Genomic DNA, 60948 nt, shown 5'->3' on the forward strand with positions numbered 1-60948 from the left:
TGACTACACATTGGTTTCTTCCTAAGATTATATATTCGACCTCAACCCTGTTGAAAATGTCTAATCCTATCACTCACTTTATACTTTGCCCTCAGTGTTAGTAGAGTTCCTACTGTTTAATAAACATTTGGTAAACTCAAGTAAGTGAAAGAAACTGTCATTTGCTCAACTGAGTCATACTTTCCTGTGATAGTCTCATCCTGTTTCAATGGATCTGAGTAAAACCTTGCCTATGGGTAGGGAGGAGGGCAAGGAACGGGAAGGAGATGAAGTTTTATTACATGCCATGTACAATTAGGGCATAGTGAATCTCACCATGTATAATTATAATGCACCAATCAAAAAAATCCAAAACTTTCTCAGATTCTGATTTATAAGGTCAGACACAGTACAATTTCATACAAGCTTGGTTAAGGCAGGACTTGGGGGAGAGTTCTTCTTCAGTAAAGAGGAAGAGTCCCCCAGGTAATATCAGGAGGTTCAACTTCTGTATTTGGCCTTGGAGGATATTCTATCAAATGAGGCATCAGCCAGGACACAGGTCTGTCAGTTTCTGTTGAAGATGAGGCTGGCTCACCCTCTCCTCATCATTCAATCAGAAGTTAAAGACCTGCAAGTTCTTGACCATGCATAGATGTTGGGGATCACCACCACGTTCCTCTGGATCTGAAACTGGATCAGAACCTGGACTGAGGATTTTAAAAAATTATTTTTTTGTAGTTGTAGATGGACAGAATACCTGTATTTTATTTGTTTATTTTTATGTGATGCTGAGGATCAAACCCAGTGCCTCAGACATGCCAGGCAAGCGCTCTGCTGCTGAGTCCCAGCCCCAGCCCTGGGCTGGGGATTTTTTTGTGTGTGTACTTTACAGTAGTCTCCTTAATCTTGGGGTCCTCCTGTAGTGAAGGGTCTTCTGGCTTGGCCTAAGGTCTATCTGGAGATCCTAGGAGGCTGTAGGCTGTGACAGTGATGCCCTTGAAGTGGTACTGGATCATTTTCTTCTGGGGGAGGTACAGGTGACATTTGACTTGATTAGTCACTAGTTTATATTTGAGTTCAAGATCCTTTCAATCTGGAAGTGGTTGAAGTTGGAAATGCCAAGGGCTTTCATCAACCCCTTGCCTACCTCCATGACCTCCCAGGCATCCAAGAATGTTAATTTACTGGTGAGGCTATTGCCTTTATCGTCCTCGGGGAATGACTGACTTCTTCCCAGACTGAAATCTCTGTGGCCAGTGAATAAAAATAGGTGTCTAGATAGTCTAGTTTCAGATCCTCGAAGGTCTTCTTTCTTTGAGGGTCTTCTGATAGGCTTCCTTCCGAAGGCTTCTTTCAAAGACAGTGCACCACAGGTGGGCACAGTGGCTCACTCCTGTAATCCCAGTGGCTTGGGAGGCTGAGGCAGGAGGATAGAAAGTTCAAAGCAGCCTCAGCAACTCACTGAGACCCGATCTCAAAATAAAAAACAAAAAGGTTGGGGATGTAACTCAGTGATTAAGAGCCTCTGGGTTCAATCATCCCTAGTACCAAAAAAAAAAAGTGCAACTTGCTAACAGTAAAGAGGTCCTTCTCCATTGCCACCTTCTCTGAATCTTCTCTTCTTACCTCGTTCTAATAGACACATGTACAGTCTTTGTGGCAATGTCCTGAATCAATGGCATCAATGGCTACCTTCATAGCTTCTTTGACTTCTCCTTGGGAGACTTCCAGGTGCTCAGATCCAAAATGGATATCTGGGCTATGGTTCTGGCCTCCACATGGATGGCCATGGTTGGTGCAGAAATGGTACTGAGAAAACATCCTAGAAGATTGTGTGAAAGCATTTGGGTAATAGTTCACAACTCATGAGATAGGCCGGAAAAGGACAGATGACAGTTGGTTGGTTTCATTTTCTTTTTTTGCCAAGTGTGTGTATGCCCACTTATTAAAAAGAATCTACCAAGAGCTCTGTAATCCCAGTGGCTTGGGAGGCTGAGGCTGGAGGATCATGAGTTCAAAGCCAGCCTCAACAAAAGTGGAGTGCTAAGCAACTTAGTGAGATCCTATCTCTAAATAAAATACAAAATAGGGTTGGGAATGTGGCTCAGTGGTTGAGTCCTCCTGAGTTCAATCCCTGGAATTCCCCGCCCCCACCAAAAAAAAAAAATCTACTAAGAAGTGTTATATAAACAACATACCTGTTGTCCCAGGTACTTGGGAGGCTGAGGCAGGAGGATCACAAGTTCAAGGCCAGCCTAAGAAATTTAGTGAGACCCTGTCTCAAAATAAAATTTTAGAAAGGGCTGGGGATGCAGCTCAGGGCAGGGTAGGGTGCTTGCCTTGTATGTGTAAGATCTGGAGTTCAATCCCCAGTACTTCAAAGAAAAAGAAGAAAAGAAGCATTAGACAACAAATTAGGAAAAAAAAAGTAATATGCTGCAATTTAATCTATTTTAGCATCTTTTTTAATATCACTAAAAAAATTCACAGATACAATTTGTACACTGTAAAGTTTGGTCTTTTGAAGTGTTCCAGTCAATGTTTTTTAGTATATGCACAAAGTTTTACATCCATCCATTGTTTTTATTTTGCATTTTTATTTTATGGTGGTAGGGTTTGAACCCAGGACCTTTTCCCTGGTCCATGCTAAGCAAACACTCTACTATTGAGCTCTACCACCAGCCTCATTTTGAAAATTAGTTCTGTTTTCCTTTTTATTTATTTAGACAAATTTCTTATTGTAAATTTTCTTTTTCAGATTTGTACAAAAGTTGAGAGACTTTGGCATTTCACATCAGCCTTAGGAATCATGAACACAGGCCAGTCATGGATCTCCACTTTCCCTCCACATTGAGTTCTTGCAAAGCCAAGTTCAGTTCTCATATAATTTCAACTACAATTTAAAAAAACATTTATTTTTCAGTTGTAGGAGGGCACAATACCTTTATTTTATTTTTATGTGGTGCTAAGGATCAAACAGAGTGTCTCATGCATGCTAGGCAAGTGCTTTTCCTCTGAGCCACAACCCCAAATTCATCAGTGTGGCTCTTGTGTCTAAGGACAAATACCATGGTAGAGTATGGCCTTATCATACCTGAGGCCCTAGGTGTGATCCCTGGATCTGTGGGGGAAAAATGCATATTATTAGAATCAACCAAGAGATACTCATTATTCTTTCTTCTTTTTCTCCTTCTCCTCCTCCTTCTTCTTCTTTTTTTTTCCCAGAGATGCAGACAAAGGTTTATTTAGGAAAGCAGAGACATTATTTAGGAAAGGGAGAATGTGAGCTACCTTGAGAGTGAGAAGATTTTGGGGAAACATAAGTAATACACATTCAAGGGAGAATGTGGACCATCTCTAGAGGGAGAGATAGCCTAATAATTATTTCTTAACATCGTGAAATATCCAGTGAAATTTCCTTAATTAACTCTTCTTCTCTATCTCTCTTTTCTTTTGTCTATTTTTCCTTGTTGCTTTTAAATTTTAATTTAATTTAATTTTTTAATGGTGCTGGGGATCTAACCCAGGGCCTTGAGCATGCTGGGCAAATGCTCTACCATTGAGCTACATCCCTAGCTCCAAGTGTTCATTTATTTAGTGGTACTGGGGATTGAACCAGGGGCATTAGGCCATTGAGTTACATCTCCAGGTTTTCTCTAAATTGCTGAGGCTGGCCTTGAACTTGTGTTGTTCTTACCTTAGCCTGCTGAGTTTCTGTGATTATAGGCATGGACCACATGCCCAGCTCCAAGTATGTATGTGTGTACATAATTTTGTATTTATTTACTTGTCCTAGGGGTTGAAGCCAGGGATGCTTAACCACTGAACTACTTCCATAGTCCTTTTTATTTTTCGAGACAGTGTCTCACTAAGTTGATTAGGGCCTTGCTAAATTGCTGAGGCAGCTTTGAACTTGGGATCCTCCTGCCTCAACCTCCTGAGTTGCTGGAATCATCAAGTATTTATTTATTTATTTTTGTGGTGCTGGGGATTGAACCCAGAGCCTTCCAACTGAGCTAGAGCCCCAGCCCGAAGTATTTATTTTTAATAGTAGCTCAAAGAAAGAGGCAGATTAGAATTTGGAGTGTGGACTTTGGAGAGTCACGTATATTTGGGTTGAAATATTGGTTCTGTCCTTTAAGTCGGTGTGGCCTTGGAAGAACAAGTCATCTTCATCAAACTTTGGTGTCCTCCACTACAAAATAAGCACAGAAGTGAAATTATGTTGGCTGAATATGGTGGCCCATGCCTGTAATCCCAGCAATTTGGGAAGTTGAGGCAGGAGAATTGCAAGTTCAAGGCCAGCCTGGGCAATTTAGCCAGACTATCTCAAAATAAAAATAAATAGGACTGAGGATGTAGCCTAGTGGTAGAGTGCTTGCCTAGCATGTGTGAAGCCCTGAGTTCAATTCCCAGGACTGTGAAAAATGTAAAAATAAAAAGGAGAGTTCATTGAGCATCTTCTCTATGCCACAGATTTTCCATGTACTATCTAACTTAGTCTTCAACATTATCCCATCCCTCCCCCAAACTGGTGATTGAACCTAAAGCCTCACACGTGCTAGGCAAGTGGGCTAGCACCAAGTTACACCCTCAGCTCCTTCTTGCAAAAGTGGAAAGAGAAGTCATCAGTCCTCTGCCCTGGTTGGTTGACAATTATCCTTTGAATGTTAAAAGGAGGGGTTTGAGGATTTAGCTCAGTGGCATAGCACTTGCCCAGTACGTGCAAAGCTTTGAGTTCAATTCTTGGCTTAGGGTGAGAGGAGTTCAAAGGAGGAAAAGAGGCTGGGCCACAGCCTTGCGAAGTATTGTACTTGGGTGTGGGACTAGAAACAGGATCCCCTGAGGAGTAGAGAGGTGCTTTTTTATCATGACCTGCCCACTCCACCACTTTCCTCAACCCATTACCATGTTCCCAGGTCTGCTGCCAAGCCCACTGTCATTATGTGGTCCACATTTTCCAAATATATGGAAAGGCAGGTGATGAACTGTGGTATTAGCCATCCTGGACTTGTTCCTTCAAAGACCATTAAAAAATAATTTAGAGGGCAGGATTACTTAATCCTGACAAAACACCTGGGACTAGTAGGGCCTATTCAGGCTCTATGAGCCAAGGAGGGAAAGGAATACCTTTTTGTAGAAGGCACTTAAGACACATCTCAAATGTAATCTTTGCATGAGAGCTGCAAATGGTCTTTCTATAAATTCACCCACTCATTCATCATCCATCTGTCCATCCATCCATTCATCTATCCATCCCCGTCCATCGATTCCTTCCTTGGCTCACATTTATCTCCTGTGTAGTTAGGCAAAGTCTGTGGTACCTGTTTTCAATGAGGTCTGATGCCCACAGGCTCTTGATGCCACTCAACACCTGTTTTCAGCCTGGGTGTGAAAGCAGGTGCCTCTGGGTAACAGAGAAGTGATATGGCTGTGATCCCTCAACACCATCCCTGGACTCTGTGATTTTCCATCCCATGTTAGAAATATAGTTTCCTTTCATGGCTGCTTAATCATCATGGCTCAGAAGACCATAATACTAAATTAAAGTGAAATGCAATTGCTCTGCCAAGTTCTACATTGCCAGAATTCAGTGGATAACAACAGGATTCTGTGAGCATCTCCAAGTAAGAATTTGCTGTGGGGGTAGGGGGAGGGAGGAAAAAAAAAGTCTCCTTTCCACATATGCCCTATAGCCAGGCTGACACAACAGAAATGGAAAACAATTGGCACAGGCATAAAATTCTATGACAAAAGGAAACTTGGGATATAGAAAAATGGATTTCTTGGGGGAAAACATAACTTCCTTTGACAATATTGTGTTTAGGAAAAGAACTTTGTAGTCTGAGGATATTCTGGTCATTAAAAGTAGAAGTTCTTTTTTCTTTTCTTTTTGAGGGGGGATGGAGGCTCTTAATACCCCGAAACATACCCTTTCAAATACATATTAAAGTTAATCATCAATTGGAAGCCAGAAATGATATTGGAAAATCATTCTTTTACAAACGGAAACTATTATAATTTAAAAGAGTGCAAATGAAACCATACATTTTCAGAAGGAGATCAATGAAAACCACTTTATTAGAAAATATAAATCACTTTTTAATTTCAGATGCAACAAGAAAAGAACTCATTTTTTCTGTTTCATTGAAATTGATTGGTACACCTGCAGAGAAAAGCAGCTTTATCATCTCATTATCAGCCAATTAATATGCAGGTCTAAATGTGAATACTATTCCAGTTAACTAGAAATGGATGATTTTATTGAAGTCTTAATAGACTAGAAAAAACTGCCTTCCACCCTCCTAAATGAGGTCAGTTGAGAAAAAAAAATCAGAAGTGCATAACTTGGGATGGGTACAATCTAAAACAATTTCTCTAACTCTTTGGACCACAAGAGAAATGGAAGCAAATTGGCATGTCTGAAAGCAGAGGAACCTGTTACAGGAAGAGAAATCAGAATATTGAGTTTTCTCTTAACTGAAAAAAAGAACTATTTGGGTTTGATTCTGAAGTCTGACACTCTTGCTATTCAAAGCTTGACTCTCTTGAGTCATTGGCCTTAGCTTCGTTTTGATCACAAGTCATTGAGAACTGCAAAATAAATAATGCCTATTTACCATTCTTTCAGTTTTTTTCCCCAGTTTTCTGCTCATTTTCCACTCTGAGATGTTCTTCCTGACATACAAACATCTTCAAGTTCTCTGTAGAATTTTAACTTGTAATACTGGTAAGTGCTCCTGGGGATAATCTAATTCACACTGAGGTATAACTAGTAGCATCCATTTCCAAGGACACTTTAAAAGAGTACAACTTAATGCAGAGGTGATAGCTGGGCACAGTGGCTCATGCTTATATTCCCAGCTACTTGGGAGGCTGAGGCAGGAGAATCTCTTGATCCCAGGAGTTTGAGGCTGTAGTGCACTAGGTCAGTTTGGTGTCTACACCAAGTATGAGTAGTGGGATTTTTCCTGTGATGGATACTGCGTTCCAGTCTTGGAAGCATAGTGAGACTCAGTCTCTTGGGGAAAAAAAAAAAAAAAACAAGAAAGCAGAGATGATGGAGCAATAGAGTGGAGGAATTGATACCAATCTCCATGTTCCTCTCCCCAACAGCATTTAGACAGCGATAGCTCTAGGAGCGTTCAGGGGTCCCATTATGAACTAAAAACAACACAGTGGAGAAAAAAGGGGAGAATAATTGCACAGAAAGGATTGTTGAGGATATTGGCTGAGATGTCTAGTGTGGGATGAGGGGGCAACAAAGAAGAAGGGCAGGAGCCATAGTGTTAGTCACTTAGTGTTGAGAGCCACAGCCAAAGGGGCTCCAGCAAGCTTCCAGCTGCCAGCAACCAGCTGCCAGCTGATGATTGGCTCACAGCGGCCCCAGCAACATCTAGCTGATTGGCTCCTCTGCGGTGATGTTCATTGGGCTGTTTCCCTGCCCTTCAGACTGCCGGCTGATGATTGGCTCACAGCGGCCCCAGCAACATCTAGCTGATTGGCTCCTCTGCGGTGATGTTCATTGGGCTGTTTCCCTGCCCTTCAGACTGCCAGCTGATGATTGGCTCACAGCGGCCCCAGCAACATCTAGCTGATTGGCTCCTCCACGGAGCTGCTCATTGGGGGACTTCTTTGGCTCCGCCCACGCAACCCAGCCAATCGGCCTCAAGAACAGGAGGATTGTGGGAGGTGGTGAGGTTTGTGTGGGGGTGAGAGGCTTGTGGGAAGCCGGTGGTGGCAGTTGGGCTCTGAGGGGTTTTTCCTGAGGAGCTGTTTTGTTTGGCATTTGTAGTTCTAAAAATAAAGTTTGTTTCTTTTGACAAGTGGCTCCTGAATTGTGCCCAGCCAGACTGCGGCATTTGGTGGCTCGCACGGGGAGCGACTGAGGGTAAGTAAACTGCTCGCCCCTGAGGGCAGGGCGAGAGGATGGGTAGCCATTCTAAGATTCCTCTTTTGTTTTGCTTCATTTTTGTTTTAACTTGCCTGTCCCTGGAGAAACCGCTCACATCTGAGGAAAAACTATTTGCGTCTGAGGAAAAACTATTTGCGTCTGAGGAACAGATAGGGAGAAAGGACGGATGCACATGTCAGGAGGATAGAAAGGCTGTCATAATGATTTTGTGTGGTTCCATTTTTATTTCATTCTGTCTCAGTTTTGTTTGGTGTTATCTTGTTGGGTTATATTATAGTAGAAATACGGGATCAGCAATTAGTAAAAAACAAACCGAAAGACTGTTAAGTAAATTGTTAGAGGAAGGAGGCATCGCAGTAAAATCAAGAACAGTCAGGGCATACGTTGATACAATACAACAATGTAGCCCATGGCTTTTTAAGGAGGAGTTGTTAGATATATCACAATGGAACCATCATGGTGAAGATTTAAAAAGAATAGAAAAGAACAACCCAGGGACTCTGCCAGTTGGCACATTGACATTGTGGGCGTTGGTATCTGGTTTGCTTAGTCCAAAGCCTTCAATTCAGACAAGGGTAGAGGAAGGAGAAGACATATTGATTCAAGTAAAAGAGAAGGTCTCTCAAATTAGTCAGAAAGAGGAAAATATTCAAGTAAAAGAGAAGGTCTTTCGAGCTAGTGAGACAGAGGAAGGAAGTTTAGAGCAGAAAAAGCCATCAGGGGAAAAGTTACAACAGGAGACTGCTAATAACACCTTTCTATCAGAGAGTGTAAGTGTCCAACCATCAGCACCACCTCTACAGGAGACTGCTACTAACAGCATTCTATCACCAGAGGACATAAGTGTCCAATCAACAGCACCACCTCCATATGCTAGGAGACTCCCAACCCCCGCAGTTGATAGTTGGGATCCTGAGACAGGATCTCAAGTATGCCCTGTATTTGAGGTAGGAGGGCAGCGAATTTACCAGGGTTTAAATTTCAAAACAGTGAAGGAGCTAAAAGAGGCTGTAACAACCTATGATCCTCAAGCACCCTTCACTGTAAGCTTGGTCGAATCCATTAACAACTTGAACATGACGCCAGCAGATTGGGCTAATATGTGTAAAGCTGTGCTAAATGGAGGACAATACCTGTTATGGAAGGTTGCCAATGAGGAATTTTGCAAGGAGACGGCTAGGCGAAATGCAGCAGCTGGTTATTCTCAGAGAAATCTAGATATGTTGTTAGGAAAGGGACCTTATGAGGATCCGCAGCAACAAATTGCATATGATCCTGGCGTATACTCACAAATTGCTGTAGATGCAGTTAAGGCATGGAAGACTTTACAAGGACATGGAGGTTTACAAGGTCAATTATCTAAGATAATACAAGGAGCTAATGAACCTTACGCTGAATTTGTAGATAGGCTTATTCAAACAGCTACCAGAATTTTTGGGAATACAGAACAAGCAATGCCATTAATAAAACAACTGGCTTATGACCAAGCGAATCGTTGGTGCAGAGATATCATTAGACCATGGAAACAGGAAGATTTAAACACATATATTAAATTATGTAGAGACATTAATGAACAAGAGCAAGTCATGGCAGCTGCAGTAAAACAGGCTTTAGATGCCAGAGACATTAATGAACAAGGGCAAATTGTGGCAGCTGCAGTAAAACAGGCTTTATATACTAGGCCAAGAACATGTTACAATTGTCAACAAACAGGACATTTTAAAAGGAATTGCCCCATAGGAGGAGGGTTTAACAAAACTAGGTATCAAAGGAGTAGAATACCGGGTATTTGCCCACGATGCCGTAGAGGGAGACATTGGGCTAATGAATGCCGTTCTCAAACCACCATAGAGGGTACTCCATTACATTGGGCTAATGAATACCGTTCTCAAACCACCATAGAGGGTACTCCATTAAAAAACGAACAAAGACAAGGTGTTTATCCACAATATCGTGGACAAAGGCATCGGGCTCCGCTGCCAAAAAATGGACAGGGGGCCCCAATGCTCCGGGGCCCCAAACCACAAATATACAGAGCACTGGAGGAACCCAGCAACCCCATCAGGGTAGTGACCAGGACACATTGTCCATCAGATCCCTCATCAGACAAACCAGAGGGAGCGCAGGGTTGGACATCTGCGCCTCCGCCAGATCAGTACTAACTCCAGAGATGGGAGTTCAAATCATTCCCACAGGGGTAAAAGGACCTCTTCCCAAAGGAACAGTAGGCTTATTATTGGGACGCAGCTCTTCTACTCTAAAAGGACTTTTGATAAGTCCTGGGGTAATTGATCCCGATTATGAAGGTGAAATAAAAATTATAGCCAATTCTCCAAAGGGTATATCAGTAATTTCACCAGGAGATAGAATAGCACAGTTACTAATAATACCAAGCCTACATGATAAATTTTCCAGTCATGCTGTAGAAAGAGGTTCCAAGGGATTAGGCTCCACAGGTGTGGATTGGGCTATGCTTTCTTTAAATTTAGATTCTCGCCCCATGCTAAAACTAAATATTCAAGGACATGAATTTAATGGGCTACTGGATACAGGCGCAGACCTTAGCATCATCTCTCGTCAAGAATGGCCAAAACATTGGCCATTACAACAAGCCACTCAAACGCTTCAAGGCCTAGGAGTGGCAACTAATCCTGATAGAAGCACAATGGTATTAGATTGGAAGGATCCTGAAGGATGTGAAGGAACTATACAGCCATATGTATTGGATCATCTTCCCGTAAATTTATGGGGACGAGATGTCTTAGATCAATTAGGTTTGACATTAACAAATAACACCAATCAAAATGCACCCACTATTATGGCTAGACAAGGTTTTAGGAAAGGAAAAAGATTAGAAAAACAAGAACAAGGTTTAGCAGCACCAATACAAATAGATCAAGGAACAGACAGACATGGGTTGGATTTTCACAAAGGGCCACTGAGACAATAAAAATTACATGGAAATCAGAAAGACCAGTATGGGTTCCTCAGTGGCCCTTGACTAAAGAAAAGATACAAGTAGCCCATGATCTGGTCAAACAACAATTAGTGGAAGGACATATACAACCTTCTGTATCTCCCCATAATACTCCCATTTTTGTCATCAAAAAGAAATCTGGTAAATGGAGATTATTGCAAGACCTAAGAGCCATTAATAATGAAATGGTCATTATGGGACCTGCTCAGTCGGGGATTCCTCAATTGTCTGCTTTGCCAAAAACTTGGTATGTTTTAGTTATAGATATTAAAGATTGTTTTTTTTCAATTCCAATTCATCCTGAGGATAGTCCACGTTTTGCATTTACTATCCCTGCACTAAATCATGAAGGTCCTGATCAGAGATATGAATGGAAAGTACTCCCTCAAGGGATGGCTAACAGCCCAACTATGTGTCAAATTTATGTTAACAAAGTAATCCAGCCACTTAGAAATCAAAATCCTGAACTACAAATATTTCACTATATGGATGATGTATTATTAGCACACAAAGCTAAAAACACATTGCTAGAATGTTATGCCACACTTACAAATTTATTAAAAAATTATAATCTAGAGATAGCAATAGATAAAGTACAATTAAATTTTCCAATTAATTATTTAGGAGTTCTATTATCCTCAACCATGGTCCGTCCACCAAAAATTCAAATACGAGTAGATCAACTCAAATCACTTAATGACTTTCAAAAGTTATTAGGAGACATAAATTGGATAAGGCCTTATCTAGGTATACCAACAGGAGAGTTGGGACCTTTATTTGATATCCTAAAAGGTCCATCAGATCCAAATTCACCCCGAATGTTAACGCCTGAAGCAAGAAAGGCATTAAAAATCATTGAAACATATATGGAAAATATGCATTTGGATAGAATTGGTATAAGTTTGCCTTTATTATTTATTGTACTACCAACAAAAAATATTCCTACAGGAGTATTTTGGCAAGAAGGTCCATTATTATGGATACATTTATCTTATTCTCCTAACACTATTCTTACTAGGTATCCTGAGGCTGTAGGACAATTAATACTCAAAGGAATAAAAACAGCAAAGGGAGTATTTGGAATTTCTCCCAATAAAATTATTACTCCATATACTATGAATCAAATTGATGAATTAGCTAATGAGTTAAATACTTGGGCAATAATCATGTGCAAATCTAATGTTTCATTTGATAACCACTTACCATCTAATCCTTTATTGTCTTTTTGGTCATTGCATCCTGTAATTTTTCCAAAAATGACAAGAAAAACACCTATCATGAATGCTCCAAATATATTCACTGATGGGTCAAATAATGGTACAGCAGCAATAGTTACACCTGATCAAACTTTTACATTTTTAGTACCCAAACAATCAGCTCAAAAGGTAGAGCTTAATGCAGTATTACAAGCTTTTGTGATGTTTAAAGATTCTGTATTTAATTTATTTTCTGATAGTCAGTATATAGTTAATGCTATAGTATCCCTTGAAGATGCTGGTAGGATTTCCCCTTCTTCTACTGTTTTCTCTTTGTTTTCCACTATACAAAGTTTAATCTGGGACAGAAAAGATCCATTCTTTATAGGACATATCAGGGCACATACAGGATTGCCTGGAGCCCTTAGTTTGTGCAATGATTTAGCAGATAAAACTACACATGACATACATATTTTCTCTACACTAGAAGAAGCTATAAATTTTCATAAAAGGTTCCATGTCAATGCTAATACTTTACAAAAGCGTTTTAAAATAACTAAGGAACAAGCTAGACAAATAATAAAACAATGTCAAAATTGTGTGACCTTTTTACCACAAGTTAATCTTGGAGTCAATCCTAGAGGATTGATACCTAACCATATTTGGCAGATGGACGTCACACATTTGCCAGAATTTGGAAAATTAAAATATTTGCATGTTACAGTTGATACTTCTTCTGGATTTTTGATGGGCTCCCTTCATGCCGGAGAAAAAACTAAAGATGTTATAGCTCATTGCTTACAAAATTTTGCCACTGTGGGCATTCCAAAACAGTTAAAAACAGATAATGCCCCTGGTTATACTTCTAGCTCTTTTAAACAATTTTGCTCATCATTTGGCATTACTCATATAACAGGAATCCCATACAATCCACAGGGACAAGGCATAGTTGAAAGAGCTCATCAAACTATTAAAATGTACTTATTAAAGCAAAAAGACGGAATTGGGAAGGGGTATATATTCCCCAAAGATAAACTTAAAATAACCTTTTTACTCTAAACTTTTTAAATTTGGATTCATCAGGACTTAGTGCTGCAGAAAGGCATATGTGTCCAAAAAATGTACATAAGCCCAAGGTACTTTGGAAAGATATTCTAACAGGACAATGGAAAGGTCCTGACCCAGTAATTGTCTGGAGTCGGGGGTCTGTTTGTGTGTTTCCACAGGAAGAACAGCAGCCGATTTGGATTCCGGAGAGATTAACTAAAGTCCTGACCCAGTGATTGTCTGGAGTCGGGGGCCTATTTGTGTATTTCCACAGGGAAAACAGCAGCCGATTTGGATTCCAGAGAGATTAACTAAAGCGATTTCTACAGACCAAAAAGAAGATGATTTGGCTCAAATCCATAACAGCTGATATCCAAAACTCCAATTTAGCTATCCTTACATCTGCGACAGAACCAGGATGCTTTTTTCAATATCTATTTTATTATTGCCTCTTCCCATATCATGAAGTTCTATTTTGGTTTTTGAGCTCATACAGACCTAAGTTAATGTTTTGCTGATCAGTTCTATTTTTTTTTTTTTTTACTATAGAGTTTTTAAACATTGCAATGGAGATTTCACCTGTAAAAAGTTATAAGGCCTTTACTATTATGTGTTGTATGTATTATATTATGTGTGCACACTTGTGTTTTGTGTTATATGTTTGAATGTACGTATGTCCATATATCATATATGATGAGCGCTCATGAAAAAATGGATCCAAATTTTTTTTTTTATTCACGTGATTTAAATGGTTTAATTTAAATTGGGTAAATAACTATTAAGAATTGTTTTAATATGTAAACAAAAAAGAAGGTTAACAGATCTGTTTGTTTACTTTCACCTTTCCTTTTCATTATATGTAATAATTCTCTTCAAGATAATGTAAATTGTTAAGAAAATTTTTTTCTCTTAGTGCCTTCTGGAATGTTACATAATTTTTTCTTTAGCCATTATTGCCAGAATTCCTATCTTCATCCCAGTGCCGGTGAAGACAAAGATAAAACTAATCTACAGTTTCGGCAATAGCCATCACTGAACTGCTTGCAGAACTTGCCTAAACTATGTGTCACTTGTATGCATTGTGAACTCACTTGTATGCATTGTGAACTATCTGTTGGTGCAGCGACTTGTGGTAGTGTTGGAGTATTTATACTGATGATGTCATCGATTGTACAATTTTTCCAACAAAAGCCGTCAATTGCCTTGGTGTATCTTCCTCCCTTCTGCTTGTCATGACAAAGACCTCTCCACAGGTGTGGCTGTATACTGGACCGGTAGTCAATGACGGGTAAGATCCAATTACAATGGTACCAACCTAAGACAGGAGGCTGACGCCCTGAGGTCAGCTCATCCGAAGACGGGTAAGGACCATATGTAGTATTGGACAACCTAAGGCAGGCACGGTCCCCAAGCCACATGCTTGTTGTTTAAACAGAGAGGGGGAGATGTTGAGAGCCACAGCCAAAGGGGCTCCAGCAAACTTCCAGCTGCCAGCAACCAGCTGCCAGCTGATGATTGGCTCACAGCGGCCCCAGCAACATCTAGCTGATTGGCTCCTCTGCGGTGATGTTCATTGGGCTGTTTCCCTGCCCTTCAGACTGCCGGCTGATGATTGGCTCACAGCGGCCCCAGCAACATCTAGCTGATTGGCTCCTCTGCGGTGATGTTCATTGGGCTGTTTCCCTGCCCTTCAGACTGCCAGCTGATGATTGGCTCACAGCGGCCCCAGCAACATCTAGCTGATTGGCTCCTCCACGGAGCTGCTCATTGGGGGACTTCTTTGGCTCCGCCCACGCAACCCAGCCAATCGGCCTCAAGAACAGGAGGATTGTGGGAGGTGGTGAGGTTTGTGTGGGGGTGAGAGGCTTGTGGAAAGCCGGTGGTGGCAGTTGGGCTCTGAGGGGTTTTTCCTGAGGAGCTGTTTTGTTTGGCGTTTGTAGTTCTAAAAATAAAGTTTGTTTCTTCTGACAAGTGGCTCCTGAATTGTGCCCAGCCAGACTGCGGCAACTTAGCAGGTGCCACTGTGGGTCCCAGTGGTCTGCTCTGCAGAGGACCCTGGCAGCCTTGTCACTGAGGACCTCAGCAGTCCCCACAGCAGACGTAGGCTCTCTACAGCTTTCATGGCAGAGGCCTCCTTAGTGTTCTTCAGCAGGAACTCCAGCAGCCTGCTCCTCCCAGGGACTCCAGCAGCTTTTGCCATGAGGTTATGTACTCTAGCCACTATTGCCACAAACCTCCTACAGAGGAAGATGCTGTTGTACTTCCTATCCCCAAAGGATGTGGTGTTGTGCAAACCTGGGGCTAGGACCACCAACTCCCCCCAAACCTGTGCAAACTCTAGACTCTGGAGATGTGACTACTACTCCATGTGTGCCCACCCCCAGACACCAGAACCACTGCTGCTGTGCACTAACTGTGCCCTACCTGAACTCTGTGGCTACTCCACAGACACTGATGCAGCTGCCACTAGGAGTGTATTCATGAGCTAGAAGTTGAGCCCGGAGAGATCCCCTTGGCCATGACATCCCTCAAAGATCAGAAGGATCCCATAGTTCTTTGCCACCCCAGGCTCCAACAGCCCTTGCTGCCACTGTGGATGCTCACAGCCTTTGCTACTGAGGACTCCTGTAATATTCACTTATACTGTCTTCAGCACTTGGAACTGCATAGAGATTATGAAGCTGTGCCCTCACCAGAGCTTGAGCTTCTGCCACACGCCACCCAGCAAAAGTCCTTGAATTTCCTCATGGGTAAAGGGGAAGCCTGGAAAAGGTGAGTATTCCATCAAAGGCAGTAGTTTTCAGCTTCAAATAGAATAAATGTTTATTTATTTATTTAAGTGCTGAGGATTTCACCCAGGACCTCATACATGAGCAGGCACTCTACCTTGAGCTGTATCCCTACTCTATAAGTTGTTATATGGAAACTTTGTAGTAATCATGAAATAAATACCTGTAAACACCTATAACAGATACACAAAAGATAAAGTGAAAGAATCAAAGTATGTCCCTATAGAAAAATCATCAAATTCCAAAGGAAGACTGTAACAAAGGGAAAAGGAACAAAGGATCAACAAAACAGCCAGAGAACAATTAACAAAATGTCAGTATTTACTATGAACATAAATGGATTAAATTCTCCAATCAAAGACATAGTGTGGCTGATGGATTTATTTAAAAAAAATAGACCCTTCTGAAGAATACCTTCAAGAGACTCACTTAAGCTTTAGGGATACAGGTAAACTAAAAATGAATGGATGGAAAATATATGCAAATGGAAACCAGGAGGGAGGAGGGATAGCTATATTTGTATCAGATAAAGTAGAATCTATGTTAACAACAGTAAAAAAGAGACCAAGAAAATCATTGTAAAATAGTAAGGGGTCAATTTATTAAGGAGATATAACACTAGTAAATACATATGCACCCAACATTGGAGCACCTAAAAAATCTAAAGTAAATATTAACAGATTTGAAGAGAGACAGACATTAATATGATAATAGTGGAGGACTTCAATACCCCAGTTTCAACAACAGATAAGTCGTCAAGATCAAAAATCATTAAGGAAACTTTAGACTTGGTTTATATTGTAGACCAAATGGATCTAATAGACATATACAGGATATTACGTCCACTAGCAGTAGAAATCATTCTTCTCAAGTACACACAGAACATTCTTCAGGATGTTAGGTCACAAAACCAGTTTTAACAAATGTAATGGGAAAGAAATCACAGTAAATATCTTTTCTGACTCCAGTGGTATGAAACTAGAAATCAACAACAGAAAACTTAAAAATTGTACAAGTTAAACATACTCCTGAACATCTAACAAGTCATCAAAACAATTAAAAGAGAAATTAAAAAAATATTTTGCAACATATTTAAATCAAAACAACATAGAAAAACTGTGGGATATAGTTAAAGCAGTTCTAAGAGGGGTATTTAACACCTGTAAACATCTACATGAAGAAAAAAGACAGATATGGGTGAATATATATTTCCATGAAGAGATCTGTATTTACATGTTCATTTTCATGTTCCATGTATTTTTATGTTTCCATGTATTTTCATGTTCGTTGAAACATTATTCAAAATAGCTGAGATTTTCAGCTTTGCAAGCCACAGGATTTCTATTGTAAGTATAGTTGGTTTTCTGTATCTGTAGTTTGTGCATCTATAGACTCAACCAATCATGGATTGAGAACATTTGGAAAATATTACATCTGTATTGAATATTACAGACTTTTTTTTCTTGTCTACTATGACATAATAGAACAATACAACTATTTACATGGCTTTTACCTTGTATTAGATATTATAAGTAATCTAGAAATGACTTAAAATATATGAGAGAACCAAGAACATCAAGGTATGCCTATAGTCCTAGCTGCTCAGCAGGTTGAGGTGAGATTGCTTGAATCCAGAATTTTGAGATAGACCCCAGCTATATAATGAGACTCAATCCTGCACCTCCCCCAAAAGTACATGGGGGATGTATATAGGTTATATGCAAATATACATCATTTTATGTAAGGGACCTGAACATCTGCATATTTTGTTTATTGCTAGGGTTCCTGGAATCAATCCCCCATGAACTCTGAGGGATGACTATACTCAAACCTGCTGTTATAACATGAAAGCAACCATAGACAGTAAACAAACAAGTGGTGTGTATGTGTTTCAATAAAACTTTATTTACAAGCAGGAAGTGGGCTGAGTTTGGCTTCTGGGCAGTAGTTTGCCAATTCTGATGGTGGAATGTCAGGTGTCAAGGAAGAGATGTGGGGACAGGTTACCTTTTAAGATAGTAGGGGGCTCAGTTGGTCAGAAGATATCCCTGGTTCCTTTGACTTTTAATTTTCTTGAAATTCACTTGTCTGTCCATTCATTCGTTCCTTCCTCAAGTCATTGCTTAAAAAAAACATTTCTATTCCCTCTACTAGAAAATCTGTGAACAAGAATGACTCTACCCATAGTTTTGGGGTCCATGGCAACAGTTGGTGTTTCTGGTGATGTTCACTCAGAAGTCTTGCCAACACTTCGTTTTTTGGCTTTCAGAAAGTACCTTCTAGTAGGGGCACTTTTTAAATGAAATTAAAAAGGACTTCTTAAGTGCAAAAACAGATCTTGCAGCTGTAATATACTCAGAATATTACATGTGTCTAAAATGATGAGACCCATTTTCTACATTCAAAGCAGTACTTACAGATCAGTAGGAATTTTGTCTTTCAAGATAGTTATTTAGAAATATCAACACTCTCAAGTTATAGCTATTATTCTGAAAAAAACTTTTTTTGAGATACAGTTTTGCTAGTTTTCCTAGCTTGTCTCAAACTTGTGGGCTCAAGTTATCCTTCTGTCTCAGCCTCCTGAGTAGCTGAGACTACATTTACATGTTACCATGGCTGGCTTACTCTGAAAATTCTTAAAATATCAGGGTATGGGGTTGGGGTTGTGGCTCAGTGGTGGAGCACTCGTCTAGCACGAGCGAGGCCCTGGGTTCTATCCTTAAAACCACATAAAAATAAAGAAACAAAATAAAGGTATTGTGTCCAACTACAACTAAATAATAAATATTAAAAAAATCAGAGCATATAGAATGTTCTTTAGAAGATTTTTTATTTATAAATATGTATAATGTTAATGAATATCTAGAAAACCAAGAAATGAAAATAATATTATATATATTCCTAACACTTCAATAAAATGTTGCAGGTGCCTAACATAGAACCTGGCACAGAGTAGGTGCTCTGAAAATATTCGTTCAATGAATGAATAATGTATATTTCTTTTGAAAATACAATAAATAGCACATGTTTAACCATTAATGGTAGAATACATTTTTGGAAATAGCCAATAGTCCTTTTTAAGTCAATTTGTTGACATTTTGAGTTATCAGTATGTATTGGAATTGGACTATAAAATGCTGGTAGCAGCTGGGATAGTAATTGGAGGGTTTGGATTGTAGTCTCAGTTTTAATGTTAATATGCTCTGTAATTTTAGGAAAGTCCAATCAACCATATATCCTTCCTTCCTTTCTTCCACCCATCCATCCATCCATCCAACCATCATTGCAAGCAAGAGAGAGATGGTCCTTTTATTCCAGAGTTTATAGTCTAGGAGAGAACAGACTGATCCTTCTATGTGGGCAGGGCAGGACAGGGTCAGGGACATTTACTCTCAAAACCAAAGGACCTCAATTTCCTCATCTATAAACCAAGAGAATTGGGCTAGGTGGTCTTCAAAATCCTTCCCAGTTCTATCATAGTATAACTGGTTTTATTGTTGTTCTTGATCAGAAAGAAAAATTTAAAACATCAGTCTCACCTTGCCTGTAGAACTGTTGTAGATTTGGCTCACAATTTTAGGAGCCTCCATCTTTGAATGTCTCTCCTTTAGTTCCCACGGGTGTGTGTAGGGCAACTTCAGAATGGTTTCAGAAGGGCTGAGATTATATTGATATAGTATTTTTTTTCTGTGTTAGGGATTTAACCCAGTGCCTTGTGCATGCTAGGCAGGTGCTCTACCATTGAGCTACATCTTCAGCCCTTGCTTCCTATAAAAATTCTTTACATCACTAAGGAGCTGCTAAACAGTTTAATAGCTTGGGTATCATGAGTGGTCCACGGTTAGATGACCTCTCTTCATAAGGTCAGGGCTGAATCCCACAATTCTGAGCACTAGACTGAGTTTAGAGACAGTCACTATAGCTTTAATCACACATATAGAATTGTAGGTTTTAGTCTTCATCTCTTCTTAGGAACATCAGCCATTCCTGTCCCTTCTCCATGCCTAATGAATCTAATTTTTGAAATACTGCTTTGATGAGGGGATTCTTTTGGCCATACAAGGCTTTAGCTTTAGTTTCACCAGAGACTCACGTGTCACTGTGGCTGTGTGAGTTTGGCAAGTCACTTATCTTTTGGGGACTCAATTTTCCAGTATTTCTTTCTTTTTTTTTTTTTTTTTTGGACCAGGGATTGAACTCAGGGGCTCTTGACCACTGAGCCACATCCCAGCCCTATTTTGTATTTTATTTAGAGACGGGGTCTCACTGAGTTGCTTGATGCCTCACTTTTGCTGAGACTGGCTTTGAACTCTGATCCTCCTGCCTCAGCCTCCAGAATAGCTGGGATTACAGGTGTGTACCATGCCTGGCTCCAGTATTTCTAATGAATGAAATCATTAAATCCTATCATGGAGTCTTCTTACATCACTAAAATTTTTCAATTCTAGAAATGACCTCAAGCAGTCATAACCCAATTTCCCATTTCAAAAGAACTTATAGTCCCATAAATCCAGAATTTCTTGGTCTCAGGACTGAATAGGTATTAATTTTATTTTTTAAATTAGTTTTTAAAAAGTTATTTATAAAAGTAATACTAATCAATGTAGGAAATTTGGAAAACAAAGAGCAGCAGTACTACACACACACACACTTATACACACACAAACACTCAGACAATTATGTCATTACCCACCCAGAGGTAGCCACTCTACACACAGATGAATCTCTACTTATAGGTAAATATCTATTTTGTCTATAGACAGGAATAAATAACAAAAATGAAATCATGTCTCACATGTCCATAACCTCCTTTCACTTGACAATGAATAGTGAGTATTTTTAGTACTTCTTCTTCTACATTATGATTTTTGTAAGAGGCAAAATGTCTGTGGACCATGGCAGCACTTTCACATCTAACCTTCCCCTTCTATAGGGCAAAGCAGCTAGTGCTCACATAGTCCCAGGAAATTGCATCATTCTCTTTTTCAGAAAATTCTAGTTCCGGTTTCTTGAGTATTGACTGCCAAAGACGGAAGGTGCTAGGGGCTGGGGTTGTGGCTCAGGGGTAAAGCAATCACTTAGCATGTACAAGGCCCTGGGTTCGATCCTCAGCACCATATAAAAATAAATAAAGTAAATTATTGTGTCCAACTACAAAGATAGAAGGTGCTATGAAACTGGGACAAGAGGTAGACAGATCAGGGTTGCAAAAAGTGCAGTTTATCAAGGATTTTCAGACAGAAGCACGCCTGGAGTAGCAGGAAGAAAACCAGATTCCTGCACACCAGGGAGGATAAGCTAAGCTGGATAAAGGTGTGCCACAGACAACCATTAATACTGGCTAATAAACCCCCAGAATTTTAGTTGTCCTTTCTTGAAAACTATTAACATATCCAATATCAGTTAAGAAACAGACCAAACATTAGTGGCCACCCTCCGGGCTGAGTATCTTTTTTTTTTTTTTTTAATGATTGTGAGGATCAACCTACCATCTCAATATGCTAGGAAGAATAGACAGAAGAGAAAGGAGAAGAAAAAGGGGTAGGGGGACTATCTCAATGACTTTGTTTGTTCTATAGGGTTTAGGATGCTTTCCAAAGCTACCTGGTGGGCAAAATGGCACTGATGACCCGGATGGCTATCGTCATGTCAAACCAGATCCCTATACCATCTCATTTTTTCCCCTTCTCTTCCTTCTCTTACTCTTTGCTCTTCTTCCCCCACCCCTTTTTCTTCTCCTTTTTCTTCCTTCTATTATTCCTTTTTACTGATCTTCTTTCTCTTCCTTTGATGTTATAATTGAGCTGGTCATTTGCAGAGATGTCCAACCAGTAAATGATCATGCATGTTCATGTGTGTCTATGTGTATGTGTATTTGGATGGTTGCTCTGCTGGACTTCATTCTGCTGAGGTATTAAAGGCACATCTTAGGGGCAACCTCTGAAGGCCAGTGAGATACTTTGTTGGAAGTATTCAAGGGATTGATTGGCTTGAGTCATCTTGAGTAGTAAGTTCCCTGCTCCTGGTTGCATCCAAGTAGAGACCAGCTGACTACTTCTAGGTATTGACATGTCCTCTGATAAAAAAAAAAAAAAAAACCTTGTCTGAACCAAAATTTTTGGTCTCTGTACCAGATTGGCTCTGAAGTTTCTCCCAAACATTTTAGACTAGGGTATGCCTCCAGGTTAGAGTCAACAATCTTTAAATTCCTTCTCTGTATTAGGTTCTATGATTCCATGACTCTTGTGATATATTTCCCCTAAAGTGATAGCGTTTAACTTTCTGAAATTAATACCGGTTAAAGAAAAACTTAAAAGAGCAGGGAGGTTTATCTAATGGCAAGTAACAAGATTTCAGTTTATTTGAACATTTCAATAGTTTAGGCTTTCTCTGTCATACATTTCTATGGTTACATGATGGGATGTCTTAAATGATCAAAGTATTAAATACATGTGGGGGAGTATTAAATACATGCTTGATGGAAAGATGTTAGTTTTTACCTACATGTTTGAACAAGCTCCTAGGTTCTGCATGGAACGTCACACTAAAGACCCTTCAAATGCCTTGACTGAGCAATTTGGCGGTGGTACCCCATTTTCCCATTTTAAAACGATTCAGATAACCTTTGCTCCATGAAATGCATGGAAGCTGCTTCTGACCACAGAGACCAATGTGCTGTTCCTTTTATCTCCAAAACAGGGTCCCAATTGGTTCCAGGGAAAGCGATTTCCCCAAACTTGCTGCCAGCTGTAATTGGCTTATATGTGACCCATTCATTTCTACATGCCCATTAGGGCTGGGTGCTGGGGTCTCTACAGTTCCTGGCAGGCAGCTGGATGGACTTAGAAAATACCAGGTGGAGTGGCAGAACCTCTTGGGTTGAGTCACCTACCTTGTTTACTCTGTACCCTGCTGGATGGGGAGGTCTCCTATGGAGGCTGCCCTTGAAATCAAGCAGACATTTGAAATCAGTGGAGGGAAAAATAACACTCCATTTTCCTCTTCCTTTCCCCTTATTTCCTTCCTTTATCCTTAATTCACAGGTAGGAATAAATCAAAAAAATGTCTTGGGTTAAACCTGGATTTGCCTCCTAATGGCTTACTGACCTTGGGCAACTTTTTCAGACTCTTACCGCCTCAGTATCCTCATCTGCAAAATGGGAATAATGATAACACAAGCCGTTATAGTGTTGTGAGGAGAATATTGGTTGATGTGAGGGAAGCACCGAGAACAGTGCCCGGCTGTGTTTGTGGCACCCAAGGCCTATCTTGAACTGAGCACGGGCTCTGTGATGGGTGCTGGGTGCTGGGTATATGACCATGACCCTTGAGAGACTCAGAGCCTGCAGAACCCCAGGGAGATGTGATCACCTTATCCTCCCCCTTGTATTCTTCTCTTCCTGTATTTCTTCCCCTCCCCCTTTCTTCCTTTTGGTTTAGTTTCCTACTGCTGCTGTAACAAATGTCCCACAAACTTTCTGGCTTTAAAAAACCAAATATTGGGCTGGGGATGTGGCTCAAGCGGTAGCGCGCTCGCCTGGCATGCGTGCAGCCCGGTTCGAACCTCAGCACCACATACCAACAAAGATGTTGTGTCCGCCGAGAACTAAAAAATAAATATTAAAAAAAAATCTCTCTCTTAAAAAAAACAAAAAAAACAAATATTTATTACTTCTAGTACCACAGGTCAGAAGTCTCACCAGACTCAATATCTAGGCTTGGTGTGATATGCTCCTTTCTAGAGGCTCCAGGGCAGAATTTATTTCCTGGCCTTTCGGGCCTCTAGAGGCTGCTCCCATTTCCTGGCACCTGACCCTTTCCTGTCACTGATTTCTGCTTCCCTGGTCACATCCTCTCTGACTCTCTTGCTTTCCTCTCCCCCAAGGAAGGACCCTTGTGATGACATCAAACCCACGTGGATAATCCTGGATAACTTCACAATTGCAAAATCCTTGATTGAATTATATCTGCATTGTCCCCTTTACCAGATGGATGCTCCTCGGTTTCGGGTGATGTCCTTATAAATCCACCACAAGTTCAAGACACCTTAAGTCAAGAACATCATAGGTCACCAATACAGTGCACCTGGACCATCAGCAGGTTTTGCTCCTGATTGTGTGGCAGGCGGGGAGCTGTGGCTTGCTGCAGTCCCGCCTTGTGAGAGAATATCCCATTGTATATTAATTGTGCAGGAAATTACCCAAATCCAAGATTCAAAGTACAGTGTCTGCTATAATGCTTACTGTTTTCACACAATTGAGAGCGAAACCACTATAAATCAAACCATCATAATTGGGGACTGTCTGTATACAAAAGGGTCTTAATAATTTCCATGATTAGGACATAGTCACTGAGGGCTACTATTTTGATTGTCACACTTTCCCCCCTTCCTTTCTTTTCTTTTTATTTATTTTTCTATTTTTTTTTGAGGTGGGGGTCTCACTATGTGGCACAAGCTGGCTTCCTGGGTTGGAGAGATCCTCTTGCCTCAGCCCCCCAAGTAGCTGAGTCTACAGGTGTGTGCCACCATACCCACCCAGCCTAGTACTTTTTTTCCCTTTATTGTGGTGCAGGAGATGGAATCCAGGACCTTGTGCATGCAAGGCAAGGGCTCTGCCACAGTGAGCTATATTTCCAGCCCCTTCCTTTACAAAGGCTTATCCCGTTCATGAACTTCCTTAAACCAGTGGGGGTGTTAGGCTTGACATGCCCCTTGACTTGCCCACATGTGAACGTGGTTAAGAACAAGTCCAAGCCTGTTACACTTATACCACAGGGACTTATCATGTGGTATTCAACTTCAGGTGTATACAAATCCATTCCTTGATTTTCTTTAATTGATCCAGTGAAATTGATTTGATTCTGATGCTGCCGAGCCCTTACCTTGCTGCTTGGTAGGAAATTCATTCTGCTTATTTCTGGTTGTCCAAAACTTGGTGTCCCAGAATGCATACATATTGGGTAGGATTCTCCAGTTTTCACTCTGTTGGTCTCCAGAGCCTCCTCTGAGATCCTTATTGTCTCAGCCTATGTGGTCCCTTTAGGTGCCATGCATGTATCCAGAAAGCTGGTGGCCTTGATGGCTCTCATGCCTGGTGCTCAGTCTCCATGGGTGTCCCTTAGAGCTCTTCCTCCTTGAGGCTTCACTACCTCAAGAAACAGGGTAGAGGCCTTGGTCCCAATAACCTCCAACCCATCCCCAGTCTTGAGGGGAAGTTCCCGAAGACCTTCCCCTTGGTGTTTCCCTTCTGGTATAATCTTGTCAAATCTTGCAAAATCCAGGAAAAGAAGGTCAACTGTAGCTTTGAGTTTTCTCCTGAATGGTCTGTCTATCTGCTTGAAAGGGTTAAACAGAAAAAAAATCATTAAACATATACAAGCTAATGGATCAATAATCATTCTGTCCTGAATGATTTTCAAACAGCATTCTGCAGAAGCCCTTGGTTTCTCCAGGCAGAGATCAACTTGGTGGAGTTTTAGATTTGCCTTCTTCATGTCAGCCAAAGCAGCTGCTCTGTTGTGAGTTTTCTGCATTAAAGATTCTCCTATGATTTTACTTGAAGAAAGGATTCTATGGTTAAAATGCTTGCAACCACAGGAGCAGACGATCTCCAGGGTGTCAGCCAGTTCCAAGGTGTATAATTTTTGTATGTTTCAGTGACTTCAGCAGCCTTAGGACAAAGTCACTTATTCTCTGTTTTCTGGATTTATATGTAGCCAGAATTTCCTGTTAATAAAAATGTCTGCACAGTATATCCACAGCACAATAACTGTTGCTCATAGCAATGATCTCAACCATGAAGTTTTGTCTATTAATTTTTTTAGGAGGTTTCCTAGACCTAGAATTATTTCATCACAGGGTCAAGTGTTTAAACATGATACTGAATACACATGCACACACACACCCGCACACATGTATGTAATGTACAGTCAGCACTTTACGTGCAAGTTCCACATCTGTGATTCAAATAACCATGGATCAGAAATAGCCAGAAAAAAGAAAACTGCATCACTGAATGGGTATCAATTTTCTTCTCATCATTTGTTCCCTAAACAATACAGTATAATGACTATTTGCATAGCACTTGCATTATATTAGGTATTACAAGTAATCCAGAGATTATTTAAAATATACAGGAAGATGTGCATAGGTCAATGAACATGCCTAGGGAATACATGTATGTACATACACACATGCATGTGAATGCTCATGCATCTATATTTTTGTTCAAGAGAAACAACAATAATGACAACAACTGCCTCTGTGTGTAGATGCATATGGATCTCATAGGAGGAGTAAGAGGAGCAGTGGGTGGCAGGCAGCTGTCCCTGCAGCACCCTGAGAGTTGTCCATATCTACTTTTATAGCTTTCTATGTAGATTAAGGCTCATGATTTCTCATGAATGCAGCAATGACAATTCAGTACTTTGGATTCTTTCTATATTTCCATATTTGTCAAATCTTCTCAAAAAAATAAAAAAACTGGCTGTTATTATTTTTGTTATTCTTACTGATTTGCTAAGTCATTTTTTAAAATTCCCTAATATAAGCACCTGCCCTACCTCTGACTTGCTTCTCTTTTCCTCTCAACCTCCTTGCAGCCTGTGTTCCTGGGTGCTGGTGGTTTCTCTCCGCCACCCAGATCTTTCATCATCTTCCTACTAAGAAAGGAAGGGGAACGGCAAGTCTAATAGGATGACTGATACATTATGTGAACATAAATTCACAAATGGGAATGTAACTAAGTTTCCTTTCCAGTCAGTACATACCTATTATTGGTAAGCTATTTCCTACTTCTTTTTTAATTCATTGAATTTTTTAAAAAACTTTTTGTGGTACTGGGGATTGAACTCAGTGCCTTGCAGAGGCTGGCAAGTGCTCTACCACTGAGTTACATTCTCCAGCCTATTTTTGATTTGCTTTTGGTACAGGTACTCCATATGTTGCCTGTGCTGGCCCCAAACTTGTGATCCTCCAGCTTCAGCCTCCCAAAGAACTGGGATTATAGGTGTACACTATCAAAGCTGGCTTGAATTTATTTTTTTAACTCATACATAAAAATGTAAAACTTGCACATCTTAATTGGGTCATTTCCTACTTCTTGAATTGTGTGTGTGTGTGTGTGTGTGTTTTAAATATATGTAAGAAGTTTTTGGTGTCTTCAGAGTAATTTCAAATTTACAAAAATGAAGTCACTCATTTATTCCACAAATGTGGGTAAATGGCTACTGACATAGACAACTCCTCTGTTCTCATAAGTATTATAGACTTATTAATAGATTTGGACAATAAGAAATAGCTTTTGAGGGATGATAGATGGGTGAGGAAACCAGAAAATTTTGAACCTGTAGCAGAACAGGGGTGAGCAAACCTTTTCTACAAAGGGATAAATTGTAATTATTCTCTCTCTCTCTCTCTTTCCCTCATGCTACTGGGGACTGAATCTTGGGCCACTCTATCACTGAGCTACATCCCTAACTCTTTATTACTTTATATTTTGAGGCCAGGTCTCACTAAATTGCTTGAATTTCACTAAGTTGCTGAGGTTGGCCTTGAACTTGCCATCATCCTGTCTCAGCCTCGCGAGTTGCCGGGACTGCAGGTGTGCGTGGCAATTTTATTTTCAACTTTCTGGGTCATACTTCTGTGTTGCAATTAAACTGTCTTTGTAGCATAAAAGCAACTATAAGCACTATGTAAACCAGTGGGCACGGCTCTGTCCCAGTCACAGGCTTTATAAAAATAGAGAAGAGGTGATCTCCTTAGTGTATCCTGTACTACAATGTAAATTTCAGGAGGGCAAAGGACGTTGTTTTTTCATTTCTTTATCTGCTTATTTTGTTCTCAGCTCTATTCCATGTCCTAGAATTTTGTTCTCAGCTCTATTCCATGTCCTAGAAGAGTGTCTTGTCTGTATGTCATAGACACTTAATATCGAGGTGAGTCAAGGAGGTGGAATTAGCCTCTGCTCTACATTGGAACCCTTGCATATGTAGTTGTACATTATTGTTTTTAGAACGATAGAGTTTAGTGTCAAAGCAAGCAGTCTTCTTTGTCTTAACATATTCAAGTTTAGTTTATGGTAGAAGAATTCAGGATTGCTTGGTCTTTATTTGAGTAGGTATTATAAAAATCTGGAAAACTCTTCTGGCTGTGAAGCCTTCATGAATACCAAGCTTGTTTCTGGTGATTTCAGTAGCAGATACTAGGTAGCTGGTAATAGAAAAGGTGCATCGAGCACTATAGATAGATATACCTTACAGTTTACCCAGTCACTGGTATGTTTTTTCCCTTGGGAAGTGAAAAGACACAAAATAATAAGTGATGTCTTGTGTTCTGGCTTGTTCGAGCTTTATGGGGTTCTGTCTTTAATGTTTTAGGGAGAGGTATCTCAGTTAATGAGCAAAGCAAAAAGTGCATTTCACTTCAGCCCCCACTGGCCACAGTGCATTTGTGACAGCTCAAATTGTGAGTGCTGAGGTTCTCTTGGATATAAGCACTGTGGGGTAACTACATTGGGAAGTTCATCACTGATGACAGTTGAGAAATCATAGCATTGACCTCTGTGGGAATCATTACCTGAGAATGCAGCTGTCAACTTGGAACTCTCACTGTTACTATTTTTCTCTGTGGAATACATCTTGACCTACTTACATATTCTCAGTGGGCTAAGCCAGGCTCTGTTTTATCATACCTGTGTAACCCATGGTGGCTCTGCTGTATTTTCCCCCCTTCCTGCTGTATCTGAATATATACTATCCCGACTCATCCGTTTTGTTTAAAACATACTGTTCTGGGACTGGACATGTTTAAAGATATCCCCTACTGGAGCAATGGCTCCAAATTCTAAATTGAGCATTTTCCAGTTGTTCATGCTGTGCACAAGTTTTAGACCTTTTCTAATCCATAAAACATTTTTAAAAATATTTTTTGTTGTCAATGGACCTTTATTTTATTTATTTATATATGGTGCTGAGAATCAAACCCAGTGCCTCACACATGCTAGGCAAGTGCTCTATCATTGAGCCACCACCCCAGCCCCAGTAAAACGTTTTTCTCGAGTTTTAATTGCTTGTCATGCTTTCTTATCTTCTGGATTGCTTCATGCTAGCCTTTGGGTTTCTATCTAAGATACATTGTTTTTTGGTCTGGTTAGATTTTAGTAATGAGACCACTGCTGTTGATATTCTATGAATTAGTCATTAATTTATTGTGTAGGCCTTGACTACATTGCAGTTGAGGCTATTGAAGAATATTGGTGTTCAAACTTTTCTCAGAAGCTGTTACGTACTTTACAGAGTGTTAAGAGGAGTAAGTGGGGGGCTGGGGTTGTGGCTCAGTGGTAGAGTGCTTGCCTTGTACATGTGAGGTACTGGGTTTGATCCTAAGAACCACAAAAAAAAATAAACAAAATACATTTATTTAAAAAAGAATGAAAATCATGTCTTCATTAAAAAAAAAAAAGAGGAGTAAGTGGAACTCTGAGGCTTCAAGAGAATCTATTAGTTATTTCAAAAAACTTTTGTTGTTATTGTTGCTGGGGATGCAACCCAGGGCTCCTGTGTGCTAAGCATTGGGTCTTGTGTTGAGCTGTATCCTCAGGCTAATTTGAAGAAACTTTGATCATCAGATGTGCCACTTTCCAAAAGGAATAAGTGGTTTAGAAAACAAATGAAAGGAGATGAGAGGTGCCTTAGTCAGCTTTCTTATAACTCTTGACTAGTGATTGACACCTTTTGTCTACTAGACTTTTATTAATCGATAATTATTTTTTCCACTTTGACTTAGTTCTTGTTTTCTGTCTGCAATTTCATCCACCTTCCTTGAGTGTATTCGATGCAGACCTCATCTGAACTTTGTTTAAAGTGTAGCAATATATTGATATATGTTTTTGTGTTTCCAGTGGGATCATGAAACCTGGCCTCAATGCCATCATGGGACCCAGAGATGGAGGCAAATCCTCGTGAGTGTAATAAAGTATAAGCAAGTCTTTTCTGCACTATTTCATTGTGCTTTAAAAATCAGTTTATGGAGCAGATGTTGATTGAGACTTTGCTGTGCATGTCCAGTCTAAGTGCTGGGGATTATATGTGGTCAGGCTACCTTGTGGCTTTATTCCAAGTAACAGGAAGTATTATTGGGTCAACTTTATAAACACAGTATGATAATGTAATTGATATTTCATTGTTGGTCATATTATGAGCTAATGAGGAAGAAAAGAAAGGGGATGATATGAAAGCAGGGAGATGGAGCTGAAGGTATAATTGAAGACATAAGTCTTAGAGAAAGTGTATTGCCTGGGTTGGATTCTCCAAGATCTGTCAGTCACAAGGGTCATTTGGAAGATATGTGCTGGATAAGCCAATTTGCCTTGATTTTATATTTTCGGGTTTTCTTGCAACTTATAATGAAAGGTAAGGTGAAAATTTAAATATATTCATATGTGTTATATATATATATATATGTGTGTGTGTGTGTTTGTGCACATATATGTATATGCAAAATTTTAGTTGAACCATAGACTTTGTGACTAGTTCATTGTCCAACTTGCAGAAAATTTTAATTCAGAATAGCTGAGAGGTATGGCATGTGTACAGGGAGAATAAGACCCATAAAATGTCCTTTTATAGGTTGTTGGATGTCTTAGCCGAAAGGAAGGATCCACATGGATTTTCTGGAGAAGTTTTGATAAATGGAGCCCCTCGACCAGCCAGTTTCCCATGTCATTCAGGTTATGTGGCACAAGTAAGTGGAAAATTCAGATTCCCCCTATTTCTGTATGGGCAAGAGTCTTGGCTTGTAGTTTACCATGCTTCCAGTTGAATATAGGACATGATCCAGGAACCACCTTTCTTTACACCAGCTTTTCATAATCTCCCATAAGATTGAGGGTGGAATTAAATGAAAAGACTGAGAGTACCTGGAATATGACCCCTGTAGGGTGATGGTGTTGATTCTAGCTGTGGTATTATTTCCAAAATTATCTACTCTTCTCCTTTTTAGCCTTTCCTGCACCTTTCTACTTCTGGGGGGCCAGAAGATGCATTTGTTAAATCCTCATACTAAACAATCTGGAGGTGTCTGGATAGAGTGAGCATACCTACTCTTGCTCCATCTGGGTGTGCAGATAGGGATGAAATGCCTCCTTTAGGCTCTGCAGTTGTCTGTAGGTGGAAGCTCTGTAATTTGTGGAGCTGAAAGTTTACCATCAGCTGTAACTTTACCTTGGCTTTGTTATTTTCATGGACTAAGTTACTTTTGCTGGAGGGATAGTCTTAGAAAAGACTCAGTATGTCTCATTAAAATACTGTTTGCCTTCAGGATGGTGTTGGGATGGGCACCCTGACAGTGAGAGAAAATTTACAGTTCGCAGCGGCTCTTCGGCTTCCAACAACTATGACAAATCACGAAAAAAACGAGAGGATCAACAAACTCATTCAAGATTTAGGTCTGAGTAAAGTGACCGATTTTAAGGTAAAGTGACAAAGCCTGATAGAATCAGCCAGCAAAGAGGACCTCCCTATGTGGACAATGTGACCTTAAGCAGAAGTTTCCTAAGGTCTGTGAGGTCAAAAGTGGCTGCTTTCTGTAATGATGAGAGAAGTCAAGTTACATAATATGAAGGTGGAAATGAAGCTGGAGAAGCAATCTTAATGATGGTTGAATCCCAGGAATGCGCCATGCTCTTCACACGGCCTTTTCCATGTGGTCTTCTCACCCTTGTTGTTAAGTCAGGGCTCTTTGACGTCTTTCCTCTAACTTTTCTTTTTCCTTTTTTTAATTATCCATTTAGTAGTTCTTCTCCCTCTTCCTCTGGGGTGACTTTGTTCTTATGCTTTTTTTTATGGTATATTTCTGGAATTGATAAGTGATAGGAATCCAAGGATTCTAGTTCTGTGGAGTTCATTTTTGGGGTAATTTGGCTTTGAAAATTATATTTGGTCACATTAGGATTTAGTTATAATTTGTGTAGTGATCAAGTTATTTTTCTATAGCCTTTTTTTTCTTTGACATCCCCTGTTATCACCTTTCCTTAGAGGCAATGAAGAATTAAGGGGTTGTACTCTCTGCTGCTTCCCCTGGTACCTGTTGATAGTATTTTATGTGAAGTGTACTTTGTTTGGAAGAAGAATCCTGGGATGCCACCATTTAGCACTTATTTTTGTTTTATGAGTCATTGAGTTTTCTTTCCTTTGGCTCTTTATTTATTTGATTTTGCCTTCCCAGTAAGGTAGTCTTTTGCTATGTTCTTTAACTTTAAGCGGGCACTGCTCAAAGTTACTTATTTGGGTTTTTCAGGGAAAATATGTTAAGGCAGTTATTGATTTGTTATAATTTATTTGAAATAATTTTATTATGTAATGAATTTTTAAAATAACAGAAATGTAGAGAAAATAGTCAACGTGATAATGATATGATTGTCAGATCATATGGTACTATACTTATTCACACTATTCACCTTGCTTTATCAGTTGTAAATACCACCTGCCATAATTACTTCAACAATTTCACGCTGAGTATTTTAAAGAGAATCATACGATGTTTCTTCCCTGAATACTTATTTTATATCTATAAAATGACATTTCCTTACTTTACCACGATACCATTACCAACTAACAAAATGGACTGTATGTTCATATCATCACCTATGTCAAGCCCATATACATTCACATTGTCTCCAAATATCTTTTGTAGTACCATTAACAGGACCAAGTCATGGGCCTTGGATAGCATTTGATTATTATCCTTTTGGAGACTCTGAATTTCAGAATTGTTTTCTACTTCCTGTCTCCCCAAAACCTTCCTACTTCCCTCATCACACAAAATTATATAGACTGGTTGAAGACACTGAGTCAGTGGCCCTCTAGAATATACCACCTTCTAGATTTGTCTCAAAAGAATAAATGTGAGGAATTGTGCAATGAGTTGGGGTGGACATACTGTCAATTTAGAAAGACTTGCAGTGATTGATGTGCTGATGTGCTTTGGTAGAAAGCACACTTTTTTGATTGTGAGTCTATTCTTTGTAAATCCACTTGGAGACTTTTGGAGGTCTCCAAAAGTCCACAGTGTTTGGGACATTGATAGAAGACTAATAATTACTAGAGAGACTTTCCTTGTTCCCCTCCTCTCTTTATTTCTTGTTTTATTGTATGATTCCACTATCAGGGACATTTCGTTTAGTGTTCCAGTTTACTTTGGCTAAACTTAAATATTTGACTTGATAAGAAAAATATGTATGTTTCTTACCATATGCTGGGGACTTAGCTGTTAAAAGCACAGCCTTCATATCTGGTCCAGCCATCCAGAAGCTATGCCCTGAGCCTCATTTTATTCATCTGGTACAAGAGAAACCCTCTCTTCTCTCAGATGTCTATTTATTTGCTGCTCAGAATACTGAGGACAACAATATAAAGTGTCTTTAATAGGACTGGCACAGGTTAATCTACCAAATGGCAGTGACTGTGGTTGTTTCTGTAGATAATAACAATAACTGTGTTTTAGGCTGGAACCCAGTTTGTATCTAGAGGAGAAAGAAAAAGGACCAGCATAGCAATGGAGCTGATCACGGATCCTCCCATCTTGTTCCTGGATGAGCCCACAGCTGGTTTAGACTCGAGCACAGCAGTTGCTATCCTTTTGCTCCTGAAAAGGTAAATGCTATGAGACTATTGTTCTTTCATTTATTTTATATTTGGTCATTTCTGTATGCCAGATATTCCTACTGAGTATTTGGAAATGAACAGCAGAATTTCTTCCTTCCTGATTAGAGGGAAACAGCCAATGAACAAAGTAGTGTTATCAAGAATAAAAAAGCAATAGAAGAGGGAGGGACGGCAGTGGTGGAGTGGGGATCTTTTTTAAAGAGCTGGGAAGACCACAGCATGTGACGCATGAGCTGGGAGTTAGTGAGTGAGACCTGTAGCAGCTGCAGTGGAGAGTTGTAGCTGGAAGGAGCAGCTTGTGGCCCTGAGGCAGAGCATGTCTAACGCATGTGGAGCACCAGAGTTTAGAGGGACAGAACCTGTGACCAGTGTGGGTGGAGGCTGGCTGCAGTACTGCCATAATAATACCACATGCTGGGGATTTAGCAAGAGAAATTTCTTTTTTCAGTTCTGGGGGCTGGCAGTTGAGATCAAGCTGTCCACAGGGTTGTCTGCTCAGAGGCCTTTCTCATTGGTTTGCAGATGGCCATCTTCTCCCTCTGTGTCTATGAACTTATCTCTAAAATTGTCCCAGTCAGATGAGGATTCCCCTTAATGACCTTATTTAAGGTTAGTGACCTCTTTGATGACTGTGTCTCCAGATGTAGCCACATTCTGAGGTACTGGAGGGTTAGGATGTCAACATATGAATTTTGGGGAGACCACAGCTCAACTCATCCCAGTTAGAATCCATGAGAGTTGGAGTTGGGCTGGTGGCAGGTTGCATAGGTCTCCTGGGCCATTGTAAGAAGTGTGGCTTTTCCTGTCCTTAGAGGAGATGGCAAGCTTTGTGAGAGTTTCAGAGAAGAGCAGTGACTGCTGTGGAGAACATTTGGCATTTGGAGAATACTTGGGCAAGGGTAAGTGTGAGGACACTAGGAAGGAGCTGCTAAAGTAGGACAGCTTTCACTAGGAAGCTGACAATGGGAAGAGCCTGGTTTCTGGATCTGTTCTGAAAATGGAACCAACAGGGTCCGCTCAGAAACTGGACATGGAGTGTGAGGATTGAGACAATAACTCCTAAGATTTGGGGCCTGAACAAATGGAAGAAGTTAAAGCGATGCTTTTACTTTATCAAGAAAGAGAACAATGGAATTGAACAGTGTTTCATGCCAATATCCAGTTTCTCCAACGTCTCCCCATGCACCACGACTCTTGTTCTTATGGTAGCAGCCAAACATGCCGTCGTTGACATTCTACAGAAGGAAGAGGTTTCTCTCCTTCCCCCCCCCTTTTTTTTTGAAATGGGTAAAACCTAATGTTTTACACTTTTTTAATGTTGAAATTAACCCAAATTTGAGCAGTGGAAGTCTCTTCAATGTGGCTTATGTGTTTTTATAATGTCTCCCTAATCATTCTTCAAGCATTTCTATTCTCTTCTTCTTTCCACCCCCCACCACCTCTACCTTCTCATTCTCCTCTTCCTCCTCCTCCCCCTTCTCCTCTTCCTCCTTCTTCTTTTTCTTTTTTTTTCTCTTCCTCTTTTTCTTCTCCCCTTCTTCCTCTTCTTCCTTCTTCTTTTAATGGGGATTGAACCTAGAGGTATTTTATTACTGAGCCACATCCCCAGTTCTTTTTCTTTTTATTTTTTTGTGTTGAGACAGTCTTGCTAAAATGCTTAGGATCTCACTAAATTGCTGAGGCCATCCTTGAACTTAAAATCCTTCTGCCTCAGCTTCCTGAGTTGCTGGGGTTATAGTCATGGACCACCATGCCCAGCTAAGCATTTCTATTCTTTGTGGTCATTGTAATGTTTCTATCTTGTCTTGTACTTTTCTTGTGTCTGCCAGTTCTGCTCTCTTTTTGTGTATTCGAAAACCAAGGTCTATTTTTAGAAACCAACGTCTGTTTCTTTACTGTTACTGCTACTGGCATTGCCAACAGACCCTTGTAGGCAAACATCGGAAAACACATGTATGGGTATGTATGTTTATATTTGTATACTATGTAGAAAAAGTGCTTCTATATTTTACTTAGAAATATGTGGAATATAAATATTTTATGTGCATGTGCCTATATGTGTATACACACATACACATCTATATTTGAATAGAAAGTACCCTGTAAAACTACATCTGTCACTGTTGCTGTTTCTGTTAGTGTGTACTTATTAAAAATTTCACAATAATAGTTGAATTCCAGTCTGAAATCTCCTTGTCATTTTGAGTCTTTGCCATCTTCATATTTATCAATGATATCAGACAGGAGAGAGTGACTCCCATTTTCTCAATATATTCCTTTATTTACTCAAACAAGTAATTTAATTTTCTAATGCAACCAGACCTCCAATTGCTCTGCTGTTTACTTTGTCCTCCACCCACTTTGTAAACATTTCTGCCTCATTTTCTTTTCATGATAATTGTTTACTTTAGAATTAAAGGGAAACAAAAACATCAAGCTTTGGAATACATTGACTGAAATACAAGTATCTCACATCTGAAATCTTGAAAAGTTACTCTGACTACTTAACTGAGGTAGATTTATGTTGGCAGTGCTTCAAGGGAACCTCCATCCATCAAGAAATTACCTTCTAGTCTGGGTTACAGGCTCTCCAACCTCAGGTCATGCGATGAATAATACCAGTGCCTTTTCCCCCTGGATTAAAAGCCCTTAGACTTGTTTCACACCCCCAAAGTTCTCCACTCGAGAGATGGTCTGTAGTCAATTTGAAGGCTAGAGACAATTATCAGATAGATTGGTTGACAGAAGGGGCAAGGCGTTGCCCTGCTAATGATACCAACCTTGTCCCTTCTTCAAGGTCTAATTATTAACAGACAGCCCTGAGTACTAATTGTCATCACTGCTATGCCATACATCCAATACTATTAAGTATTATAATTGTCATACTGACTATAGACATGATTTTCATCAAAGAGGAAAAAAAATACATCTTGTGTATTTTATCACACTAGTCAATTTTTCACAGTATAAGAGCTATTTATAATAATTACTGAAATGTATCAAATCAAATAAAACTTAAAGGATTTGTTTTCTAAAAGAAAAAAAAAGTCCTATAAGCAGATTATTTATTATCATTAAGAGTTATATCCACTGGTCCTAAGAATATCATGACTCATCCAGTCATTAGGATAAAAGCTGATAGTCATATCCAAGGTAGCAGTTGGCCAACTCCTTCAATCTAAACACCAGTACCCTCTGGGTCCAGGGCTCTGCTAAGATAAATCAAACTCAAAATAGGGGAGTCTGACCAGTAATGAAATATTTGTTCACCTGTCTCAGGGTCCCAAATACTATAGGAATCTGAAGTATTTGTACTAAATGTCTTTTAATCTGTTGGGAGAGGAAAAAACAGAGAAGTGACCATTTATAGAAGCTTGACAACAGTATTTCTAGAGTATATTAAGGACAACTATTACCTTGTTAAATTGGAAACAAATATTTATTCTTAAACCTCTGGTGGATCTGTCAACTACTTATTTCCTTCTAGCATTTAGAGCCCTTCATTCCAAGACCTGAAGTGGCCTCTGCAGTCCCCTTTTGGCCCACTTTTTAAGCTTCCAGACACACCACTTTCATGGCTTCTCCTCTCTATCAATACCTTCCTCTTCATCTGTGGCCCATGCCCCTGTAAACAAGTTTCTATGCTAGAAGAGGAGAAACAGAAGAGTGGGAATATGTGTATGGTTTAAACTTTTTAAGATTTCAGTTGCACACGCAAGTGGAGATGCCAAGTCATGGTATGCAGTTCAGTTCCCTTTATGGAACATACCCATGATATTTTTATTATCTATAATTCTGTTAGTAGTATTTGTTAGAGAATGATGAATTTATACCCAATACTGTAACTATTTTCTTTTATGAGGGGCTGAGACAGAACTCGGGGCCTTGGAAACACTGGGCAAGCACTTGACCACTGAGCCACACCCCAGCCGTTTGACTGTTTTCTTGTTTTGCCCTGTGTAGTTCACAGCTAACTTGCTCCTGCGAAGAGCTCTACCTAGTCCTTCTCAAGCACCACTCTGTACTCAGGCTGCTTAAATATGCAGGTTCTGTTTCTCTAGAAATGCGATAAAGCCCCAGTTACAGGAGATTCTAAGAGGAGGTACCCATACTGATGCTGCTGGTCCTCAGACCACACATTGGGTGTCAGGGCTCTCGGGTAATCCCACTTCCTGCTCTGAGTCCTTTACCAGCTCCCTCTTGCCTAGGAGCAAAGTTCTAATTTCTGAGTGAGGGATCAGCCTCTGCCTGTTCTGTTCTTTCTGTACTTCCTTTTTAACTTCTTCATCCAACACCCTCACATTCACACACACACACACACACACACACACACACACATACACACACACACAAAGCTTAGTCCTGAACACTGAGCTTCTTACTGTACTTTCCCAATGAGATCTTTTTATTTCATACTTAGTTCACCTTGTTCTCACACGAGTGCTTTTCTCTTCTTAGCTCACCACTGCTGTTGGACCTTTTGATATCTACTTAAATCACTTAAATTAACTAAGGAAAGTTAGTAAATTCTGTTCCACATTATATTCAGATTATTGGTCTTATGTCCTGATTCTCTTTGAGGCAGAACACACTCTGCTAGTGTATACTAGGTAGTTTTTAAATGCAATTAAATTAATTAAAGGGATTTTTCTCATGAAATATTTTACTAAAAAATTTGAACATGATTTTGGCCTTTGTTTTCTCTTCCCATTAGTAATAACTCTCATGAAAAAGTAGTTAAGAACTATTTCTCCCATTGGATTGAACCAGAGATCAAATACAAGCCTTAGTAACTGTGATCTCTTGGACAGTTGCTTGATTTTTAAGCCTTATTTATAAAAAAAAAAATTAAAAGTAAAAATTGAAATAAGATTATCTCTAAAGCATTTCATATAAATATAAACATAGTAAGAATTTAGGAATATTAATTATATTATCAGAGCAGAAAAATGAAAACCAATCCTAAAGATATAGAAGACTTAAGCCATCAGTGAGAATTGGGTATACAACCATAGTTTGAATATTTAGTCCATTATTAATTCTTAAATATGGATGCTTTTTAAAAATATGAGCTCCCTGTACCCATTCTCAGAGATTTCACTTCAGTGTATGGGAAAACTTTCTAGGAATCTGCGTTGTCACTGAACATTCTAGTGGATTCACTAGAATGTTGATGCACCATTCTTTAAGAAGCCTTAGTGTGCCCGCACCGGTAATCCCAGTAGCTCAGGAGGCTGAGGCAGGAGGATCAAGGGTTCATTGCCAGCCTCAGCCTCAGTGAGACCCTGTACAAAAAAAAATACAAAATAGGGCTGGGGATGTGGTTCAGTGGCTCAGTGCCCCTTAGTTCAATCCCTGGTACCTAAAGAAAGGTATCAACAGGAGTGTTACTTGATCTCTGTAGAGATGGACCTCAGGTTCCACCACTGCAAAGCATCTTCAGTTTGGTGCTAAATTTTGCTTCATTGTGCAGCACTTGCTTGTCCTGTAGGTGTTTTTGTTTTCATATTAGAGTGTGCGTGTGAGTGTGTTTCTACTAGGCCTTTGGTCTGCTTCAAAATTATGATGTTCTTTCCCTGAAAGTTCTGTGCTTAACTGGTTGGACTGACAGCCAGTTATTCCATCAATTGAATATTATGGAAAGGCCCAACATTATCTACTTCTTGACCATATAGCAGATTGTGGTTTTTTTTTAGCTGTCCCTCTGACATGTGATTGTATTCTGCCTTCATGAGGCTCAGGGACATGCTATTTTATTTCTAGTAAGATTAGATTGCAGATTTAGGCCCTGAGTGAATTTGAGTGACCTGCTAGTCATTAGAGTGGCTGGTTCTAAATCTGACTTTGATGAACCAAAATTTCTGAGATACCTGGATCTTTGTATTTCAGGTTGAATTATGTGATTTTTTAAAGTGGCTTATAGATTTGGATATGATTATAGATGTTTTTCTATGGTCCCAAATGAAGTTTAAATATTCACTAGCTATTTTCTTAATTTTTATTTAATGTCTGTCATTTAAAAATGATCAAGTACTCATGACTGTGTGGAATCCAGAGTAGATGAACTTAAGAGTCAGACCTCAGGCCAAGTTCAGATGATTGTGCCACAAGAAGTTGAGGTAAGAGCCCAGATGTGCTATGCTGGTCACCTTCTCTTGATAATGGTGCTTTGGAGATTTGTCATCTATGTGGAATTATGGCAGCTTGAGAGTTGATCATTTGAACCTCTATTTAAATGGCAGAGAAGCAATAATTGCTAATATGTGTATTGCCATTACAAGAATTTTCCAGGTGAACTTAAGCCCAGTGCACCCAGGCACTTAACACTTTTTTCCTTGGACCTAGCTTTAGATTTATGAATAAGTCCTGGTAAGCACCAGAGCATTTTAATAGTTCTTTGAGTTTCTTGATTTATGATGAGTAAGGTCTAATATAAAATGTTCTGAAGAGACAAATCAGGGTAAAAAAGAGCAAGAGGATGAGGGAGAATTTGTTAGATTCTCTTAGCCTCACCTCCATCACCCTCTGGAGGTGATCTACTTTTCTTTCTGAGACCATCAGGTTGGTTTCTTTGGTTTTCTTTCATAGGTTACCAGTGTGAGCCCTACAACAATCCTGCATACTTCTTTCTGGACATCATTAATAGAGACTCCTCTGCTATAGTGTTAAATAGAAAGGAAGAGGACTGTGAAGGTATGTGAGTCTCAGATTTACATGTTGTTGTGTTCTGACACCAATCAACAGATAGGCTTCACTGTCCATGAGTGCTGTATTTTAAATTTAACTTATTAATGTATATTTATATGGTACTATGAGTTATAAAGTGAGTTTGCATTAAAAAGAAATATGCTTGTGGTTTTTATTACATTAAAAATAAGAAACTTGGCACTTTATGCATCTGTACATAAAAGAAAGCAAGGACTAGATTTTATATTAAGAATTATGGCTGTGGTATGATGTCTATTTTAGGAACAAGAGTCCCAATAGTTAGGACAATGTCATTTTTCTATATCCATAAGATTATGGCAGAAGTCAGGTCAATTAGCTGTGCTTACTAATGTGTAAAGCAATGACAATCCTTGTGATTTTTCTATATTTAAGCTTTAGAGTTAAGGTGTTATCCAAAAAATGAGTCACAGAAAAACAGGTTAAATCAGCTGTTATCTTTTAGTAATGCTTCTTTTCTTTATCCCTTTTATTCCAAAGCCAACAGGGCTGAACGGTTTTCCAAGACAAAAAAAGCCAGTCGTAGACACATTAGCTGAATTTTATGCCAACTCCTTCTTCTACAGAAACACAGAAGCTAGATTACAGGAGCTCTCAGATGGTCAGAAGAGGAGCTTAGGCTTTAAGGAGATCACTCATGTCACCTTCTTCTGCCATCAGTTCAGATGGATTCTCTGGTGAGCATTCAGAAACTATCTAGGTTTCCCCTCGGTCACTATTCGTCAGGTAACCTACCAGATCTTTGTGCTCTTTTATAGTAATGTGGGAACAATTTGGTTCTAATGTAGTCTCCATCAGGATTATGTGTATCTTCTACCCACCATTCCATTTATTTGTCATCTGCACTCCACTTTGGATATAGAAACAGTCAATAGAAAAAGCAAAACATTAGTTTTTACATATGGAAAGCTGTTTTTTTGTTGTTTTGTTTGTTTTTGTTTTTGCACGACTGAGGATTGGACCTGTGGGTGCTCCACCACTGAGCTTCCTTTCCAGACCTTTTAAAAAACTTTTTATTTCAATACAGAATCTCACTAAGATACCAAGTCTGGCGTTCAACTTGTGATCTTCCAGGCTCAACTTCCCTAGTTGCTGGGATTACAGGTGTGCACCACCAGACCTAACAAGGCTATCTACTATCTCATTACTTCTCTAAATTAACATGAGATACTGTTCCGTTTTTCTTTTGGTTGGCTCTGGGTCGTTGTTAATTACCATTCTTTAAGGTTTTGTTTTTGTTGTTGTTATTCTTAATCCCTATGTCGCACAAAACACTAGTTCTTCCAGACATTGGTCCATCATTAATATAAGGAAATCAATTTTACTCATTGTTTTGGGGTTACTATTTTTATTATTAGTCACTGAGTCTCTGCTGAGTGCTGAAAGATGTTATGTGGTTTGTTCTAATGAAAGACTGATGGCTACTTGTGTACTGTAATTTTCATGCATAAGTATTGTCACCTTCCAAATATATTTGAGCATCTACATGCCTTTTGAATTATACTATAAATTTTCCCAAATATTTTGATCCTTGAGATTTGGCATTTCTGCCAAAATGTGAACACTTTTGTGTCCTGTCAGTCAAGGGTCAAGTTTTCTTCTTTGAGAATAGATTTGATGTCATTTGGATCATGTTAGGTGTGTTAGATCGATCAACTTGAGTTAACCATTTTCAAACAGTGATGCAATATAGTGAGTTGATTCTTCTTTGTGATTTGGGCTTTACTTTGAATTACTTGCCTATAAATTGGCTTATAAATGTCTTATCCAAAACACATATGCATATATGGTAGTTAGTTGTGGGCAGGCCTGATCAAAGCATAGCTATTTGCAGTGTACCTGAATTGTGTGAATTGTGCTTTGTTTTGGTTCTAGGCTTTTTTTGTTGTTTCTGTTGATGCCGAGCCACATCCCCAGGCCTTTTTATTTTTAATATTTTGAGAAAGGGTCTTACTAAGTTGCTTAGGGCCTCATTAAGTTGCTGAGGCTGGCCTTAAACTTGTGATCCTCCTGCCTCTGCCTCCTGAGTCACTGGGATTACAGGCATGCACCACTATGCCCTGGTCCTAAGTGCAAACAGCAGGCACAGAGCTTCCAGGTTGCATGTTAGCTTATTTACCTCATCAGTGAACTCAGTTCCACAAAAGCAATTCTAGCAATATTCAGAGAATAATAAGGGTAGAAGCTTGTAGCTCCCTGAGCTCTGAAGGACAACTATTGTTATGGTTCTTAAACACTGGAGTTTTAGCATAGGAATAGGCAAAACCTTTTTGTTCAAGATCCAGATGGTATATATTTTAGACTTTTCAGGCCAACATGGTCTTTGTCTCAGATAGTCCACCTTATCATTTTAATGTGAGAGCAGCCATAGCAAATAAACATGGCTGTGTTCTGATAAAACTATATTCATGAACACTGAATATCTAGTAAATTTCATTATCAGAAAAATATTATTCTTTACCTTTTTTTTTGGTAACAGTTTAAAAACATAAACACCATTCTAACTTTTGAGTAGAGCAAGAATAGGTGGCTGGCCCTATTATGGCCCGGACGCTTCAGTTTACTGACACTTGGCCTGATGTTTACAACCTTCTATGTTTTTTTCGTTCTCTAAATTTTGAACATGGAATTGTGAAAATGTTTTTTGACTCTCTGTTGATAATACCTTGTATCTGCTCTTGAGATATTCTTTTTAGCTTTGAAGTTTTCAAGATACATAGTAGGATATTTTATTATCTTCAAACTTACATTTTTATAATTTCCCCAGGAATAATTATAATTGAAATTACTTGAATAAATTATATGATAATGTAACTTTTCATCCCTGTGGCCAAAATACCTGACAAGAACACCTTAGAGAAGGAAAAGATATTGTGGGCTTACAGTTTCAGAGGTTCAGTACATTTTCAGCCAATTCCATTACTTTGGGCCCAAGATGAGGCAGCAGTCGTAGCAGGAGGGCATCGTAGTGAGGAAAGCTACTCAGCTGTTGGTGGTCGGGAAGTGGGGGGCAGGGGTGGAGCCAGGGACAAGATATTATCCCAAGGGCATGCCTCTAGTGTCCTACTTCCTCCAGTCACTCTTACCTGCCTATAAATTATTAATCCATCAATTTGATCAAGCCACCAATGAAGTTCCAGCTCTTATAAACGAATCATTTTACCTGTCACTATTCCTACATTGAGTAATATATGAGCCTTTGAGAAAACAGCACATATCCAAATTATAACAGTTACCCTTAAGCCTTTGCTAAGTGAGGCATCCTTTTGAGAGTTTTTATCCTAAAAACAAAGGGGATGTTTGTCAAGTCTCCTTGGGAGCCATTCACACTGATTGAGTAGGTGAAGGTAGGTGAGGCTGGGGGAATGGGCCACTCTAGTGGGACATGTTGACTGTAGGTCTCAGTGGCTGAGGTTGAAGGACAAGCAGTGATGGAGGAGGTGAAGGAGGTGGTAATGGAAGCACTTGGGTGTCCCCAGAGAGAGCTGGCTGAGTGCTTTGGTGACAGTGACAATACACTTTCTCATACAAATGGAATCTTATCAGAGGTAAAGTGAAATGATCCTGCTCACTCTTCTTCCTTTTTTATACAAAATGTTAGAAATTGTGTGTATAGTTTTTAAATTTTATTACTTGTTAATTTTGTCGTGCTGGGGATGAAATCCATTGTCTTATGCAGGCTAGGCAAACATTGTACTCCTGAGCTGCATTCCCAGCTGTGAACCCTCTTAAAGGATGAAACTATGCATGTTCATGGACACAAAAGTTGAGAGTTCAGTTAAGTCTAAAATTTTAGCCACTTGGACTTTATTTTTTGCCTAAAAATGACTTCCCCTAGCACATGCTTGACTTTACCCTGTATGGCATTGTGGGTACAGAACCTCAATTGGCCCTAAACCAGGAGAGCATTTTGGACCCAATCTTAGTTTGTCCAATCATCTGCTCTTGTCTTGTCAGTCCTCCCAAAACAACAAATACCTTAATTTTCAATTTAAGTTAGAAAGCATTCTAATAAGTACAGTGCTTTATATTCTCCCAGGGATTTTGTCCATGCCATTTAAAGTGTTGCCCTCAATAGAGAGATTTGATTATGTAACCACAATCTTGTAATAATAAATTATGTACAAAAATTTTACCTTTAATTGAAATTCTTTCCTTTTTATTTTCATTTTTCTTTTTGGTAAGATGTTTGGCATAGCCATTCTGGGATTGATTGTAGGTGCCACATTCCTTGTGCTAAAAAATGATTGTACTGAAATCCAGAATAGGTAAGTAAATTTGAATCTCAATTTGAAAAAATTCTGTTACTTTTTTCAAGCTTATGAATATACTTTAAATATTTGAATTTATGGTAAATAAATGTCATTGTTTTATTGTGGGTAGAAGGAGTTAGTGCATTGATGAATGAATGGAAAAGATCATTTGTTTTACAGATATATCTATATGTAATAGTAAACTGTACAACTCAAATTTATCCTTTTCACCATTCTTAAGTGGACAGTTGGGTGGTATCAAATATATTCACATTGTGTGACTACCATGACCACCTGACTCCAGACCATTGTTTTCATCCTCCCAAATGGAATCCCCATGAATCAGCTACTACCAAAACTCACTTCTCTGTAGACTGTCTAACACCATTGTACTCTGAATTTCTGAATTTGACTACTACAGGAATCCTACATGTGTGGATTCAGCAGTATTTGTCTTTTGGTGATGATTGGCCTATTCCCTTAGCATCTCCAAATTGTACCATGTGTTGGAATTTCTTTCCTTTTTAAGTCTAACTGATTGTCTATTATATCTATATATTCCATTTTGTTTATCTATTCATTGGTTTATGTAAATTTGGGTTACTTCTATCTTTTAGCTATTATGAATAATGTTGCTATGGGTTTATAAATATCTCTTTGAGTCCCTACTTTTAGTTCTTTGGGGGTAAATACTCAGAAGTAGAATGGCTGGGCCATATGGTAATTCTGTTATTCTTTTGAGGATCTGCATCTTGTCTTCCACTGGAGCTGCACCATTTTACATTCTAACCAGTAGATAACAGGGGTTGCAGTTTCTCCATGTCCTTATCAAAAGTTGTTACTTTTTCCTTTGCTGAATAATAGGCATCTACCAGATCTCTGTTATAATGTCCTATATCCATTTTAAAATTGAATTAATTCCTTTTGGGATATGGGATTTGCAAAATATTTTTCTCCCATTGTGTAGGCTGTCTTTTACTTTCTTGATAGTGCATTTGGTCCAGTGTTTATTTTTCTGTTACCTGTGAGCAAATTTCCTTTATGGTTTTTGATTCATATGACTTCGGGGTATAAGTAGGGTTGGCTGGTAAGAATCAGTGTTTCCTGTTTTATGGATAACACTTATCTTAGTGTTGTGATCATTACCTAGTTTAATCATAATATGTCCTTAAAAATGTAATTTTAGAATGAGACATTTTATGTTCATAGCATAGGTGCTTAGCAACAAGTTTCTCATCATAATTCATGTATGAGAACTACTCCTTGCTAGACACTGGATTCCATGCTTGACATCCACAGCCTCAGGTACCTCCTAACATCCAGAGGGGTACATGGTCCTATCCCCACTTTAATATTGAGGATGTTGAGGGAGGTTATAGAAAATCTTTTTTGATGTCTATTAAAGGCTGATTATTTTTTAAAGAAAGAATAAGTGTCAAAGTCAATTCTCTTTTTTCTTTTTCTCTCTTTCCTCTCTCACTTCTTCTCTTTATTTCTCCCCTCCCCTCTCCTCTCTTCTCCTCTCCTCTCCTTTCTTTTTCTTCTTCTTCTCCTTCTCCTTCTCCTTCTCCATATCCTTCTTCCTCCCTCTCCCTCTCTCCGGCTTCCTCCCTGGCACTAGCACTAGGGCCTAAGTCCTCAGGCACTCTACTATTGAGCTATATCCCAAGCACTTTTTATTTTTATTTATTTATTTTGAGAAAGTTTCACTATGTTGGCCAGGCTGGCCTCAAACTTGTGATCCTCCAGCCTTGGCCTCCACAGTAGCTGGGATTACAGAAGTATATCACTGCACCTGGCTAAACATGGATTCCTCACGTAAGAAACATTTTTCATCAGTGTGGAATCAGATAATGTTATACTATAATATGATTATACAGAGATTTTCCTGAGTTATGCCATACTTCTACTATCCCTAGAGGCTTAGATCTCTGGGTTATTTCCAAACATGCTAATATTTAGTTTGTTCCCTGTGTAGATTCCACTTCTTAATCCAACAGGACCTAGAGACTGTGTCCATATTATGTGTCTGGAAGCATTTGAATAAGATATTAAGAAATCTATCCTTAACTGAAAATAAAGACAAACTAAAAAGCCAAGCATTAAAGGTCTTAGTAAAAAAACTCTAGAGAATATAAGAGAGCTTTAGTAATTTCTTCAGATGTTTTCTGGAGAAATTGGACATTTTCCTTGTTTTAATTTGTATTTTTGCCTATATTTACTACATTTTTTAAAATAAAAAGGTGAACTATGTGAAAATGGCCGCTGTGTGTAGCTTTTCTAATCTGTCCTGGGGTGATCATTCATTGCTTCTTTTGATTGGAAAACAATGTTTCAATTTCATTTCTGGAATCAAGTTTTTAAAGCTTCCTTCAAGGGTGAATATCAGTGCCTCATCTTTTGAAATTGCTGGGGAGGCCAACCCTTTAACTCTTCTTTGGGATCAAGCACCGTCTTTGCATTTTCTCTCACCTGTGTAGCTGAGGAAATGGGTTTCAATCCTTTATGGAGTGTGAACTCCTTTAACTCCATAGCCTTATAGGCTTATGATAACAGATAAATGAATCAGAAAAAACAGTTAAGGTATTTAAAAATAATTGGATCCAGTTGTCTCACTTCTGGGTATTAACATGAAATATTTAAAATCAGTTTGTTGAAGAGATATCTGCACTTCTGTGCTCACTGAAGTACACTTCACAATAGCCAAGTTGTAGATTCCATCTAAGTGTCCATCCTAGGATAAATGAATAGGGAAAGTGAGATGTGTATACACAGTAGAGTACCGTTCAGCTCTAAGAAAGAAATTCTGTCATAGTTGACAACATGGATGGAAGTGGACAACATTATGGTAAATAAATTGAACTCTTAGAAGCAGAAAGTAGAAAGAATGGTGGTTGCCAGAGGCTGAAGGGAAGGCAAAAAGGGAGAAGGTGGTCAAGTGTTCAAAGTCTCAGGAGGAATAAGGTTTTTTTTTTCCTTTGAGATTTTATTACACAATGTGATGAATATAGTAAATACTAATATATATCTCAAAACTGCCAAAAATTAATTTCAAAGGTCCTTACCATAAAAATGATAAATATTTGAAGTGGTAGATATTCTCTTAATTATCTTGTTTGATTATTTCACATTACGTTCATGAACCATAACTTCAGTTTGTACCCATAAACATGCAAGTATAATTCATCAACTTATCATTAATATTTTAAAACAAATCAGATAATTAAGTAGATAATAGAGATATGGCTTACCACCTTGGAAAGAATTTGCACAGAATTCTATAAACATGAAAAAAAATTTAATATAAAATAAATTATCCTATGTTTTATAAGGAATTTTATAATCTCATATTTCAGAATCATTAACATCACTGTACTATTAGATGTAACACAACATATTGAACTGAATCTTTTCCATGTCCCACATTTCTCAAATTAGCTTTTGACTTGATGTTAGATTTATTCCTGACTCAAAAGTTGTGTAGTTGATTTTCTGTTAGGCCTGGCTGATTGCCATTCGGTTTAATCATTGTATAAACATTTACATTTAAAATAGCCTGTACACTTAGTTCTTTATTCTGTAGGTACTATGGAAAATTATTGTCAATGGACTCTTATTTTTCCCTTAAAGTACCTGTGACTCTTTACTTGCGTTACAATTTTTAAATGATTTATTGCTTTTGTTATTTAAATGATGTGTCACATCATCTCTTTTTTTTTTTTTCAAAAAGTTACAACTAACATCCTCCATATTAATTAAAATGTTTGGTTGTGACGTGCAGCCCATCCACGTTTGAAGTACATGCAGTTGCTTTTATGACATCTATGTATCTATCAAAATGTAGATTAACTGAACACTTTCCTTTTTAAACCTCTATCATTTTTCTAAAAAGCATTGAAAGACTTCCTTTTCACATAGATGCAAAAATTAATTGTTTTTCACAAATCAGGATCAGTTTGATTTATTTTCTTTGGAAGCCTGGGTAGGAGGGTAGTTGTCCCGTGTCAAGGCTAACTGTCAAGGCTTTGCTGATGGTCAGTTGCTGGTGTCTGTAGTATAGATCTGAGTGCGGGTTCCCTTCACTGTCTGGCATTTTCCTTCCCCATGTCTTTCTTTTTTCTTACTCCACTTGAAGACCAGATTAGCTAAGTGAATGTTTTAACACTTTGGGGCTTTATTGATCTTCCAAATATACATTAGAATGATAGTGGTCATTTTCTTTTTTAATTGAAGGTGATACTATTTCTATGACCTATGAATTAGCTCAGGTTGCCATGACTAAATGCTGTAGATATGGTGGCTTAAACAATAGGGGTTTATTTTCCCTTAATTCTAGAGTGTGGGAATCTGAGCTCAGGGTTCCATTCCAGGAGGGTCAGTCTCAACCTGGCTTTCAGGTAGCAGCCTCACTCTGTACCCTCACAGTAGAGTATGCTATGATGATTCTTCTTCTTATAAAGACTCTTGGGATCACATCTTGGGATCTGTACTCTGATGACCTCATCTAACCTTAATATTTCCTAAGTCACCTACTTCCAAATACCCGCATTTTGGGGGTTATTGCCTCCATATATCAATTTCAAAATGCAGTCATAGGAAGATAAAAAATCAAGGGTATATGAAGTGTGCCACAAAAGGAAAGAGAGTTTTGAGGTGGTGTCAGAAGCAAATTGGAGGAGGGAAATAAAATGGGCAAAGAATGTGACATAGTTTAGCCCTCAGTGGATAGAGGAGTGGAAAGAACCAGAGGGCAGCCTTATACCAAAAGGCAGGTTGGTTTTGTCTCTTCTGCTTTTCGAAGATTCAGTTTACAGTCAACTAAGACTATGAGTTTCAAATAGGGGTATAATATGGAATTACAGGGGCACTATGGTGGAGATAGAGATGCGGAGAGACCTTAAGGATTCATGTTTCCCTTTAGTGTTAACCAGAATAGTTCTGCAACCTGAAAGGAAAAAAAATCTATTTAATGTTATGTCTTTTATGGAAACAGTTTGTGGGTAGAAAACTGAGCTAATGGCATTGACTTGACTGCAATACTTTTGTTCCTGTTCTGTCCTGGCAGAGCCTGGGCATTCTATGTGCTGGTTGTCTTCCAGTGTTTAAGCAGTGTGACAGCTGGGGAGATCTTTGAGCTCCAGAAGAAAATTTTCAAGTGAGTTGGTCTCTGTTTCAGAAAGGGGCATCAGTATCTATTGGTCATACAGGTCACTTCTAGGATTGGGACAAGGATGTGATCTTGGAGATTTGTCATAAAATGCGTAGACTTACCAGTCACAGTGTGAACTTTTGAGATATACCTAGGGATTACCAATATTGACTGAGAAAATGCAGTTGTGAGAGGGTAAAAAAATCAAGAGTATGCCACTAAAGGAAAGAGAGTTTTTGGTTAGATATGACCAGCCAATCCCAAAGCTGCAAGAATGCAAGCAATAATCGAGGTGGAAAGTATTTTTATGTTTTCAGGAAATAACAGCTCATTGTGACCCTTGCAAGAAAAGTTTGGTAGAGAGTAAGAGGTAGCCTCAGCAGCAAATTGGAGATGGGAAATAAAATTGGGAAAAATGTGACTTAGGTTAGCCCTCTGCGGCTGGAGGAGTGGATAGAGCCAGAGGGCAGCCTTACAGTAAAAGGCAGGTTGGTTTTGTCGCTTCTGCTTTTCAAAGATGCAAGAGTTAGCCCGTATATACATGCCAAGGACAGGAATCTTCAGAGAACAAAGGAATGAGAACACTGGTGGAAGAATTTGAAATTATGGGAGAGAGACATCAGGCAGAGGAAAGATGAGGATTTGGTATCTGAAAGGGTGTATGTTGAAAGACATGATCGTTGAAGGAAGTCTTTTTAAAATTATTTTTGAAACAAGATCAGCAGAAGTAAAAAGAATTTGGGAAATTGCACCTGCATTTGGGGGCCTTGGAAAATAATAAAGTCACCTTTTTCACAATCGGAAGTGGAGAGAAGAAAAGCCTCTTTCTATTGAGTTTAGCCTCTCAAGTGCTGCTGCTCAGGCAAAGCCAGCCTCAGAGGAGAAGGAGGGTCTCTGAGGAAAGTGAGGAGACACAGACTGTCTCCTTGGAGGGGTGATGTGGGCCAGAGTGCGCAGCAGCAGGAGAAGTGCTAACATGAGAGAGGGTCACAGTAAGAGCCTCGTGGAGCTGATACCCTGGGGAGGCTGCCCTGAGATACAGAAGGGCATGGGGGTCAGTCTGGAGCCTGTGGGCAGCTGCAGTGTCAGACCTGGTGGCAGCAGGAGTCTGCACAGCAGCATCTCATCTGGGCTGTGTGGTGTGTGTTTTTGTTCTGCAGACACGAGTACCTCAGTGGATACTACAGAGTGTTGCCTTATTTCCTTGGGGAACTGTTATCTGAATTAATACCCCGGAGGTTTTTTCCAACTATTATATTTACTTCTATACTATACTTCATGTTAGGTAAGTAGCAAGATGAAGAAGATGTGTCTTTAGTCTTGAATATGACATGATGCTCATTTCTCTCTGGAGCATGTTCATGGTTATTAAAACTACAAGCCAAGCTGTATTTAAGCTATGGAAGTACATATACCCTCCATGCACTCTGGTAAAATAAGTGTTCACTGATGGCATTGTTGTCAAGATTTTTCCCACCAATTTTTTTTTTTAACAAAAACTAGGAATTGAAACCAGAGTGTGAGCATGGTAGGCAAGTGCTATAACCACTCTGCTATATCACCAGAAGCTTTATTTTTGTTTTGTTTTGAGATGAGTCTTGATAAATCGCCCAGGCCTACTTTGAACTTGGGATCCTCCTGAAGCAGCTTCCCAGAGACCAGGGATTGCCAGCATGCACCCTGTGACTGGGCCAACCAAACTTCAAAACTGTTTATAAGACTTCAATTTACTGCTCTCAGTATAGAGAGAATAGATAAACCAAGAATACCAAGTAGTTTATAATTCCTTCCATGTTTGTGTGTGACACACCGAGATGCTGTGTGTCTTAAAATCCTGATCCCTGACACACAGAGTTGCTGGGTGTCACACACAAACATGAAAGAAATTATAAACTAGTTGATGTTTTTGCCTTATCTATTCTCTCTATCTATAGGTCTCCATGTAGAGATAAAATACAGAGAGGTAATATCTCTACTGTGTATAGGGATGTATTGAGAGGGATAAAAATATCAATATACACATATATTCTCTCCTTCTCCTCTCTAATCAGAGAAAGGAAGATGATAACTTTGGTGTTCATTTATGTAATAAAAATACTTATTTGGGCTGGGGATGTGGCTCAAGCAGTAGCACGTTCGCCTGGCATGTGCAGGGGGCTGGGTTTGATCCTCAGCACCACATAAAAATAAAAGATGTTGTGTCCACTGAAAACTAAAAAATAAATATTAAAAAATTCTCTCTCTCTCTAAAAGAATATTATTTTATGGCTGTAGATGGATTCCTTTGTGCATTAGACTCAGGTTTCACTTCAGATACTGCATCAGAATTTCTCTCTCTCTCTCTCTCTCTCTCTCTCTCTCTCTCTCTCTCTCTCTGTGTCTCTCTGTCTCTCTCTCTCTCTCTCACACACACACACACACAATATCTGTTTTTGACAACATACTGCAGGATAACAACAACTGATAGATCTTAAGCATTCCATTTTACAAATCAGGTTTGTCAGAAAGAATTAATCATGGAATCAAAACCCTTAGATTTCTGATAAGTGTTCTTACCACTCTTCCCAAACCCTCAGGTGATATGACACAGAACATTAGCTCATTGTAGTGTATAGAATACTTTAGGAAACTTAATTAGCCCCTTTCAATCAGAACTATGTGGTGGTTTGTTTAGAGGGTCTTAGGTTATGAGGATAACTTTCCTTCCCCCAGGTATTTTGAAAATGTTTTATTAGTGTATTATAGTTATACATAATTTGGGGGTTAGTGCAGACATGATTGTGCAAGCATGGAATTTAATTTGCTACAGTTCAGTCCCTAGTAGTCCCCTTTTCCTCCCACTATGGGATCGTAAAATCCTGATCCCTGTTTCTTCACTAATCATTTACAGAAAACAATGAACAAAGTGGAGATGTCTGGGTACATGAATGGGCTGTTGAGGAGTTTCCTGTGACAGTAGAATTGTGACCATTTTTGTTGCCCATATCCCTCCATCTCAGCCACTTAGAAGTTGTTCATCATTACACATAGAGGAGCATGGATGTTACATGGAAAAGTGCTTTTGCAGTAAATGTAAAAAAGAAAACTATATGATAACTTTATGTGGTTACATGGAAGGAAACAATAATGATAGTTCCATAGTGGGTGACTTTTTTATTCTGATATTAGTTTATCAGAATGTTGTAGTATTACTGGCAAAATAAATAATTTCAAATACAAGGTGACCTAGGAAGCTGGACTAACTCTTTCTTTTCCTTCTAAGGCTTGAAACCAGATGTGGGGGCTTTCTTCATGTTGATGATTATTGTTTTGCTGGTGGCTTATGCCATCGGTACCATGGCAATGATCCTGGGAGCAGGGGAGAAGGCAATGGAAATAAAGACATTTCTTGTGACTGTCTATTTTGTGTTTATGATGGTGAGTGTGAACTGTACTGCTTTGAGAGGGAATCTCTTCCCTTCTTGTTCTTTCCTGCTTCTTCAATTGTCCTTAAAACTTGCTTTTAGGATCCTGTGTGGGACTCCAATGTTTTCAGAGGCCACACAGTGGCTATTAGAGAATGTACCACTTTCCTCCTGGTCCTTATGCAATCTTTTTGCTAGAGTCCTAATTTTGTTATTCTAACTTTTAACCAATCCTCACTAATGAGCTTTCAAAAATACTTCTGGGTGATGTATCATGAAACCTTGATAAATTGGAAACTCAAATCCCAGAAGAATTATGATTAGCCAATTCCCTCATGAAAAACAGATTCTGTGCCTGACCTTCATGCTGGTGTTAGAGAATTGCCAGGTCTGTAATCAGCAGAGATGGTTTGGTTTTTGGATTATGTAGGCTTCAAGGCAAAAGTGAAGATCCATGAGGTGTTTGACAGTGTGTGGCATGGGAAGTCTAACTGGAGCGCCTCTTATATTTTGAAAAGAAGTATTGAAAGCACTAGAAATTCCAAAGTCCACAGTGCTGGGTTCCCTCCCTTGTGGGATCCTGAGGTTCTCTTATATCAAAGTATTTCTACATCTTTTAGGAGTTTTTAATGTTTACTTAGTTCTAATCTTATATGCTTTAAATTTTGCACTCAAAATGATGAATCAGCTGATAATTGCTACCAACCTTCTCCCTGTGACATGAACTAAACAGGAGTGCTCATCCTATTAATACACATGTCCGTTCTGCTTCAGTAGGAGTTGTTTTTCAATGATACATATTTAGCATAAGCTCTTGCTAAAGTTTAATTTATGAATTTGGCAACTACAATGTATATCATTGAGAAAGGGATCTTGTTATAGTTCCTATGCTGTTGTACAACAAACAAAATATCTTTCAATAAATGAGCTTTTCTTTGATGGGATGCTTTGATTAATTATTATATAAGGAATTCCATATGTAATTTAAAAAACCAATCATAAAACCATATTTCGATCAAGAGTTGCTAGTGTATACTAAGCACTTAGTTAGGTCCAGTCTAAACATATGCACACACACCCTAACATTGTTCTGCATATCCCAGTGCACTCACACCAGTTAGGACAAGTGTTATGTGAACCTTGTAGCTGTCTCTTGTTAGTCTATAGCAGTCCTTTCTGGTATCTCCACTGTTATACTGCTTTCTGATAGCTTAAAATAGAGGTATTGACTTTGTTCTGCTGAATTCACATTATTATTATTATTATTCTTTTTGAGTTTTAGGGCTCTGGGGTATTTAAGCTGGCCTTCTGAATCCCAATTTGTTCCTACAGGCATGGGTACAAAAAGCAAACCCTTGTAAATGACAACTCTTATTATTGTGTAGAAGTAGAGAGGAGCATGTGATGCTCAGGATTTTAGATGTCCAGGTTTATGAGGGGGACAGATAGTGGAGGTATAATTTGAGTAGTCAGTACCATCAGCTCTTCTTGTCCATGGGTTCCACATCCAAAGATTGAAACAACCACGGGGATTGGGGGGTGTTAAAACAAAATTTGCATCTGTACTGAAAATGGACACTTTTTCTTTTCTTGTCATTTGTCCCAAAACCATACAGTATAAATTTTTACTTGGTGGTTGACTTGTATTGTGTTTCAAAAGAAATATGGAAATGATTTTTTAAAAAATACAGAATTTGCATATTTAAAGCATAAAGGATATACATAATTGTATCAAATATTATGCCATTTTAAAAATTAGAGATATAAGATTGTCAGATATTGGTATCTGTGGGTGGGAATTGCTGGAGGCTCCTGTAACTAATCCCTGTCAGATACTAAGAGATGACCTTAGTTCTTAATCTTTATTGTATACAGTTGCAGAGCAATTTAAGGACAGATTCTTGATAATAAAGAATCTCCCAAAATAAGTGGAGTACACTATATAGATTACAGGTACATTGTTCTTACTTTAACACCATAAACTGCCTTAAGCATGCAGAGGTATATACATGCAAAGGACTAAAATTAGTATTTAGAAGTAAGTGGAAGACATTTCAAGAAAGAGTAGGTCCTAGTAGAAATGTTTAGAAGGTTGCAAAGTTCTTATATAGGGTCTTGTCTAGAGTCCTCATGACACTTGGTTTTGCTTTTCTTAGGTGATCTTGGGTATGACTCTGAATTTTGGCACCACAACACCTTGGCTCTCATGGCTTGAGTACTTGAGTATTCCTCATTATGGCTATATGGTAAGATGTCCACGTCTGCCATTGTGACGGAGCTTCCAAAGTAGGAACAATCAAAATAAATCCTAATCATCTAATTTCCATGGGCATGAACTGTGAACCTCTTTCATCAAGGAATTGTCTTTTAGGGAGTTATCTGGATTTTCCCAATCACATCATTGTTTGAGGAAGAAGAAATCTGGGGGAAAATCTAATTAATAGAAAAAGGTTAACTAATTAATGAAAAACATATTTGGTGTTAGTTCAATAAGGGAATCAATAAGAGGAAGGGAGACTGAAACACATTGTTTATACTGAAAGTGAAATTAAAAGAGAATCAGAAGACCATCTAATACCCAGAGCGATATTGGCAAGTTAATGAACTCCAAAGGAAGCTGTGTCTTAACACAGTGTAACCAAATTTCTAACTCCCATAATTTCAACTAGTTTTTGATGAAAACAAACAAGCAAACATTGTTATTATAAGTTGACAATGTTCACTAAACACTATTGTATCATTTTAATTATAGTTTTTATTAGGGTTGTAAAATTGAGGGAGAAGAAAGAAGTTTGGGCTATCTAGCCATAGGTATCCCTTTTTTGCCAATGAGAAGCAATATACCAAACTGCTGTGCTGTGACAAAAGCTGTGAATGTAAGACTTGGTTTATTTTTAGAAACAATAATAAAGATTAAACTTGAGGGCCTAATTGTGATAATTCTCTGGCAACTTTTAATTTTTGCAATAATAGGGATTTAACCTAGGGACCTGTGCATGCTGAGCAAGCACTCTGTCATTGAGCTATTTTCTCAGCCCCTTTTATTTTTTGAGACAGGGTCTCCTTACCTTGAGTTGCCCAGGATGACCTTGAACTTGCTATCCTCCTGCAATAGTCTCCCCACCAGGAGGGTTTGTAGTACGAGGTTCTGTACCTGGCATCTGGAAACTTCTTGAAATGTAAAACTATATTTCTTGCCTTTCCCCTGCCCCTTATGATATAGGCTTTGCAACATAATGAATTTTTGGGACAAAACTTCTGTCCAGGACTCAGTACAACCGAAAGCAGTGGCTGTATCAGCTATGTGATGTAAGTTTCCATTCCATGTCATATGAGATTTCTTACCACTGTGATGAGATATAGAAAGTCCCCTGGGTTTAGAGTCCAAGCTCAATGAATCTTTCTGAACGTAAGTCTTTTCACTCACAAAGCGAGATCTTGTACACTAGTACATGTAAACATGCTGTACTTGTATTCCACTACAGTCTCAATGTTGTATTAAATGTGGAGAAATGTTTATTTTCTCCCTGTGGAAAATTTATTTTGATGTTTTGATTGTGAGTTTGAGTTCTTATTTTTCAGAATATTTGAATTTGAAATGGTGCTTCAATAGTTTATCAAGGGTTCGTAGTCTCTGAACTGAACAGATTTTATGTTGTCTGTGAGACCAGCCCATGGACAGTAGTAGGAATTAATGAGGCAGTAATGGCATCAAGGGAGGGAACAATGGCCTCAAGTCCAGGTTCATCCCTTTGCTCACACATGTAGGAGACATCACGAAACCAAAGACTACTCATGTGTGTGTGTGTGTGTGTGTGTGTGTGTGTGTGTGTGTGTATGTATATAAACTGGCTTGGAATACTTCCTCTCATAGGATGTATCCTTTAAAGGAAAAAAGTCAGTAAATTGAGAGGAAAGTCTCATTTTCATACACTGTCATTAAAACAGAAATGCAGATTTTAATAAAATTGGAGGATCTTGCTTTAAAATTTTGATGATGCCTATCTGTTCAATGATTGTTACTAATGGTTTGACTTTGATTCTTAAGTTAATAAGAAAGAATCAAAGTCAAACCATTAGCAACAATCATTGAACAGGTAGGCATCATCAAAAAAGAGAATCCTGGAATACTAATACTCTCCTGGATTTTTCAAATAGTATAGAAATAATTATATACCAACCAGAAAATCTGTGAAGAGGTGTTTTCTTTACTTGCCTGCTCTCTTGTATTTGATTAGGGTGTGGCACAAAATCAGTGCCAAGCTGCTGATAGAACAAAGTGGATGGGGAAAATGGGACCAGATTAGGAGGAGCCACCACAGGCTTCAGGATCACGTGGGCTCATCCTCACAAGAGGAAAGACAGAGCTCCTCTTACAACAAAGAGAAGCCATAGATATTTTTGTAACTGCCAAATTCTAAGAGATGGAACAATAGGCACGAGAATGGCAGCAGGCAATTATTGTGGCTGCAGCAGGTGTTTTTAGTGTCAGGTGCTTTTCTACCTGTGGCAGAAATGCTGCATCCTGCTCTTCTCCAGCTGGAGTTCAGTTCTGATTCCTGGGCTTGCAGGTGACATCCTGGAGCTGAATATGTGTGATGTGCTCCACGGTCTTGATGCAACAGCTGACAGACATGACTTGCTGGAAGCTTTTGCTCCCCTTTGGTCCTAGTTTTAGAATTCTTAGCCTGTATAGTTTACTGTCTTGTGGGTAAGCAGAACTGTGGGGAGTTTTGATCATCTTAGCAAGGGTCATAGGTGTCATCAGTTAAAGCTGAGAGTGACCCATAGAAGTTAGCTCTAATGGGGAAACTCTCAGTGAAAGTTTACCCTTCAGAATATATCCTTTGAAGAGAGCAGCATTATAAATTTGTTAATGAAAGAATCAAAAGGCTAGAAACTTGCTTCACAGCATGTCTCTGTAGGCTTGGCCAAGTTTGTTAAGTCTTCTCCCTTCCTCTTTCAAATGTGTATATCTATATTCCCTTGGATTGTTTTAAGATATAACTGAACTATTAGATCCAAGTTGCTTAGCACAGTATCTAGCAAAATTGTAAGCACTCAATGACTTTTAGCTATTATATAAGAAAGACTAACTCCTATTGAATTGGATAACACATCAGTTTCTTTAGATACTAGGAATTTACAATAAATAAAAATTTTTTTTTTTAATTGAATTTCAGATGTACTGGTGAAGAATTCTTGACAATCCAAGACATTGATCTCTCATCTTGGGGCTTGTGGAAGAATCTCCTGAGTTTGACTTGTATGATTTTTATTTTCCTCACAATTACCTACCTAAAACTGGTATTTCTCAAAAAATATTCTTAAATTCCCCTTTAATTTACTATGAGTGACCCTTACATTCAAAAGGAGCACCTGGATTTATTTTAAATATCCGATGAAGACTTTCTATAGTTTTTTGATCAGCTGCCATCACACAGTTGTATAGCAACAATTTTTAATATAAACATTTAGAAAAACCACAGCAAACTGTCTTATACAAGAGAGAACCCAAGCTGAAAGCTAACGATATGCATTACATATTAGCTCATCTCTACAGACAGTGACCAAGAAGAAGAAAATATAGGCTACTTTATTGATGTCAAAAAGGAAAATTGAATTCTAGAAATGCTCGTCAAGCTACTAATATCTCTAGTATCAGTGTTCTCATCTTCAAAGTGAATAAGCCAGTTGATAGTCCTCCAGTTTTAATAGGCTGTGAATCTCTGATCTGCCATTGTTTAATAAGTAACACATATATGAATGCATTGTGGAAAGTGTTAGATCTAAAATATATTGGGAAAACCAGTATTATTTCTAGGAGAAGAAAAGTCACCATGACTGAAGAACATGTCTTTGATAAGCTTATTGAGGTTGGTGGAATTTACTGATACTTACCTACTGGAATTGTAAGAGCTCAATTGGAGTAGAGGGCCAGGGGTCTGTAGATGTGGCTCTTGTGCCATTTATGGGACATTCTGCTCTGAAGTCACTTCACTTCCTGGCGTGGTTCAGTGGTATATAATCTGGTTGTATCCAAAGCTCCTGCAGAGCCTTGCTATGCTACACGTCTGGCCCTGCCTGGCCCACCACAGCAGCACCTGAAGAGACATCTCTCTGAAGAACTTGCCAGAGCTGGATTTTGCTATTTCCAACATCCTCTCAGCTCTAAACTTGGGGTTTAATAACTTGTGTATCTTTGGCTACACAAGGTTCCCCCACCACTTGTACACATTTATTTCCACAAACGGCCTTTTCCAGGAATGAGGAAGGATTTACCAGTGTTATGAACGTGTTTTTGTACAGGAATATATAACCAGGCCTCATTCAGGATTCCCTGTGTTCCCACTTCTTCAGTCCACAGAGAGAAACTTATATATCAGTATTTATTCACAAAGCGTGCCTTCCAAAACAACCAAAATCATTAATGCCTACTTTTTCAATTAATAAGACTGTAAACATATCTTTTTATATTTGTCCTCCCATTTTATTGTAAAATTGCCTTTTACTACTTTTTATTGTATTAAGAAACTCATGGTATAAATTCATTACAGGAATATTTTTGAAAGTGTAAGTTTATTTTCTGTAAGGTGAAGAAGAAAACATTACTTCCTTAAAGTTTACTTAAGAATATGTGTATATTCTTATGAATTTTGTTTATATTTTATGAGATATTTTATCATATTTAATATATAACGGAGGGGCCAGTTTGGTTTAAAATAAAAGAAACCACAAGAATAAATGAATTCTAGTTGTTATTTATACTCCAGTTACTCTTGTCAGGCTATCAAGAAAGACTACAAGAAGACTGTGACCATGGAAGATTCCTTGGTATGATGGGGGTGGGAGGGAGGAAGGGGAGAAACAGCTGGAAAGAGATGTGTCGAGAGAGATGTTGAAGAGGAAGTGCATATACCTTTGTGCCAGTCTTTGAAGCCATCTTCATTGATTTTAAATTTGAATTTTATTAACATTTATAGCACCTATAGACTTGAAAAGTAACCCCACTCATTTATGAGATGTCTTTGCCCCACTCTAGTGCTTGTTCAATGGGATTTATGACAGAATGTCAAGGTGGCAGGAATAGAACTTTCGTTGGGTCCCGTGACAGCTCAGGCTCTCACCAAGGCTGATATACTGATGGCCACTACTGCTGCTTGAGCTCTCAGTAGCAGGGGCTGACACTGAGTTCTCAGTATGGTCCTGTCCTTTTTTGAGATCAGATTATCTGGCAGCTTGGTGGCAAGATGATTACATGTAATGACTGAATGATTTTTTGTAGACTACTGACTTGGGAAAAAGATCCTTATAGAGGCATTACCTTTCTAGAAATGTTTTTGTTTTATATATGGCTACTTTGGCCCCTTGATGACAAAATACTTTGATAAATACCATTATAACCTACAAAACCTAAAATATTTATAATCCTTTTGTTTATATATGCTTGCAGACCTTTACCAACACAGTTTGTTCCCAATAGTTGGAATACTCAGGTCCATGAATCAAGCAATATTGCCCTCTCACAATATTGGAATAGCAAAAGTAATTCTAAGCAGGAAGTGTGAATCTGGAGGTATAGCCATACCAGAGTTCAAACTGTACTACAAAGCAATAGTAACAAAAACAGCGTGGTACTGGTACCAAAACAGGCAGGTGGACCAATGGTACAGAATAGAGGACACAGAAACCAATCCACAAAATTACAACTTTCTTATATTTGATAAAGGGGCTAAAAGCATGCAATGGAGGAAGGATAGCATCTTCAACAAATGGTGCTGGGAAAATTGGAAATCCATATGCAACAAAATGAGACTGAATCCCTTTCTCTCACCATGCACAA

The 60948-nt window shown here is 38.9% G+C and overlaps 1 protein-coding gene across 2 annotated transcripts; it reads left to right on the forward strand.

The window, feature by feature from the left end:
* The first annotated feature begins 28673 nt into the window (after positions 1-28673).
* Positions 28674-59342, forward strand: LOC308654354 (broad substrate specificity ATP-binding cassette transporter ABCG2-like). Of its 2 annotated transcripts, XM_081303617.1 has the most exons (10): positions 28674-29870; positions 30538-30652; positions 31229-31381; positions 33413-33561; positions 49618-49707; positions 50862-50986; positions 52964-53118; positions 55262-55351; positions 56329-56414; positions 58289-59342. In XM_081303617.1, the coding sequence occupies exons 1-10, from the start codon at positions 29818-29820 to the stop codon at positions 58434-58436; spliced, it is 1164 nt and encodes a 387-aa protein (XP_081159743.1). In that variant the 5' UTR covers positions 28674-29817; the 3' UTR covers positions 58437-59342. The 2 variants fall into 2 exon arrangements, with proteins under 2 accessions (XP_081159743.1, XP_081159744.1); XM_081303618.1 differs by lacking the exon at positions 49618-49707 and having other exon boundaries at positions 28679-29870.
* Positions 59343-60948: the final 1606 nt, after the last annotated feature.

This window comes from Spermophilus citellus, assembly GCF_964194105.1.
Source record: "Spermophilus citellus genome assembly, chromosome: 8".
Taxonomy (NCBI): Eukaryota; Metazoa; Chordata; class Mammalia; order Rodentia; family Sciuridae; genus Spermophilus; species Spermophilus citellus.

Coding starts and splice junctions, on each gene's coding strand:
- LOC308654354 (XM_081303617.1), top strand. CDS start 29,818: ATGAAACCTGGCCTCAATGCCATCATGGGACCCAGAGATGGAGGCAAA. Junction 30,653..31,228: donor ATTCAGGTTATGTGGCACAA/GTAAGTGGAAAA, acceptor GTTTGCCTTCAG/GATGGTGTTGGGATGGGCAC. Junction 49,708..50,861: donor CTCCAGAAGAAAATTTTCAA/GTGAGTTGGTCT, acceptor TTTGTTCTGCAG/ACACGAGTACCTCAGTGGAT.